Genomic DNA, 71,077 nt, shown 5'->3' on the forward strand with positions numbered 1-71,077 from the left:
CCTTATGACCATGTGCCCATCTCTGCTTCTGGGCTTCTGACTGCCTTTTATACAATAATTTCCGTTTACGGGTGGCAAAGCCTCCCTTTGTGCATCCCATTTTCTGTCGTCTGTCAGTTCGGGAAATTGCGCGTTGTGGTTACTATGTAGATCGGAAACGGGTCTGATGCCGTAAAATAAACAGAGGCAGTCAATGACAATGCAGATAATTTAATTCTTATTTTTTATCTAAAAAATTATGCAGGAAAGTTAAATGAATAGCATAATTAATTATTTAATGTTTTATAAACGTCACCTGACGTTTTATTGAATGCGACTTTCATTCCACTTTGTGTTATGTAAAATGCTCACACTCATACAACCTTAATTGTTTGATATTGTGAGGAAGAAATTGTTTTGATATACTCAGACAATGCTTGAGATCCATGTATTGGTTGGAGTAATAATGTTGAATTTTAGTCCTTCTTCCACATATAATTACAGCTACATTCTCGTCGTTATGTGGATAATTAGCATACTCTAAAAAAGTAAACATTGCAATAACTGTGAAAAAAAGAGGACCATGGGCCACACCGCTCATCAGAGTCGATGTTAAATAAAAACAAATTCAAGTCATATCAAAACTGTATTTTACATGTATTCTTTAAAAATATTTGATATTGCATGATTAAATCAAGTTGGGACCAAACTATAAACTTAAGAAATGAGAATAAGAAAACCAGATATTTCTTCTAAGAATCTACACTGTTAACCAGATGAGGTTTCCGAAATCTGTATCGAGTACAAATATACAATTTCAACTGAGACATTTTTTTTCTTCCTTAAAATTACTCATCGATATTCAGATTTTCTACTGAAGTTTATGAATTTCAAGTTTACTCTAAGATATCGAATATACAATTTTTAATAAAAATATTGTTAAAAATTAAATGATCCATTCACTGATTTTGTTGCATCTTGCAACAATCATTCATCTAAAATAACTAGAAAGGGTACGGAGGTTCGTTTATTGCACGTATAGCCCATTGTGAACGATCCCTGTTTAAAAGTCCTGTTCAACTTTTTGGTTGAACTAAATTGTATGTTAAATATCATCGTATCATTACGTCATGAATATACTCTGGGATTCTAGGCCTTAATTTTGCTAGCCTTTCAGTTAGATATTTAGATTAGGAGCTTCTTAATTTCAAATAAATGTATCTCCTCTTCATTTTTTAAATAGTTGCTTTGCATATTATCCACTATATCGATAGATACTTTTAGTACACTTTTGTGTATGCAAATTAATAATCAAATTTCGAACTTTGCACATGATAGCATACTGTGAGATAAAATAATTTTACAAATATGACACCAATTTTAAAAATATGAGCATTCGATCAGCTTTTGAACTATACTTCCAAAGAAGACACATGATATGAATGAAGTAAACATTACCATCAATAATAGTACAAAACAAATCTTTCATTTGTAAGAATCCTTCCATTCCAATACTTGAAGATGTATCCAGTATAAATACATTGCATGGACTTTTTCCCTGTTGATAACGAAGGTCACGATCTGGAGAGGGATAAAAATTTCCAGAAAGGGTAAAGCAAAAGTTAACATTCTCAAGAAGGATCGTGTGTTACATTTAAAACAGATAATACTGTCACATTTGCATTGTATTTATTTTTATCAAAATTATTTTTATATATACCAAACTTGCATTTGTATATATGATCGTACTATGTAGTACTCACTATTTTGAGCCTCAATACGTGCTTGTTCCTGCCAGAGTTCCTGTGCTTTTCTAAATTCAAGAGCCATCTATACATCACCGATCTAAAGAAAGAGAAAGAATTTTTAATTTTCATTATTATTTAGCAGCACATCGTCTTTGGGTGTAAGTTTAAATGATGCAAAGTATCTGGGATATGTGTATTGTATTAACATGCTTTAAACTATTCTTTCTATGTTTGAATAATGAACACAGGACTTTTGAATTTTGCATATAGTCAATGTCAAATCTATATGTGCTTGTATATAAAAACTATATGAGCTTGTAAACGAATGTCATCAAATATGACGATATTAAATCATTATTACGATCGTAATTCGTTTTCTGTAGATACTTGTAAAGTAATCCAGCTTAGACAATACTTTATTTCAAAGAAAATTAAGTTTTACATAAAAATCTTTAAAGGACGACAGGGACCATGCAGGTATCAAATTCTTACAAACAGAGCATATATTATCTAAACTTACCCTATTGAAGAAAACTGGAGATCCAAATAATATTTCATAAATTCTATGGTCGATACAATGACCTTGTCAGCAAATACAATTTATCATTGAATGAAATGCTGACTGACGTTTTTCATACCAATTGTTAGTCCATTATTTATACACTGAATTGACCACGGATTTTTTCCGTTATTTCCTGATTATGACAACGAGCACACGGCGGGTGTGACCGGTCGGCAGGGGATGCTCACTCCTCCATGGCACCTGATCCCACCTCTGATGTTTCGGAGGTCCGTGTTTGCTCTGCTCTTATTTTGTATATTTGTTTAATGGACGTTGAGATTGAATACTGTTCGTTATTTCCAAATCCTTCTTGCACGATCTGTCTTCCTGAATGCAAGTTTCCTGATTTAGTTAATTTCAGATAGATGAGGCGGAAATTTATCTTTTCAGATATATATTTTAAACCAGAGGCCCATGGGACAAAATACTCACCTGAAACGTCATTCTCTTCCCGATAAATTTTTGTACCTTTATGAGCACATTGACGAGTAAATAAGTTTATAAATCAAAATAACAAACACAATATTTGATTCAAATATTTATTACAGTTTCGTAATAATTACATCCATGTACAGGTTAATAAATAAGACGAAAGTCTACTAGTTTGATCCGAATAAATCACACATTTTCCACCAGTTTCACCTCGTGTGTTTCCCTTGTTTCTAGGTTTATTTGTATATTCTTTGACATGACAACTCTGTAACTAATAAAAAAACCCATTAAAATTCCTTGTGAGAAATATATTTCTTTAAAACGAGAAGTTTGCCTAGATCCCTTTCAAGTAACAGAACTTAATATATATTTTCAGAAAACATATCTTAGTCAGGGATAAGTAAGGACCTTTTTTCCAGTAAGGTTTATCAAAATATGGGAAGTTGCAGAAACCACAAAATCTGAATGTATTGACGTTTTTAAATAATATCTTAATCGAATCATTGATAACTTTTGAATCGCATTTACCCGAGAATCTTCTTTTACGAAAAGGATTGAAGCCCATATATTTAAAATTCTATCTAAGGAAACTTTTCACTGAAATGTTACTCATAATAAACAAAACTATATTTAGTACAAAAAGATGAAATATTTCAATATATGTTGTTCTTACTTATGTTTGTTTAACACAACCACCACTGTAGAGTGCGGATTTCTGTTGTAACACTTGTTGATTCTGTCATTTATTTTTCGCGGATATGACGTCCACTTCCCGTCATAATCCCGCCAGAACCATTGCTTGTCCACTGTGTATGTCTCAGATTCCTCATACCCATCAGCTTTAATGTCGGAAGAGGAATCCTCAGAAACTTTGTCATTTTTGAAATACTGTCCTTTTGGTAATTTCAGACACGGATATCCCAGCCCTGCTTTCCCTCCAATACCGACCTCACCAGTAGCTTATAATAAAGAAAGGAAAAACACTAAACAGGATAGTAGTTTCAATGTTAGTTTTTAGGGCTTTAACATGATAGTTTCATGCAGATCAAATTTAGCATTTCATTTAAGCACAAGATTCATGATGTATAAAAACATTTGGCTTTTTATAGGTGTCAAGTAAAGAAATAAAATAAATATTCCATAAAAACCCTTTGTTTACGATTCATATATTTCTGATCTTTCAATATGTGTTTACATTTAGTGGTACCTTTTGAAAGCTCACGTCGATGGTGTTCGGGCGGTGTTCTGTTTAAGGCTCTTTTATTGTCACATTTGGCCTCTAAGAAGCTGATCACCTCTGGTGAGTAGGGATCACTTTACCAGTGTTGAAAATATTATAAAAGCATTACGTTTGGAAGACTACCAAGGTAAAAATATTTAATTTTTGTATCAATTTAATGAAGTACTTTTTAAAAGTCAATAACATTTGGATGGATTGTAGGAGTCTTTTGGGGAAGTTGAAGTATCATGGAAAACGTTTCATTACAGCAAATGACATAAGATACTTTAAGGTGAAAATAATTAGTGGTCTTCACTAGATGGAAAATTTCTTCACATTTCAAATTATGTTTTTAAATAATTATTAAGCGACCAAGTAAAGGACCGTTTTATGTTGCTCTGAGTCTGCCATGCTGTTAATCTTCAAATGGCAACAGTTAGATCATGTAGCTTAAAAATATAAAATTTTCTAAATCAGAGTAGTTTTTCAAATTTCAGATGTTTACAAGAATGTACCATATTAAGATGTCAAATTTCCCGTCAAAACCATATCTATGACTTATTGAGCACATGTTTGACCATTTTACCTAAAAACAAAAAAAGTAAACAAAATAATTGTATTTGAGCGTTAGTTTCGAAAAATCATGGGATACTTTTATTTACAGGAGACATTTTAATTAAGCTTTCAGTTAAATCAGCACTTGTACAATTATAATGATATTAATAAAAACACACAAAAACTATTCCATTCCGCTTGATCCGAAAAACAGAACCAAGACTTCCCTCTCCACCATCTTGATCTCCCAGTTCCCAGTCAGGACCTATATCAATACAGTAGAACAATCTTGTAACGAATTAGGGACGGAAAATTTTGTTATGTTATTATCATTGTTCGTCATACCCATCAAAAGTACTTTGCTGTGTCAATTTGTTATAAGGGTGTTCGCCATAACAGTGTTTAACTATAAGTTGTCTTAGTTCATAAAAAAAATTTATCAAATTTAGCCTCAGTGTTTCCATTCCTCTTATTTAACGCGTTTGTGCATTTACCCCTTGTCACGACACATCCGACTGCTATTATTGTGTTATGAAGAATTCTTGGTTCACAACAAGTAGTGACTTCATATTTAATCCTATCCATCAAGGTTGCACCATATCTGTATTCATTTCTACCCCCGGAGTCCCATTCAACAATTAACCATCCAGCTAGCAATGATAAGAATAGCATGAGATTAATAATGGTATCTTCTGTTGATTAAGGACAGATGATACGTTCCTCAGTAATATGTATTTTTACCCAAGATTTTGTCATGGAAGCATTGCTACTTTAATATATTTACTCACAAAAGGATGAGGTATCATTCCATGCATTTGTGCAAGATAGTAATTGATAGTGTACATGTATCTTAAACAACCCTTTCAAGGGATATATTTAATTTCCCAAAATCATTATTTTAATGTTTCAACTTTTGAAGACGAGAAACTGATTTTGAAATCAGAATGTAATTAAAGTGTTGAATATTTTTCAAACATCACAAAAATATATAATACAGCTATTTGAGGAACGTATTGTGAAAGACGCCAATACATTTAAGTGTTTGTAATTCGACCTTTACAGTTTTTGTAATTCATGAGTTATCTGTTATGTCTGAAGATGAATAAAGCAACAATAATTGTTTAATATACGTGTAGTTTATTTGCCCACCTCTTTATATAATTTTCACAAAGTTTAATACGACAAACAGAAGACATTATGTATCAAGAACAACAGAAGATCTATATTACCATAAATTAGCATTTCATTGTATTTGACGTAATGAGAGACTCATCATGAAATCAACCTAGGGTCACAAAAAAAATTTAAGGTTAAATATCCCATTATATTTCGATTTGCTTCTTCTGTGATAGCGCTTTGAAAGGTAGGTAAGAAAATTTCTTGATAATTGCTAAGTTTGTATTAAAGTTTATATTTACTCAAATAGATGTTGAAATGAAAACAACTATAATTATACACACCATTCTTTGAATGTCCAATAACTGTACCAGGGCCATGATTTTCCTGATCTGACCTATGCCAGTCCGATCCTCGTTTAACTCTTGTCCCTATGTTTGGTAGGCAAGGGTCTCTCTCAACAAGTTTAATATTTGCCTCATCCTCGTCGTTTGAATCAGAGGGATCGTCGGTATAAAATGATCTTGTGGTATAGATATCCAATATATCGTCCTGGTATGAGAAGGATATGGAAATAACGAACAGTATTCAATATAATATGATCAAATATATAAGTACATGTGAGTGCTAAGAGTCAAAAGATACCTATCCAGATTTATTTATACAAAATATAGAAAACTGTATACTTGAATCAAATAACTACATTATCTACCTTGTCCTCTTCTGAAAATATCGTCTCGGGAAAACTACATTGTAATAATGAGTTGAGGGTTTGTCTGTTAATCCCGTCTAAGTTTTGTTCGGCTGATAAAATTGCCGAGACTTTCTGTACAAAATAGAATTAGCACACTGTTTCAATTTAGTCCTGTATGTCTTCAATTTTTATTCAATTAAAGGATTGCAATTCCTTCAATTTTAATCAATTCAAAACATCACAATTATTGAAGACCTATATTTTTCGAACACCGTCCTTTATTATATATTTGAATGTGAAGAATACACACACCAGATTTTGAGTGAATCTTGCAATCTGTTTAACTTCATGTGGATGAATGATCCTTCCTCCTTTTGAACTTAAATATTTCAGATATGCCTATAAGTATAATACAAACAGCTATTGAATTTAAAATTGTTTTTATTAAGATAACATTTAGTCAATGTAATTAATAAATTTAAAGTTACCACATCTGGATTTTCCCCTACAGGTATGCAGAATATTGGATGCTCCCTCCCTAGATGTTTCACCACATACTGAAGATGATCCTTTGCCTAGGATGTAGACAAACCTTTAAACCTCAAAGCCATCAAGATTGAAAATAGAAGGAGCTTGTTTTGATATGTCTCTTTGCATTGTTTCTTTGTCTGTTTCCAATTTTAATTTTGTTAGTCCATACTGAGTAAAGTAAGGTTATGACAAGAGGTTTGTGGAGTCGGATATGTTGTTTTTTTTAAGTATTTTCGTTGAAAATTGAAATTTTATGCACATTTTTATCTTCTACCTGTATGGTTTCTTTCAAGGGCGAATCCTCATCATCAGAAAATGTATTGAAGTCTGTTGGTCTACCATCAGATATCAGGATTATTCGTGCTCGAATTTTGATATCACATATCCCGTTTGAAAAGCCTTTGAAAGTAAAAGTATCATATCAACCAAAACAAGATAGATAAAAAATGGATACATTCCGGTAATTTGAATATCCTTACCTCTTCCAACTTCAATGGCTCCCATACTTAATAAAAACGCCCCTGTAAGTGGAGAGAGTCCTCCATATTCTAATGCATCTTCAAAAAATGAAATATGATGAAAATTAGATTTCTATATAAAAAATGGTGCAACAAATCTTTTTAAATGTATTAGAAGTTACTTTGCAATACAAATACGTTTACCTAAACAGCCTTTAATCTCAGAGTAACGATTTGAATAATAATGTTGAAATTTCGTGATTTTTCCACAAACAATAACAGCGATGTTCTCATCTTCCTGTGGATGGTTGGCAAACTCTGATAATGATAATTGTTATATACGATTAATATTTAAAACACAATGCGAGAAATATTGTTTTACCATAAGGTGTGTAGATCACCATTAAAAAGTTGCATACTGTCGATGTAATGTTACCACATCGGATCAATCCTCAAATCTTATGTCCATTTTTATTTAGTTTCATTTTCTTTTGTATAACGTACTGCATTTCCTGTAGTCTGCTCGAGGTCCATGCATACACACATTTATAAGGTGAGTTAACCATGCATCGGACACAAACCTTGCTTCAGACAACTTTAGGCAATAAACTCTCTTTGAACTTGAGAGTCTCATGTATTTATTTGTTTCTGTCTTGAAGCTGAAGTTTAAATTTTTTTTAATGATGCCGATAATTTTTATGTTGTGATAAAAAACCCGAGAATGGCCTTGAAATTACGTCATATTTTACATCATCAAAGGGGAATAACCATAAATATATGATTTCGCAATTTTATTTTAGAGTTATACTTCTTTAAATTCGACTTCCGAGTTCCGAGTAGGACTTTGTGAATTTTATCGGTGATTGGCAATTTTGCACAAATTTTGAAGAAATTTTACTTCAACGCTTGTATTATTCTTATTAGAGCTGGTTTCTACAAGTATGAACATTTCACCGTACATTGAACACAAATTAACCATGTTTCGGACACTTTCTGATGCATAGACCATTACTACTATTTTCATACAGAACCCAACTGACAGCTGTTTTTTGTGGAAATAGAAAATAAAATATCTAAATTTTCAGTACAAGTTATCAATATATGACGTCTAGAATCTGACTCAATTTATTTCTACAAACCAGAGCATGATAACCCATGAAAAAAGGCGCGAATGACCGCATTCCATGCATTTTAAAGCATTTTAAAGCATTTCTAAAGCAAAGTGAAGCATCTTGAATCGTTCTACATTTGTGCAACGATATCGCCAATTAAATTTCAGTTAAGGGTTATTTCTTAAATAAAAGGTAAAAGTATATTCATATCAAGGACTTTAAAGCACAGCAATAAAGTTAAGATATTTTTCCAGTGCAAATACCGTCTGTCCAATGCATGGTAAACAATGTCCGATCCATGGTGAATTCGAGGTTATTTTTAAAACATCGATTTTTGATAATATTTTCTCAATTAAAAGCATATAATTGTGTCCAAAATTTATATTTTAATCACATAATCAATGTTTAGATTCATTTTGATAATTTTCCGTCGATAGGGAAATCGCTTGAACTTGTCAAGTTACAAGGGTGTCCGATGCATGGTGAATTCACCCTATATTTTTTTCTATCAACAAAACACTTCTAATTATACGTAGCGGCAACCATTCAAGTTTCATAACTGAAATTGTCTAAATATTAGATTATTTTGTTAATATTTTAGTATGTAAATGTTTTATTGTGGAAATGATCAGTATTTTTGTTTATGCTGTTCTTGCAACCCGTAGTTGAAACTATTTTTAGATTTAAAATCAAAATAGCTGTTAGAAAGTCAGTTTAATGTTGAACGTAGCAAAATAACGTGTGATAACTGAGCAAAAGAAGTTGAAAATGTAGTGTTTTACCTTTGATGGTTATTTGAATTTACAGTAGAATCTTAGATCTAAGTTTTGAGTGTCAGGAATAATTGTTAATGTTTACTTGTAAAAATATATGTTTCTTGGAATTTTTTTCTCGGAATAAAGCTGTGAACCTACATGAATTATTTTGTATTTTTATTTTGTGTAGCTGAACAGAGTGCCTTACAAAAGAACAATGTATGAAATCTGCCCCAGACCGTTGAATTTTGAATACAAAACTGAATTTTTATGAACCTTTGAGGCATTATGTCAACTGATATAAAACAGTCGATTTATGATTGTCTGGAGTTGACGTTAATAAGCTAAATCCAGTTAACCCCCCCCCCCTCCTGCTAAAACAGTGAACATGGAATTTAGTACAAAGTACTACTATTTCAAACGCGTTTGTTTTTTTTTTAAATTGGATAGAAGATATATCTGTATTCCCAAAAGTTTGTTTAATAAATTAATAAAGAATATTCATAAAATAAGTAAATAAATAAGAAATTAATTTTTTTAAATTAATTTAATGTTTCTAATGTTTTCTTACCGGAAATGATTGTAGAAAATATATCCTTTATTTGACTGAAGCCCTCTTCGCCAATACTTTTAGAAGTATCCAATATAAAAACATTGTAAGGCCCATGTCCTTGCTGATACCGAAGCTCAAAGTCTTAAAAATAAATACAATTCAATCTTTTCGATATGTATAATGCTGATAAATAAAAGTAAGGATATTTCTTTAAGGGACACCGACCTTCAGCCAGGAAGGACAACTTTGAACTTCCCAGAAAGGTCTAATTAAAGAAGAAATTTTTATCCCGTAATGGCATTTTTAGATACCAATGTTTATTAACATAATATGAAATTAGAAGTGATTTTTGGAGCTTTGCAAAGAACCCTGAAGCACATTGAGAGGCATATAATGCAAATTGTAGCATGAAAATATTTAATTTACAAGCTTCATTAAAGATTCGTTAAATTAAATTATAAATTAAAGAGTTGTCCTTCCTGGCTGAGGGTCGAATTCCCTTAAGAATGATATTGTCTTCGAACACACGTTTTGCGTAATATGCAAAATATATATTTTCTTCACATAAACAGGTTTCATTCATGAAAATAACACATATGACCGTAGAAAGACAAAGGTTATTAGCACTTCTGTGTTGTATTTTCAACTTATTTGTACAATATATAAATTTGGTTTCAAGATGGTAACATGTAATTCACTTTAGTTTGACAAAATGGTTTCATGCCCAAGAAAAACAAACAATAATCAGACCCATTAAAATGCTATTTCATATATTTTTCATCTCTTGAAGTTATCTCAGCCATTGTTCAATATAATTAAAATCTCTCAGCTATTGTTCGACATAAATAAAATGTTATCAATGACAACTTACTCTTTGAAGCCTCAATTCTAGCTTGGTTTCTCCAAAACATTTCAGCATCCCTGATGTCAATATCCATATCTTTATTTCTAGTTCATGTACGTATCCCTTTTCTCATCAAGTATTTTGCTGTGTTAAATTCATTGCTGTATTGGGCATTATACCTTAATTGGTGTAGAAGTGCGATGAGCCTTAGTCTTAATTTAACATCCTAATAGTGCTTTGAAATTTCCGTTTCGAAGAATAAAACTGGTTGTTATGGAAAAACAATTGTACATCAACACAACTCCTGTTTCTATAAATATTTTACATTTGAATGATATATTTCTAAATAAATATTGACCCCCTAAATTACATAGTATCATAAAATAGAATGATTAATGTAATAAAGAACAACTGGACATGCTTATGACCAGATGACTAATACAATCCACTCCTGAATTTTTCAGAAGAGACACCTAAATCATAAATACATGTACCTTGTGCTCCTTTCAAAAAGAAAAAAAGAAACAAAGATGTTGGTTTAGCAGACGAACAATAGCACAGATCCTTGTATTTATAACTTTATAATTTTGAATTGAATGAATGTGAATTATGCAAAACCTTGCCAAGAAATGTTGAAAGTTGTCCACAGCATGATATAATATACAACACACTTCCTTAACATTATTATTCTGAAATCATATTCAATAAAAATAAGGAATAACGATGGATATTTGGACATTGATATTATTGGAAAAATGCTAAGGCTGTTAATGTTAAATTGTAGAGTGTGGGAAATAATATATCGTATTCCTCTCATAGAGGTTTTAGAATTTAGTCTGGACATGCACGGATTGAGGAAGATTAGAAACCATTGGCTAATCGAATAACTTATTTGACTTTTGTTCATATGGATTCTATTGTCCCGATCATATAAAAATATTTTTCGTGCTAGGGACCATTCATTGTTTATTTTTAGAGGAACCATCTCATAGAAAAATGCTTGGTTTGCAATTAAACATAACTTAAGTTACAATGTTAACATTATTTGAACTAAAGACAAAAATTATTTCACAATTCACAATTCATTGACATAAATGCACAAAAATTGATTGTAATAATCAATTTAATCAAAAGTATATGCTTGGGTTGATCAAAAGTACTCAGAGGTTTTTTAACATTTTCTTTGAAATTCGTTAGTAAAGTTTTGAATCTCGTATCGTTCACTAATGCTAACTTTACTTAATTAGTCCTTTTCTTTCCTTGTGGAGCACAGGGTTACTACAGTCACTTTACCATGGTTTAAGCTATTATTTATGATTCATTCCAAGTCTTTTCAATGTTTTAAATCTCTTTCAAACTTCACATTCTCTGTGTAATGGTTTCCCATTTTTTCTTTGAGCTTGTGGATTCCAGTCCAATGCCCCTCTAATGTATCTTATAAAGGGTGTACCGTGTATGACCTATCCATTACCATACCCGTTTCTTGATCTGGAGGACAAGGTCATCCGCAAAATCACTGTTGACAGTGCCAAATTTTCAAAATAGATAAAATTAATGATCAGATATGATTGCCATTCAAGAGATAGTTCCTGTTCTCAAAACGCAGTTAGGTCAATGCAGCTTCTGTTGGATCTAATGTATGTCTGTTCATGCATCCCATAGACCTTTACTCAAACCATCTTTCATCCTGTTCGGTGTTACTCTACATACGATCTTGCTAGCTACTGGCAGCAGGGTAATGCCTCTTCAGATTTCACGGCAGTTAAGTTTTCCCTGTTTTTTGCAGTTTAACTATTAACAGTAACCCTTTCTTCCATTCTGCTGGTATTCTTTCATCTTTCCAAAATTTTATTTAAAAGTTTAAACAGGCAATCACATCATTTATTCTTTTTCTTCCACATTTCAACACATTAGGTGGTATACCATCCACTCCAGTCGCTTTATCATTCTTCATTGATTAAAAGTGTAAATATTCACTCCATCTTTTCATTGGTTCATTTAATTTCGTGATAAAAATTGCAGACACTGATCACTAGTAAGCTCACATTATTTCTAGATCTGTACCTAAAATTCAAATATACAACTGTCTACATGATCTTGTTTGGAAAAAGAAATGAAAGGCAATCAATTACTGCATGAACTTCTGTCCAATTCTCCTTCATTCGTTAATATTGATATAGAAATATGTTCTGTTTCAGGTACAGGGTAGTAATGACCAAAGGTTTACAAATAAACTTAACAAGAAGAGAAGTTTCCGATGCGAAAAGTGTGAAAAATACCAAATGATCATGACAAAAAGTATATATAGATCTGAAAATTTTTGAGTCATAACTATGCGAAGAATTCTAAGATAACAATGTATGACTAGCTCAATATACTCATCGTTAAAATGGTAGGTCCTGTCTGAAGGAGAATTGGTTTCTCGATCATGCACCAATTTTAATAATTTTTTTTCAATGCATTTTTACGCAACCAAAAACATTAGAAACATACGCAACCATCCTTATTATTCATGGAATTATATTTCAAAGCTTAGCATACTTAATACCTACGTGTTCTCCTTAACTGTAACAATGACAGTGGAATTAAGATTTCGTTTGTGACTGATTTTGATTTTATCGTTCATTTTTCTTGGATTTGGATTCCAATAACCTTGTTAATCTTTCCAAAACCACTGATCTACGGCTGTAAAAACCGTTGAATTTGATAATCCATCAACCTCTATATCTGATGATTCGTCCTCAACCTTGTCGTTTTTTGAAATACTTTCCTTGAGAAATTGTCAAGAGAGGTACATTAGCTGAAGGTTTTTCATGACCTTTTCCAGCCTGTAAGTCAAGATAGTTTCCAGATTCAGTCACTGCATAGAAAAAAAATGAAAAAAAAAATGCTTTATTCATGGATCATTTTTTGTTGTTTGTTTGAAATAAGATCTCGGACTGAGTAGCGTACCTTTAAAAGGTGAACTTTCAGAAAGATTAACAAATGGATCGTTTACAGGGCAATTACGAGCTGCTTTCCTGATTTGATCTTGGAGATACTCAATTGATTTGCTGAAAATGGATCGCTGCAGGTATAAATAAACATTTGATAATATGTTGCTCTAGGATCTCCAAATAAGTTTTATTGTGTATATATAATGTCAGTATTTATAAATCCGTTACAAAATAAAAATACAGAAAAATATTTTAAGCACCTTTATAGTATAATTGAAAAGACCTTTATGTACATATGCATAAGCAGAATATTGCAGATATTGAAAACAATAATTACCATATCTGTAGATCATATTTTCCATTATGTCCAAACCTGTTTTCTGTAGTTTGACCGTTTGGCCATCGTACCTGTAAGAGAAGATTTTTTTTAATGTGTTTGTGTTGCTAAGTATTGAGTACACCATTTTTTATCAATTATTACTATACCTTTTCATTATTTACAAATTAGCTGTCGGAGAAAAATATGCAATCATATATACACCGGTATCCGTATCCTAGAGGTAGAGCGCTGGCTTTGTGATTAGGAGGTCTGGGTTTGATTCTCGTTTGCGGCGTCGCGTCAAACTTAAGACGTTAACATGATTATAGGTAGTAACTGTTCCTTCTCCAAGCGCTCGGCATTAGAAGTGAAAGTCACTTTTTTTAACATGACCTTAAAAACGTAGGTCCAGTGTCAAGGTAGGCGCTGGCACGATAAGGAAGTCTTACTGTTTAATGGCCCTGAGTGCCGAGTATAGGTCTAAATTTGAAGTTCTTCACCACCATACGGCGACATCTCTATATGAGTGAAAAATTCTCGAATGGGGCATTGAACAATATACAATCAATCAACCTTGTACAGACATTTCTTTATCCAGTTAATAAAAGTAAACAAAAACAAACGTCATCATTGATTACGTACAAAGACAGTTCCATTTCGATTCACTCTGTAAACGGATCCAATACTTCCAGTACCGCCGTCCTGATCTCCCCATTTCCAGTCAGGGTCTATACATAGATCAATATCCACATATAAAATTTTGTAATTTTTTTCCAATTTGTGTTTTAACATTAAATAGTTATCAACATGTAGGACGGGTTTTACCTCTTTTGACCATACAGCCCGTTGCAATAGTCTCATTTTCTAAAATTCTGGGTTCGTTACAGACTTGAACGTCGTATTTATTCCTTTCCTCTATGGTAGATCCATATCTGTAGCCATATGTCTCACCAGCATCCCACTTTACGTTTAACCACCCACCTGTTTAGAAAAATCGTTCATGCCAAAAAAACTTTTTTCCCGAGATTTTTATGACTTTCCAAATTTATACATAAGAAATTTTAAATATAAATGACCAGTTATCAATCAATGATTTAAGAATTTAAATGTCTGTTGCAACTACTTGGAGAATCTAATGTTTTAAATCCAGAAATTCAGAGAAAAAAAAAGATAAATATGAAAATAATCAAAGATATTAAAACAGAAGAAAACTAAAAAGGCGTGAGTCTTTGCTTATCCGCACAGCAATTATTTTTCTAAGCACAGCAATTAACAGTTTTTTAGATACACTTTAAGGCCAAAAATACAGGCAAGTGCAATGAAAGGTTGAGGCAACTACATTGTCTCCTATTAATACAGTCATTTAAGCCAACACTTTTAAATTCAAATATGGAGTGACTTTTTCCAATTGAATATTAATATGGCATCAAAGAACATAATGAATTGCAAAAAACATAAAATTGTTTATATGTGAATCCAGTTCGCTTATTAATATACTAGTACATGTGATATTGCATTAAAAAATTCACAACTTTCAACCATGACTATTGGACATATTCCGACTTAATTATTTTTTTTTACCAAAAGGTATAAAACGAAAATGTAATTGAAGTGTTCCAACCTTCCTTTATATGCCCGATAACAGTCCCAGGACCATTGCTATCCTGAAAATTCCACTTCCAGCAGTCCCTTCCACGTTTGACTCGTGACCCTAAAGGAGGCATCCGAGGATCTCTCTCTTGAAATACATCATCCATTTCATCGACAACTTCTGCCCTCACAGAACCCCCCGAATTATATAATGTCTTCTTGGAGCAAATTTCAAATATATCCTCCTAAAAATTATAAAAACGTATGAAAACTTAGGAATACTAGAGCGGAGTTCTCAATAAATTGATCAAAACTTTTTAAAACGAATTTCACGATTAAATGTGTAAAAATAAAGGTGCTGGATTCATAAAACATATTACCTGATCTCTTTCTGAGAACTCTTTATCAGGAAATTTACATGCCAGTAACATAAGAATTATCGTGGTCATACCCTTCATTTTTCATCGTAAAGGATAACATGGATGCAGTTCTCTTTGAAAAGAAATATGTTAATTTGTTCTTTAATATTTCACATTCCTAAGGCCTAAATAAATGGATATATAAATGGAGATCTCTTAGATAAAGACTAAGAGCCATTTAAGACCTTTCTGGCCCTGAGCATTTCTGAATAAAAAATGTTCAGTCTAGGTTGAAAATTCAATACTTATTATTTGGACTGTTGGTGACATATATATATTTAACATGACGTGGTTTTCCCTCATGTCAATGACGGCAAAAATGCGTAATCTTCCCCATATCCTGTACATTCGTTGAAATAGTGTAAAGATGAACCAATTTTTTTTTCATTATTTCATATAGAGCACAACCTCTGATCCAAAATATACAATTACATAAAAAACATCTGTTTCTGAAGATTAAAAACATACATGTTTTAATTTTTGGATATTTGGCTGTGCTCACATCTTAATTCTTTGCGGAACGTAGTCAAATACGTGTGCTTTTTTTGTGTGCATAATTTAAGAACATTGCATTATATCAAAGCATGTTTTCTAATACTTCTTTTACGTCAGGGATGGGGTCGACTACTTTCAAAAGTAATCGATTAAATTACAATTACTTTGGATTTTAAAAGTAATCGATTACAAGCTGATTACAGACATTTTTAAAAGTAATCAATTACATCTGATTACTTTTCCTTCATGTAATCATGATTACTTATGATTACTTTAGATTACATTAAGTTTTTTTTGTTTAATGTTCAAGAACAACAGAATGTTTTTAATTCAGTCTTCTCTTTTTAAGTATTTTTTATATTTTAGGTATATATAAGGTAAAATCAAGAAAAGTTTGGTGGTAAATTTCTTAATATAGATGCATAAGATTTATCAAGTTCGTGTTTTCTATCTTAAGTACAAGTAAATATCTGTGTTATTTTTGAGATAGAAATAAAAAGAATTTATTTATCAAACTGGACATAATTAAAGTTATGCATAAAGGGATTCGATAGAGAACTGTTACACAAGTACCCCGGTAATTGTCCTTCTTGATTAGTGATGAGCTTTTCAATTAAGCTGCCAATTACTGGATGTTTTTACAAGAATTAACACATTGACTGGGCAAGCATGGATAGTTCAATAATTGTTATAACCCAAGCTGACCCAACTTTAGTATACCAGTGTTTTAATACTAATTAAATCGCATATCTTTTTATGTACACAGAAAATCAAAAAAAGTTATTTTTAGAATACAATAAAGGAATATTTGATATTTTAAAAAAACATATTTATTCAAAAATATTTTTATAGTGAAAACAAAATGTTGCATTTCACGTTAATTGATTGAAACCAACAAAAAAAAATCAAACTTTAAAATGATCCTGTAGTAATTTTCTTCCAGTTTAATTACATATATCAAGTCAAAATGGAGAATAAGTATTTTGAAATTACTACTGGATAAAGCTAGGAACTGATAGAAATTACTCACTGTCTGGACAATGGACCTGATAATAAGCATTTCTGGAAGGATTAGAAGAAAACAATTTACTAAAAATAGCTTATAATTTTATAATAACTTTTGCTCACTGAATATCATCAAAAATCATGATTTTATGACCTATGTCTAAATTATAGTAATTATAAAGAAATCAAAAAGTAATCATAATTACAGGACTTTTTTTCGGAATAATCGATTAAATTACGATTACTTGTAATCAGAAAAATGGGTGATTACTGATTACTCATGATTACTTGGCAAACTGTAATTGATTACAGCTGATTACGATTACTGATTACGATTACCCCATCCCTGTTTTACGTATTGTGAAGTATTTGTGTTTTGAGACACCCTCCCCCCTCATTCAATATGCGTATGAGAAGTTTGTAATCATTATTTGTACATGCCTTCTCTTACAGGAATTATATCTGAACTGCAAACATTACCAATTGTGCTATAAAACGATGTTTGGTAATTCCTATTATTTCATGTTTGGTAAATCCTACACTTTCATGTTTGGTAAATGACCAAGTTTACCACAGAGCAAATATGGACTGTGAATTCATGGATACGTAAAAATATGGACTCTTACAATTTTACCAGTATTTATTATGAATTTTTATAACAATTAACTTACAACTCATCGTTTAAATTGATTGTAAATACCGTTTTTCATGTGTGTCTGTCGTTCACGTTGTTTTCCTTTTTGGTCATGGCGATTCGTAAGATTCTAATTTACAACGGGGGTTTAGGTTATTGTTCTCCGTCCTCGAACGTCATTATTTTATTATTGTTAACCTATACGCAACTTGTATTGTACATTTTTATGCAACTTACCTTCATTGTTTATTACTATGTATTTGTTTTACGATTCGGCGTCACATCGTTCGTATTTTTCATGGTTTGTCCCACTTCAGCGATGTTGTTAGTATCGTCTGCCATTTTGGTCTATACTTTCTTAAGGTGCAAATTTCAAAGTATTAATTTATTTTCAGACTATCCACCCCTCCAAATACCTTTGACCTAGGGGTCCGGAAATTAACCAGTTTTTAAGAAGCAGCTTTCTTCATCATAAATATGTACTAAGATCATTAGCATGATAATATCCAGGAGCAAAGGAAAAGATTTTCAAAAAATTCTGTTTTCATTATATAAACATTAGAGCCCCACCCTAACACAAGAAGCCCTGACCCAGGGGCCCTAAAATTCACAAATCTCAAAGAAGCATCCTTCCTCCTCATAACTATGTACAGTGTACATAGTTCATTGGATTAATACCCAGGCACAGAAAAGAAGATTTTCAAAGAAATAATTCATTTTCACTATATAATCTTTATAGCCCCGCCTTGGCACTAGAATCTCTTTTCACTATGAATTTTGGAAGAGGCAGCCTTATATAACATAACTATGTACTTGGTTAGTTCATTTAAAGCCTATGAGCAGAGAAGAAGGATTTCAAAGAATTTATACATTTACATAATATAATAATTACAGCCCCGCCCTCCCAGATAGCAGGATGTTATTGGACCTTTGTTGGGCCAACAATGCTCCTTATGTTGGGCCACCGTTTGTATTCAACATTGGGCCATCGGTAATTTGCTCATCGGCCCTTAATCAAACCAACTTGTTGGCTTATTGTTGGGCCAATGTAACAGTTAATATTGGGCCACTGTTGGGCCAATGTATTATTTCAATATTGGGCAAACGTCATTTTTGTACAATTGGGCCATTGTAAGCAGTTAATGTTGGGCCAACGGTAATTTGCTCATCGGCCCTTAATCAACCCAGCTTGTTGGCTTATTGTTGGGCCAATGTAACAGTTAATATTGGGCCACTGTCGGGCCAATGTATTTTTTCAATGTTGGGCAAACGTCATTTTTGTACATTTGGGCCATTGTAAGCAATTAATGTTGGGCCAACGGTAATTTGCTCATCGGCCCTTAATCAGACCAACTTGTTGGCTTATTGCTGGACCAACGAACGGATATCATTGAGCCATTGTTGGGCCACTTATTCTTTCAATATTAGGCAAACATCATTTTTGGGCCAACGTTGGTTTGTATCTTATTGGCTCTTTATCATGACAACTCATTTGCTCTTCACTGGTTGGCCATTTGTCCTCAAAATTGACAAACAAATACATATATTAAGGTTATACTAGTTTTATAGTACAGTTTAATGGTAAAAGCCCTTTAATACTATATATATATGCTAGATTAATAGTTTAATACATATTCTCAATATATATCTCATAGCATTAATTAAAAAACTGAGGAAAAAGAAATCAAAACATAAAATTATCTTATAACATACTAGTATTTTATTGCTCAGTGCATGAAGAAAACATTAATAAAGAAATAAAAGTTGATGCTCACTTCAAGCGATACATGTAGGGTTACATGACTGTATACTCCCTCTCTGATGTAAATTTATGCACAAGTTCAGTAAATTGCAGGTATCAATAAGCAGGTCCAACAAAGAAACAAAGCCCCCCCCCCCCTGTTCTTAAAATAATACTAAAATGAATCCCGTCATTTTGTTTACTTACACAAAAAGAATGTTCCTGGCATCTGCATCGTGTTTGTAACCGACAAACAGATACAGAAAAGGGTAGAACTACAGATTTGTCACAGTATATAACAGAAAAAGCTAGGCACTGCCACTTTCCATCTGATCCCTCTCTTAAGTCTTCTCATCTCTCTCCCGAGTCTCCTCCTCCCCCTTTTTTCTTCTCTGTCCGTTTCTTCCTCCCCCATCCCTGTCCTTGGCATACCTTAGCTATTCTTTGATTGTGTTCTGAATGTCTTTTTAGAATCTCCAGTAGCACTAAAATTGTAGTATTTGGTACTTAATACATTTGTTACTTTTCTCAGTAAAGAGTAAACATACGATTAAATTTACAAGTATATCACTATATGTTTAAGCTGTCAATTAAGGAATAACCGTCTTTTTTGTTTCATGGTGTGATTAAGTGATTAGCTTGCATGATGAAGGCATTTATGCATAACGTTTCTACGCTTGATCATTATCATCATCACAACGATTTTGATTCAATGTTGCCCCATATAAAATACATGTATAGAAAAGTCGTTGCACTGAACAAATTTTAATTGAAAGAACCCAATTTATGTTTAGTACTGAATAATTTTAGTTTTAACTTCAACAAGTTTAACATTTTCAAAATGTTTGATCATGTGCTCGACGTTAAGTGTGTATAAGTAAATTAAGTGGTAGACTTCGGAAATGTATTTTACTAGTCACACATTTCAATACAAATAAGGGGCAAATTATTTATTGTTTTAACTGTATCAAAACACATTTGTTATTTTATACTTTGATTTATTTTTCTTGTATAAAAACAAAAACATTTAATCACTGATAATTTATTTTGTTTTGATAAATTACAAGAATTTTAACAAGCCTTGTAAATTTATTTTAGCTAGCTTGTACTTTCAAGTAATGTTGGTTGTAGATTTATTTTCGATTGTAGAGATGATCAGATTTGTTGATATACAGATTTGTAACAATTAAATGTTTATACACATTGGCCCAATGTTGGTCCAAAATATCAGGCCAACATTGGGCCAAGGAGCAAAATGACACTGGACCAACGTCATTTGCCAACATCGGCCCAATGTTCCTATTGACCTTGGTCAAACAATGTCACATTCATTGGGCCAATGTTGGCGCAACGTTGGGCCAATATCTGTAGAAATAACACTCTACAATGGGCCAACGTTGGCCCAACATATCGGTCCAACATGGGGCCGATGAGCAAACTTAAATTGGGTCAATGTCATTTGCCAACATTGGCCCGATGTAACCGATGACATTGGCCAAACGTTGGCCCAATGTTATCATGCCATCTGGGGTACAGTGTTAACCCAACAGCACCTGGCCTCTGCACTTCCCCGTGTCTGCTTTGCGCAGATTTGTACATGATATCGTTTACAAACTAAACGTTAATTCAGCTGTGCCGAGGCAAACATATTATAAATACTTACAAAGTGGATGCAGATATGCAAGGTATCAGTCTCATTACGCTCGCTTGTGTCAGATTAAAAATGGCGCGGATAATACAAGTAGCCCGGTTGTTGTCTACCCATGATCCTCAGTCAGATTCATGGTATATTGGGCCAACGTTGGGCCGATGCCAATCCCCAAACAAATATTTTCTCTCATGATAATAATGTTATGATATAATGCGAACAGTTAGCCCAGCATTAGCGCACCATTATACATTACCAGCTATCGATATTCCATGTTGGGCCATTGTTGGCCCAATAAAGGTAACCCAACAGAGATAATACAACCATAATGTAAGATTGGGCCAACGATGTTCTGCTTTCTGGTTTATTACAAATAAATATAAGCATAAACACAATTCAAAAAATAGAATAAAACACTCTTTGGTGCTGTGATCACTTGAAAATATCATATCTAAACAAGAGCAGTCATCCAATGATAAGCATGGACATAGAAAGTCCTCTTAATTATTTCAGAATGTGCCAACGTTGTCCCAACGTAAAGTTCAGCAGCTAATTATAAAATTGACACCATCAATTAATTGGCAGTATAATAATTGGGCCTACGTTGGCCCTATATAAATATCCCATCTTTTAAACACCTAAACAAAACAACACTTGTGTGTATTACAAACATTGTGCCAATGTTGAGCCAACATACTACTACCAACTTGATAGGACACGTTCTTTAAGGGTGTATTAGAAACAATGGGCCAACGTTGGACCAACATAATACAATCAACTTGATAAGACATTTCTTTAAGGGTGTATTAGAAACATCGGGCCAACGTTGGGCCAACATACTACTTGAACTTGATAAGGCACTTTCTTACAGGGTGTATTACAAACAATGGACCAACGTTGGGCCAACATAATACTACCAACTTGATGAGACATTTTCTTTAAAGGTGTATTACTAATAATGGGCCAACGTTGGGCCAACATATACTACCAACTTGATAAGACACATTCTTTAAGGGTGTATTACAAACATCGGGCCAACGTTGGGCCAACATACTACTACCAACTTGTAAATACACTTTTCTTTAAGGGTGTATTATAAACATTGGTCCAACTTTGGACCAACACCAGGAACCTTCCTTCCTTGGGAACTAAAGTGAATGGAAGTTGCTTACGTTACGTTGGGCCAACATAGGAATTCTGTCATGGTCAAGAAGGTTGACTTGATAACATTGGTTCAACGTTGGCCCAACGTTGTTCCCCCAACGCCAACCATACAACCTCTTGCCAATGTTGGCCCAACATAGTCATGCTATCTGGGCTAGCACTAGACTCCCTGACCCTGGGCTATGAATTCACTTGGGAAGAGACACCCTTATTCAACATAACTATGCACTTGGTTAATTTATTCAATGCCCATGAGCAGAGAAGAAAAATTTCAAAGAAATTACATTTTTACTATATAATCTATATATAGCCCCGTTCTAGCACAAGAACCCCTAAAACTGGGATCATAAGATTCACAATTTTAAAAAAGGCAGCCATATTCAACTTAACTATGCACTTGGTTAGGTTTTTTAATGCCCAGGAGCAGAAAAAAGGTTTTCAAAGAAATAATGCTTTTTCACTATATAATCTATTTAGCCCCGCCCTAACATTTAAACCCCTGACCCTGGGGCCATGCATTTCACAATTTTGGTAGAGGACCCAATAATGATTACAACAGTTTGACGGCTTGATGTCCAAGAGTAAAGTAGATTTTCAAAGATTGAACTAATTTTAGTGGTTTTGGTCCCACCCCATGCCCCAGGGGAGGGGGGGAAGAGACCATGAAATTCACAATTTTTGTTCTCCTTCAGCCACAGATGCTATATGCCAAAATTCGAAATTTATTCAGAGGCTTCAAAGATGAAGCTGAAAATGTTCAAATGTAAACGCATAACGAACGACGACGGACGAAAACGGATGGCAATAAAAATGTTTACTGATGATATGTATCAAATCAGCATCTTTTACCTAGGCAATGTATCATGTCGGAGTACTGATTTGAATAATAACGTAGGAATTTAGTGTCTCTTCCACATATTATAACTGCTACATTTTCGTCAATGTCTGGATGGTTTGCATACTCTAAAAAGAATAAATTACACATTATCAACTTTTTTTTTCTCAGAGCGCGCCCCCCCCCCCCAAAAGACAAACAAACCAAAAAACAAAAAAAATAAAATAAAAAAAAATCAAGAGCAACGTATATTCAATCGCTTTGAAAGAGCTGTATAAAACATATTCAGCTAATAATTTTTAGCTCTACTGGTCAGAGACCTGAAGAGCTGTAAACAATTTTTCAAAATGCTACTCCTCCTAAGTTTTGGTCTGATTTCAAGATAACTTGGCACACAAGTAGACTACACTAAGGTACATAATTTTTTGTATCGGTTTTTGATTTTGATGATCTGTGTTGCCGTGGCTACTAAAAATAGAAATTTCTGTAAAATTCTTTCAAAATGCTACTCCTCCTACGATTTTGGGATGATTTCAATATAACTTGGCACACAAGTTGACTAAACTAACGTACATAATTTTATGTATCGGTTTTTGATTTTGATGAACGAGGTTGGCGTTGTTACTAAAAATAGAAATTTCTGTGAATTTTTTTTTCAAAATGCTACTCCTCCTACAGTTTTGGTCTGATTTCAATATAACTTGGCACAGAAGTAGACTACACTAAGGTACACTATTGTGTTTATCAGTTTTTGATTTCGATGAACTGTGTTGGCGTTATTACTAAAAATAGAAATTTCTGTGAAATTCTTTCAAAATGCTACTCCTCCTACAGTTTTGGTCTGATTTCAATATAACTTGGGACACAAGTAGACTACACTAAGATACACAATTCTGTATATCGGATTTTGACTTCGATGAATATTATTGCCTTGGTTACTAAAAATAGAAATTTCTGTGAAATACTCTCAAAATAGTACTCCAAATACAGTTTTAGTCTAATTATAATATAATGTTGCATGCAAGTAAACTACACTTAGAACATAAGGAGACTTAATAAAGGGTCATTATTCTATTTATTGCTGTTGTAAAGTTTCAATTCCCTACTGGTTAAGTACTTTACTCTTCCTTTGCTATAAGTACAAACCAGCAGAGCTTCAGTTTCGACAGAGATTTCTGGTTGATTTATATTGTTCAACCTCATGAAGTTATTTATATTTGTGTTTTTCCTGTGTCATGCATCTCTCTCGAGTGTTTCTAAATTAGTGTACACTTTTTCATAAACACTAGAAAAGGTATATCTTGAAAGAACTTACCATCAATAATTGTACAAAATACTTCTTTCAGTTGTTCAAATCCCTCCTTCCCAAGACTTGACGATGTGTCCAATATGAAAATATTGCTTGGGCCTTTTCCATGTTGATGACTCAATTCAAAATCTAGAAATATATTACAATGAATCGATATACCGAAATAATCAATGTTCATGGGAGATCAATATTTTCAGATTTTGTTGGTCACACCTATCCATGTGTAGGGAGAGGGCTAAAATAGGCTGCGCCTGCTGCCCAATCCTATTCACGACAACATCTGTGAATAAAATATTGTTTAAATTAACACCTATCCATGTGACGAGTTTATCCCAATCACGACCTGGTGAATGAACCATAATTTTGTAAAGATGTTTATTCATTGGATTTTTTAAAAGTACAAATTACCCATGATATAACATCATCATGACCCCCAAAAACTGCTTGTCTACAAACATTTTTAATTGACCTATTCCTGTAATTTAATTTGCATTTCATTAATTATTTTTAAAAAAGACCATAAATCGAACAATGGTTTCATTTCTTAAACCTTCTTATGCGTTATTTTTGTCCCTTTCTGACATTTTTACTTCATGGATATAGGTATGATAAGACATCAATGTTACTTTTGATTTTTTACAATGATCATAACTGTATACTATGAGTGCATATAGATAATCTATTCCTAACACGTCTTTCAAGCACACCCATACATACATGCATCTACTGCATGGCGCCTTTTGACTCTTATAAATTTAAATGAATTCAAATGATAATTAGGCTCATTGCTATTACTTACTTTTCTGAGCTTCGAATTGGGCTTGTTCCTGCCAAAATTCCTGCGCACGTTTAAACTCGAGGGCCATCTACACCATATTTGAAACATAACGATGTATTATCTTTATAACTGCTGATTACGTTTTCATTTGATAAATGTAAATTACTTTTATAATGATAACGAATACATCTTTTAATCCAATAAATTATTCTCTTTAGTATTTTGAGCTAGTTAAAGAAAACGGACAATGTACATGTAATAACGGCCTTATTGTTACTAGATACCTGGTATCAAACTAAAAAAAAAATAGTTGCCTCAAAGGTTACATATGGATTCTTTTAAAAAATAGTTGCATCGTATTCATCTACTCAAAAAGCCAATACAAAATGTTTAAATTGAAAAGAATCTATGATACAATGCCAATACATTTCCAGATAATAATTAATGTGAACAATTGTCACATAGAATTATTATATACTTTTGAAAAATAAAGATTAAACTAAAATATCTATCTCACACTGAAAGAATTTACATGGCCGTGGCACTGTTTACTAAATATATCTAATTTCCTTGTTCCTGTTTCCTTGTTTTGATTAATTATATATGCCAGATATTGAATGCTTGATGGTAGTGATATTTTCTTTTCAGGAAAATATATGCCATGATTGGTGTGCAAGAGGTACATAAATAACTCGATACTTTGATAGTCCTCTCCTCATTCTAAGTAAAAACATTTTAATAGTTTTATTTCAAGAAGTCATAAACACAATAGATACAAAGAAAAGTTTTTTTTCCTGAAAAAAGAGAAAATTCCACGAGAACCCTTGTTAATCTATTTCAATCGCACTTGTCTACATATTTAAAATGTTATACCAACATAGATCAGACTTGATTATAAATTCATACTCCTTTTTAAAAGAACATAATAGGGAATTATCATGAACGTTTTAGTGTAAATTCCAAACAATATTAGGCCCAGCTTTTCAGCGTACCATATAAGGACCAGTCTGTCTGTCCGTCTGTACGTCTTCTATCTCTATGTCAGTATCATATTTTTTTTACTCATATCGTGTATCGCCGACTAACAGTGTGTTCAGTAACCTAGGATGGATTTTCAGTTATGAGGTCGAATTTGAAATAAATTTCTATGTAAAATCCATGAAGTAAGTACTCTTTTTTCCTATCTGTTTCAATTCATTCGAAAAGTTGGAAAAGGTGAAAGTTAGAGATACATTTTTGTGATAGAATGAATCATTTTCTTGAAAATAGTTCATCTATTTTATAATAAACGAGGAAAGATTGCCGTTTCGTGGCAATTACGACGCCCCGAAGAACATTGTTTTTCAAAGACCGTGTCATTTTTGGTAAAGTCAAATGTATATTTTTTCAACATGCATTAAAAAATGCATGTTTTTTCACAAATGAAATACAGATATTTTTTCTTTATTTTTTTTTTGAATATTCTTTTTCATTTCTTTTTATGTTCTTTAATTCTTTAATTTGAGATGGTCACCGTTTTCAAATGAAAGAAATAATAAGATATTGTTATATGAAAAATTACTGATGAACAAATCGTAAAGAGGACAAATACATGGGTAACTGATTACACCTGAGATGGGATCAGGTGGAAGGAGTAAGCAACACCTGTATGAAGCAAAGCCATAGAAAAAAATGTTTTAATACTTCTGATGTACAAAAGTTTTGAATTCATTTTTCATAAAATCTCATGCAATTTTTTTTTAATTCATATACTACAATATTTATATTAATTTTGAATATTAGGTTTGCAAGAAGAATTGATGAATTTTGTATAAAATTTTAAAAGAAAATCATACCAACTTTTAATTTCTAAATTCCTGCGAAAGTGAATTATCAAATCACCTCAAATTGAACACGCGCGATAACATACTAAGACAAACGACAAACACATACACAACACAATAACTTCTTAAATTTACATAGATACTAGTTTTTAACAATTTTCACTTCTGACTCCTCTCTTGTCGTCAAGTTTATCTGTATACCTTTGGTCATGACTACTCTGTATCTAAAATAAATCATTATTTCATTTTGTTTAGAATGATTCTAATTTAAGTCGCAATCCATTTTTATTAGGGTCTTCCGTCTGCAGCGGAAGACCCTTCTATTATTCTTCGGTTTCTTTTTCAGTTTTCTTATTCTTCCTTTTTTTTTTCTTTACAAAATTTGTGCAGGAGATTTCTCAGAGATGTCTTGACCAATTTTCTTCAAATTTTCATGGTAGATGTGTTGACATCTGAAGTTAATTCCGGCATATTATTTTAGGGATATTCACTTCCGGTCGGAAGTTATCGCCCTTTGATCGAAATTTAGAGGACCCCCTTGTCTGTGATGGAACTCAAAAACGGTTCAAGCTAGAAAGCTGAAATTTTCAGGGAAGATAGAGGACATATTGCCATATTGCACCTGGGTCAGGATATTTTCCGGAAGTGTCTAGTATGGAAGCTCGGTAGGGGTCGAAATCTAGGACACAAATCATGAGTGATTTTATGAGACATTTCGCATCATATCTTTTAAAGTATAATTATTTTGTTAAGACATACTGAGCAATATTTGTGCAGAATGATAGAAACTTTAATATGATATCAAGAAAAAAGTGCTGACTTATCACAATAGGGACCGAGAGGGGCCAAAAGTCTTTATTCGATAACTCTTTAGCAGTCTATATTTTGTTATACATTACTGAAGCAAAAATGTTTATCTTAAAAATCTACAACTATATATAATAATATTTATTCGTATGGCACATAATTAGGGGCCAAAAGGGGCCAGAATGCTAAATCTTTGACGCTTTATATCTCAAAAGTGGGAAATATTTTGATAAGTAATATTGAACAAAAGATGTTTAAAATCATGTTCTGAACAATATACAATCTTTCATTTTTCGCTAAAGGTCCCCATTAAGGAGTTGAAGGGTTGGCCCCTAAATATTTCTTTTGCTAATAACTCAAAAATGAAAAACAATCTCTGAATAATTGTTGAACAAAAAGTGTTCAAAATCTTGAGAGCTTTAAGAAGAAATCAAGAAAAAGGGACTGGACACTCAAATTAGGGGCCAAGAGGGGCCAAAAGTCTTTAAACGATAACTCCTTATCAGTAAATATTTTGTAATACATTACTAAAGCTATGATGTTTATCTCTACAATCTACAACTATATATTATGATTTTTATGTCGTATGGTACATAGTTAGGGGCCACAAGGGGCCAGAATGCTAAATCTTTGAGGTTTTATATCTCAAAAGTGGGAAATATTTTGATAAGTAATATTGAACAAAAGATGTTTAAAATCATGTTCTAAACAATATGAAACCTTTCATTTTTCACTAAACGTCCCCATTAAGGAGTTGAAGGGTTGGCCCCTAAATTTTTCTTTTGGAAGTAACTCAAAAACGAAAAACAATCTCTGAATAGTTGTTAAACAAAAAATTATGAAATTCATGAGAGCTTTAAGATGATATGAAGAAAAAAGGGCTGATTCCTAATATTAGGGGCCGTGAGGGGCCAAAAGTGGATTTTTTAAGTCTTTAATGTTCAATGTCTTAATACAGGTTATGGAAAATCATTATTTTAGAATGAAAATCTCAATCAAAATCTCATCTTATCAGGAATAGGACGGAAGACCCACTCGTTGCTCGCAACGAGATCGTATCTAGTTCTTATTCCTTTTGTTTTGTTAACAACGGACTTCTAACTTACGTGTTTTCTTCGATTGTTACAATAACAGTAGAATTAGGATTTCGTAAATAACATCTGTTTATTTTGTTGTTAATTTTTCTCGGATACGGGTTCCACTGGCCTTGTTTATCTTTCCAAAGCCACTGATCTGATGAAGGAAAAGTTAAAGAATTTAACATCCCATCAGCTTCTACATCCGTTGATTTGTCTTCACATTTGTCGTTTTTGAAATATTTCCCTTTAGGCAATGTCAAGAGAGAAAGTCCAGCATTGGAATTTTCGTAAATCTTGCTGGATTTGATATCAACATCATTTTTAAATGCACAGGCTGCTACGTAAAACGAAAAGAAATTTCAATCAATTTTTTGTTCAGAAGAAAAATGTCAGTTTAATTTAAACAAAAGTACAACATGTCAGGTAAGAATTCTCTAGAAGCGCACCATTTGAAGGAGAACTTTCAGAATGTTCCACAGATGACTCACTAAGTTCCGCCTTCCTAATTTGTTCTTGGAGATACTCAACAGTTTCCGCTGAGAATGGGTCGCTGTTTAAATACTGGTACTTAATAATTATGATTTCATACATTTGAAGAACATAATTTATGAAGAGTAAGTTAAATAGCTTCTAAAGTTATATTTGTAAGTACTGAATTGGAAAAGTTGTAACGTAATAAATAAATATTTCCCAAATAACTTTAAAAAGTATAAATTGTGAAGCTGTCGGTAGAAATTAGCGATGTCAGTTGATACAATTGGCTTTTATCGCTGAATACAACTGAACATGGCAGAATTACCAGTATATTCAATGTATTAAGAACGGATATTTACCAGACCCATAGATCAAATTTCCCACGATGCCCAAATCTGTTTTTCTGTTGTTTGCCCGTTTTGCCATCGCACCTGTACGAAAACATAATTGTTTTTTGTGTCTATTTGTGAAATTTGAGTAAGAATTGGAACGTGCGAGACTTCTATCATTTGTCATGTGAAATGGATGGATCCGACTTTGACAGTAAAAAATGCAATAAACCTGTGTTTTTGAAAGTTTAAGTTCATTTACATGTTAACTATTATAAACGGGAATTTTAAATTTTTTACATTTAACATAATCATAATTTTGATAAATTTAAAATTTTAATTTCAAAAATATATTTGTGACGGAAAAGAGTAAAATATTAACAATATCATGAACTCACAAGGACGATTCCATTGTGTTTACGTCTGTAAACTGATCCGATACTCAGGTTACTCTTTTCCTGGTCTCTCCAATCCCAATCTGGGCCTAGTTAAAATTCAAAATTTCTAAGGAATCAGCTATGATAAGATTGACATAAAATGCTTCAAAATGCATTTAATATACACAATTTGTATGTCAGCTAGACTAGTCTGATGCTACAACGTGATATCTTTCAGACAGCCTCATCCTAGCCCGCATATAGTAGACATTTTTATCACATATTATACTTTATAGAAATGACTAAATCATTGTTACCTTTTTTGACGAGAGAACCAACAGCAATACTTTCTTTGTACAAAATTCTAGGTTCGTTACATACAGTTACATCATATTTATCCATTATAGGTCCGTATCTGTATGGTTATCTCGAGCCAGTGTCCCATTCTACATTTAACCAGGCAACTGAAAGACAATATCAGTCATCTGAAGTCATAAGAGATATGTTTTAATATTGTCAAAGTGGAAAATCTTTTAGAAAGTAACTTAATGATCATAAAAGCATGATTGAGTTTGCTTGGATGATCAGGAAGATATATTTAAAAATGCCAAAAAACTAAGGTAAGTAACAAATTGTTTGGAGAGAGTGGTTAAAAATATAAGGCAGAAATCCCAGACATATTAGAAGTACATCATAAGTTTTGCTATCAAATTGAATGATTTTCTACACGTGCACTTTTACGTGTAAAGGGTATAATACACGCGGCCCCATACCTGTGCCTGTTACAGTACCCGCATCGTTATTCTTTACAATTCTATCGTGTTCTATCGTGCGTGTATCCTACCGTATCGTGCGTGTATCCTATCGTATCGTGCGTGTATCCTATCGTATCCTATCGTATCGTGTTTTCCGTTTATCAGGTTTTGCGTTTTCTATCGTGTTTTCCGTTTATCGTGTTTTGCGTTTATCGTGTAGATCGTTTATCAGGTTCTATCGTGTATCGTGTTTTGCGTTTATCGTGTATATTCGGAAACCCTCGCTTTTTATCTTTACTATGTTAAGAAACTACTGAGCTATTCCGAGTTTCTTTTTCGTTTTGTTAATAAAAATAAGATTAATTCAACCGAAAAAGAGAAAATAAAGATTTATCCCTTTCATTTTCATCAATATAAGAAATATTAAAGCGTAGAAAGATTTAAAATAAGTAATAGCGTATTTCATGAATGAATAAATTGATTTATAAATAAATGATTAATTAAATAAATAAAATAATTATTTCATGGTAAAGCAGAGAGTAATTGTCAAAATTTAAACAGTAACTTTATTTTTCGGAAATGAAATCATAAGTAGATCGATCACCTGGTCCTTTTTTTAAATAAATAATTTATCGAATTGTATGATTTATTTTGTCAAAATTAAATACTATTAATATGATTTTCTCAAATGAATCGGAGTTACCGCGGAGAAAGACTTTTGGTAAGCTACGATGTTTGCGTAGACAAAAAGCAAATAAATAAATAATAAGCAGCATATTGAAATGTATCTTTTTTTCATGCAATATTCTGTTTTTCCTTGTTTATCGTCTGATAACGTTAGAAATATGTTTACGCGTCTGACCTGCATGTATGCACAATTATTTAAAGTCTTGATGTTACAAATATAATATAACATAAGACAATGATCCAGATGATTTTAACAACGATTTTGGCATACATGCCAACTTTCCCGATTTAGGCGGGATTCTTCCGATTTTACTAAGCCATCCCGCTATCCCGATCGTGAAAGCAAAATTACCCCTAAATCCCGATTTGGCCATTTTTCGACCAAAATTTCCGATTTTCCGACTTGACCCGAGTTTGAAATCGGGACAATCGTGAAATCGAATTCTGGATGTTTCGGGACCGCGACGTTTCGGGACCCCGACGTTTCGGGACCTGACAACACGTTTCGGGACTTGGGTTAACACGTTTCGGGACTTGGGCTAACACGTTTCGGGACTTCTATATATTTTGTTAAGGAAATGAAATAAAACTTGTTTACTTTTGTTTTTATGTGTTTGATTTCATATTTGTTTACAGAATTAACAAAGGCTCAAGCTAGCACATGTGCAGTAAAAACTTTACGTTTTACGGGTAGTTGTTATGTTTACTGTGTATACACAGACTACAAATCTCAATGAAACTTAATTATCGATCTTCATATATACCCGACCAGTGCGTAATATTATGTGATGTTACATAATTAGGTACATGACACACTGTTTAAATGATACTGTAAATAAATACTAAATATTATTTAATTTGCAAATATTAAATTTTTCATTTTACATGTACGTTGTGAAAGTGTTTAAAAGACATTCCAGATTTTTAAAAAAAAATGACTACGTTAACAGGTCAACTTAAATTTTATTTTTTATTAAATATTCACCTAGCCACATTAAATAGATAAAGCTATGATGAAATTTAGAATATTTTTAAAAACATTATTTCAAACGATATCAAATGAAATCATGTTGTTTATACCATTTAATATTCTTTTTTTAAAAGTATGGTATTTTTTAAAAATCTACATGTAGGGAAATATTCTCGCAACATTTGTAAAATATGTTTATTTACAATGTTTTGGAAACTTTAAAAATGTTTTCGTAACATTTCCAGGGAGGAATCTTACAATAGATACTATGATAAAACTTTTTGAAAAAAAAAATATTTGAAACTGTTTGGGAAAAAAATAGAGAAAATCAATCAAATCATTTTGAAAACCTTTATATTTTATTGAACTTTTGATGATGGGAAAATTATTACTGTTATATAAATATTGTTTGATTTGTAATTATTTCATTTACCAATAAACAAACGATATTTTTTTGCATATTTTTAGATTTTTATTTTCTTAAAATAATTTCAATAGAAACCACACAATCTTTTCAGTCCCCATTACCGGCGGCGTCTTTATACATGTACGTAACACTTCCCTATGGGATATGTGTACCTGGTCCTAGTTGTTGTTATAACAATTCACTGACATATTTTTAAAGATATATTCGACGGTAGCTGGAGATCACTTGAATATTTTAAAATATATATCATCAACCTGAGAAGATTAAATTTTGGACAAGAAATAAAAAGAAATCAATACAAATATTGTAAAGATTTATTCTTATTCGTCTGTTATGAAAAAAAAAACCCATCAAAGTATATCTTTATGAATTTTTTTATTTTATATATACATAAAAATTAAATATTACGTACTCTGTGTACTTAGAATAATATGCTATATCACCATAATAAAATAATTTGTTGAGATCCCGAAAAAATTTCTTTTTATTAAAGAGAAAACGTATCTATGGCGATTAAATTATAAAAAAAAATTATTTTATAAAGTTTAATGTCTGTCCATATATTTATCTAATGATACATTAATAAAATAAATAAATAATTTTAGCTAAATGTGTTATTTATTTCAGTATTTATTGAAATCCCGAAAAATTTAACCCAAGTCCCGAAACGTCTTGCCGCAAGTCCCGAACCGTCTTATCGCTAGTCCCGAATCGTCGTGTACCTAAGTCCCGAAACGTCGGGGTCCCGAAACATCTTGCACCCGTGAAATCTCGTTAAACTCTCGTATTATTAACCAATGAAATTTCCCGAATTCGTCACGCTTAGGTCGCGTGTAATTTACCTATCGAGGATACCTACCTGTGTGTACTGTGACGATTACTCAGTCAATTATGAGCATGTATCATGTTTTGATAACAATTAATGCTATTCTGGGGTATGGTGGAGATCAATCGGGAATCTCGCATATCGATCCACCATGGGTGCAACTCCACCACGAAAAAAGAATAGATCAGCATCGAAATACCTGGAAAAATGGGAGGCTGACGCAAGATTCACCGGATGGTTGGCGAAGTCAAAACAAGGACAGGCTCATGCATATTGCAGAGTGTGCAACAGAGACTTCAAGGTTGACCATGGTGGACTGAATGGCGTGACAAAGCATATGAACACAGCCCTGCACCAAAATACTTTGAAGTCACAGAATTCGACACCGTCTGCCAGAAACTTCTTCACCAGTACAAAACTCGACCAAGATGAGGGTAAGTTGACAGATATATATTTATATGTGATAATGAACAGTTTACATGCATTAACTTTGATTTAATTTTATGTTTTAAAAAAATTCTAAATTCAATGTTGTAGATGTGATACGTGCCGAGGTTTTGTTTGCCAATTTTGTGGCACAGCATAACCTCCCGTTTCTTGTCGCAGACTGCTTTACCAAGCTTTGTAAAACGATGTTCCCTGACAGCGGAATATTGCATCCAAATTCTCATGTGGGACAATGCAATATTGTTTTCATTATGCATCATGTGCCACTGTATTTTTCTTAAATTTGTTATTAAATTGTTGAAACTGTACAAGGTACTAGTAATAACTACATGTACATGATGTTCTTTTAGTTTGTAACATTTTATTTGCTTGAATTATAATAGTAGCTATTTTAGTAACCAGATTTTAACAATGCAATATTGCTTTCATGTTTCATGTACCACTGTATTATTCTTAAATTTGTTATTAAATTGTTGAAACTATAAATTGTTTTGGTTGCTGAATCAGATTCAGACTTATGTTGGAAGGTGCATTGAATGATATGAAAGAAATAAGAAGAAAAATGTTCAAATGAGGAACATGTATTATGTATAATAAATAATGATATAGATATCAGTGAAAACACAATAAGATTCAGGTTCACGACAAAATGTTGCGAATTTAAAGCTTTAAAAATTGTCGTCACGCGCAAAATCCCCCATGGGAATTTTCAAAAGTTGGCATGTATGTTTTGGCCGTATACGTTCAAATTTTAAATTTATTTTTTAAAGCTAATTAGAAATTCCTTGACATATGTCTAAATTAATGAAAGAAATCAAAATTATAAAATATAATCAATGAAAATATTCTACCCAATTTATCACACCATGGATGTTACTATAAAATAGAAGATTTTCATTAATTCTATCTGGCATTAGATAACATTAAAATAATATATACATGTACAGGGGAAAACATGAAGTTTTTTAACAGCTTACCTTTTCGGCGTGGAAATAAACTCAAAATATAATCCATCGGGATGCCAAAAATCAAAATAAATCGAAGACCTTTCCTTACAAGAAAACTGACACGTATGTGTAGCTCTCTAATTAGCACACTGTCTCCCTGTGCGGTCAACCACCCCCTCCCCCTTCTCCCCTAACTGACACCTCGGCCCGTGTATGTGTGTGTGATCACCGTCAACATACCTGTACTGATTTCTCACCTGGGGTCAATTAGTAACCTCGAATACTACCTGGTTCTAATGAAACGCATCTACTTATTTTCTGGATTTTGTTCCTAACTTGTTTGAACAATTTTATCAAAGATTTAATTCAAAATACATTAAATAATTGTACGATTTATGGATTAAAAAATCATCTTGAATGTGAAATAAAAATTCAAACACCTAAAGAAGTCCCTAAACTCACTCCGTTGATTCTTTTTCATTTCGTACAATGTTTCCATTATGTTTATGTAAATAAGTCTTTTCATAAACATAAAAAAATATGCTGCACTTATGGTACGTGCACTTTCGGGTCATCGGGTTTTCTACGTAAAACGGACAAAATAAATTCTAGGAAACAATTTCATTGATCGTAGAAACGGATGAAATAGTTCTAACATTCTAAACTATGAAAATTAGCTCGCAATATTTTTAACGGTATCTTACTACATGTATAAAAATAAAATAAAAGGAGTCGTCTGATCCGCCGTGACCATGCAAGACTAATAAATACACCGAATCAATTTATTGTATTAATCGATTTTATTCCATACGTATGTAACATTATTTAAGAATTCAATATTATATTTGGCTATTTGGTTAGATCTTGTTTATCTAATTTTAAATTGGTCGCGGACTTTCAAAATACCGCCCTTCGAATATGCCTAATATGAGATTACCGGGTCAGTGTAAAATGATTTTTAAGGTTTAATAATTCATTTGCCGAATTATACCTATTTTTCGTTATTATTAGAAACAGTACACACAGAGTTTAATAGCAGTGATTTATAATTATTTAGTCGGAAAAGTCACATTTCACTCTTTTAATATTTGGTAATTAATTTTTCTGTTGTGTATTGTAAAGAAGAAAGTATTTAACCATTCAATGTTCGTTAATAAATACGAAGTTTTAAGTATCTGTAATTTAAAATGTTTACATGTACATAAGTCAGAGCTTAGCGTAAACGTACATTGCAGTTGTAGCAGATTCATATTCTCATGACACAGTTTACATGTATTAATGCAGATCGCCATTATATAATAATTATTTAGATTTCTATTCAGAAAATTTAATTTTCTTGAACTGTTTCGTTCTTGATAGATCTATCATGTTAAATTTATTAATTTTGTTAAAGCCGTTTTCTTTAAACCTTTCTTCCGGCCAGTCTTCTACTTGTATTATTTTCTAAGATATTAATATTTAATTGCGATTTTTGGATACATCGCAGATTGTAAGCTTTAGACATTAAATACAAATATTTAATTTATTGCGTAAATTTCTTCCGTGAAATAACTTGGTACTTGTAGATAAATTTATTCGATAGAAAATTACAATGTATATTTTTCATAAAAAATAAATCTGTTTATAGAGTTTCAAAATTCACACACTTGAGAAGAAATTAAAAAAAAAATACAGTCGCCATTTCATAAAAATCCATTTAATCACTGCGATTTTTTTTACATATAGAAATAAACAACTTTTGTAAAATTAATACAGAGATCTCAGGATCTTTTTATAATAATAAAATGTACTTTATAGTTTAGATTTGAAGCTCTGCGAGTATCTAAATTAAAATATAATCTAATTTAAATAATCTTTAATCTTTATATTTAATTCAAAATAATCTTTTCGTCTTGTCAAAAAACGTTCCGCATTTTGAAACAATCCTATCAGGTTTTGCGTTTATCCTATCGTGTAGATCGTTTATCAGGTCTATCGTGTTTTGCGTTTATCGTGTTTTGCGTGTATCGTGTTTTGCGTTTATCGTGTTTTGCGTTTATCCTATCGTGCGTGTATCCTGTCCTATCGTGCGTGTATCCTATCGTATCGTGCGTGTATCCTATCGTATCGTGCGTGTATCCTATCGTATCGTGTATCCTGTAAAGAATAACGATGCGGGTACTGTAATTCGATTGTTATTTCTTAAACATAAACTACAATGACATTTCTGTTAAAAACAACTAATTTTTTGACCGAGAATGGTTTTTATTTTAAAGCTAAAAAATTGTCAACATCCTTTATTTAAAAAGATATAATAATTTCATAAAACCTGATGATTTACCACATATAAAATATGTATTTCAAACTGTGGACTAGTTTAAACATCTAGGATGAGATTACAATTAAATAACAATAAGATTTACTTTTTTCTGAATGTCCTATAACCGTTCCTGGCCCATTGTTATCCTGATTATTCCATTTCCAATCACGTCCACGCTTGACTCTGCTCCCCAAAGGAAGCATTCCTGGATCTCTTTCTTGGAATACGTAATTCATTTCTTCATCATGCTCTGTACATATTTCATCCCATGATTTGTATAGTGACTTCTTTGAGAATATTTCAACTATATCTTTCTAAAAATGTATTTATATTTAAGGCATTTTAAGGGTATTAAAATGTATTTGACTTTAAAATTAAAACAAGGCGTCCAGGGACCAGAACGTTTACCTGATTTTCGTTGGCTATGCTGTTCTCCACCAGATGCCCCTCCCCCCTGTAAAACCTATTGTACCAATTTATAATTTACATTACCCAGGGATGCTTCCAAGTAATCTTCAGCTTTTCTTGTCTTGTAGTTACTGAGTAGAGGATTTTTTGTAACCCCATCCTATTTTTTTCTTAACTATCTTCCCTTGATAGGGTCTTAGCCTTGCATTTTATCATTTTACATTCCCATTCTTAAAAGAATACTTTGTACCAAGACTGGTTAAAATTAGCTTGAGAAGAAGATAATGTGAAAAGTTTATTGACGGACAAATGGACTGACGGACAACGGACAACATGTGATCAGAAAACTCACTTGAATTTTGAGCTAAAACAATGATGATCAGAAAAGGTCACTTGCTTTCAACTCTGATGAGCTAAAACATGACTGACCAATACAAATGATAATGATTAAAAGTTAATATAATTCATATTTTTAGTTATTTTAGTACAAGAATGATAAACCTTTTAATTTCCATTTTACCTGGTCAAGTTCTGGAAAGTATCTTTCAGGGAATTTGCAAGCCAGAATGTCAGAATCATTTCGCGGTCAAAGCCATCATTTTTCATTGTAAACGATAACATAGAAGCAGTTTTCTAGAACAATAAATTGATTCAAATTAATGTATATGCATGTACACGTTTCAGAAAATAAAATTGATTTAAAGAAAATTTCCTTTATTTTGGCTATTTAACTTACCATATTTTCTGAATACTTGGCGAACTGCCTTGCTTCCTCAATATACAATTTTTCCTCCCCTGGACTGAGCAGACATTAAGTCTAGAGTTACCTATGCATAAATAGACAAAATAAATTGAAATCGCTTTAGCTTATGTCACGTCTTATGAAATTTTTAAGGTACTTACGGGAGTGAAAATAAACACCAGCTAACATTAATTATCATATGTATATAAAGGAAGGACAAATACCACATCAGGGTTACTTCCCACAAGAACGGAGAAGATAGGATGCACGTTTCCAATACCTCTCACATAATCAAGCATCTTAGTTTTATCCTGAAAAAGTTAACCGAAATACAATCGACGATATATGATAACTAGTATGATATACTGCGTATAATCAACAACGATGCTAATATGAACCATGAAATGTAAATAAAACGAGCAGTTATTATTTTAAATGTCTATTTAAAAAAAATATCAGCTGAAACGACGCAAAGAATAATGGTAAGATCAGCTGCCATGGAGAATTCAATATCCTTTCTTTAGGAAATTATCTTCTGATAGCAGAGAGAGATTGCACACATTTCCTGACAAAATACCCATGTTAGTACAAGATTCTACTCTGTGCACGTGTACATGTTCATTTCCCTGCAACTTCAGTTCAATTTGACACTTGACCTGATGATTTGGGTAAAGATTACAACACGTAATACAAAACTGGAGCAGAGCAAATACAGACCTCCAAAACATCAGAGATGGGATCAGGTGCCATGAAGGAGTGAGCATCTCCTGTCGACAGTCATACATGCCGCGTGGTCCTTAATATGATTGGGTAAAAACCAGAAAGATATGGGGCCAACTCAGGTTATAAATTATAGTCTAACAGTCAGTATAAAGAAGTCATTCAGCATTTGACTTATAATAAATTTTATTTGCTGACAAGATCATTGTATCGACCATAGAACTTGCAATATAATGACTTTAAACGATATTGTTGATATTTGTGTTTCATCAACTTTTTGTCAATGATATACCTCATTTTTGAAATTATAAAGACTACCTCTTCGGTTTCATAAGCCGATGAATCTTCAGTTTCACCAGTAGCAGTAAAATCAGTTGGTCTACCGTCCGAAATAAGAATTATTCTTGGATGAACATGAAAGTCACCTATTCTTTTGGTATGTCCTATTAGAGAATGATACAACAGCTTACAATATAAAAATTAACAGGAATATGATGCAATGTGTTGCGTCGTTTATAGTCGTTCTTTACGTGTGAGAAATAATACTGCAATATGACACATTACGCTACGCTATCCAGCAGATTTTGTTTATTTAAGAAAGAAAGAACATCTTTTGACATTAATTACCATAATTAATAAGCACTTGCGCATTAAGATAACGTTTTGTTTATAAGAGTTTTTGATCAAAATCTAAGTTGATAGAAGACGTGGCTTGCGAAGAGACAACTTTATTTGCTAAAAAGTATTGAAAACCATATTTTTTGGAATATATAAATGTAATGGTACTTTTTCTGAATAATAAAGTAATAAAAATATCAACTTACCTACCTCACGGGATAAGCTCGCTGTAGCTAAGATGAACGCTGCTGTTAGAGGTGTTCCTCCTCCAAATTCAACGTCATCTAAACAAAGAATATAAATATTATTCAAAGTATTATATCTGAGTATAACCTATAGCTAGATATTCAATTGTATTGCAGTAAGTGTTGTCAATATATATATTTAAAGAACAAATTATCAATCTAGAATATTTTAAAACTATAATTGAGAGTATAAAGAGCGAATAAAGCGTTTTTAAGAACAATTATAATAATTATAAAATCTTGTTGGACAATAATTATAATTATGTTACTTAGGCAATGCTTTATATCCTTGTATTGATTTGAATAATAGCGTTGAAATCTTGTGTGTTTTCCACATAATATAACAGCTACATTTTCATCGATGTCTGGGTGGTTTGCGCATTCTAAAAAAAATATTTTAGATATATTGCGTTTAGCAATCAATATTCGAACATTATTTTTAATTTTCCATTTTTTCTCAAGCAAAATATATTATCAATATTAAACATTTCCAATCCAAAGGATTTAAGTAGAACTCACAGGCAAATCATATATACGAAAGCCTTCGGCTCAAATGAGCTTTTCTGATCAAAATTTTTCCGTTGTATGTCGTCGCTGTTGTCTTCGTCATTGTCGTCGTCGTTGTTGTCGTTAACTTCTTACATTTTCATCTTCATCTAAAGAACCGCTGGGCCAGTTTCAACCAAACTTTACACAAAGTATTCTTCGATACAAGGAATTCAAGTTTGTTCAAACGAAGGGACACGCCTTTATTCAAGGGGAGATAATTAAGAATTAGTGAAAATTTGGTCGTACATTTTAAAAATCTTCTTCTCAAGAACCACTTTGTCAGGAAAAATGAAACTTATAGGGAAGCATCCTCCAATTATTCTTGGATGAACATGAAAGTCACCTATTCTTTTGGTATGTCCTATTAGAGAATGATACAACAGCTTACAATATAAAAATTAACAGGAATATGATGCAATGTGTTGCGTCGTTTATAGTCGTTCTTTACGTGTGAGAAATAATACTGCAATTTGACACATTACGCTACGCTATCCAGCAGATTTTGTTTATTTAAGAAAGAAAGAACATCTTTTGACATTAATTACCATAATTAATAAGCACTTGCGCATTAAGATAACGTTTTGTTTATAAGAGTTTTTGATTAAAATCTAAGTTGATAGAAGACGTGGCTTGCGAAGAGACAACTTTATTTGCTAAAAAGTATTGAAAACCATATTTTTTGGAATATATAAATGTAATGGTACTTTTTCTGAATAATAAAGTAATAAAAATATCAACTTACCTACCTCACGGGATAAGCTCGCTGTAGCTAAGATGAACGCTGCTGGTAGAGGTGTTCCTCCTCCAAATTCAACGTCATCTAAACAAAGAATATAAATATTATTCAAAGTATTATATCTGAGTATTACCTATAGCTAGATATTCAATTGTATTGCAGTAAGTGTTGTCAATATATATATTTAAAGAACAAATTATCAATCTAGAATATTTTAAAACTATAATTGAGAGTATAAAGAGCGAATAAAGCGTTTTTAAGAACAATTATAATAATTATAAAATCTTGTTGGACAATAATTATAATTATGTTACTTAGGCAATGCTTTATATCCTTGTATTGATTTGAATAATAGCGTTGAAATCTTGTGTGTTTTCCACATAATATAACAGCTACATTTTCATCGATGTCTGGGTGGTTTGCGCATTCTAAAAAAAATATTTTAGATATATTGCGTTTAGCAATCAATATTCGAACATTATTTTTAATTTTCCATTTTTTCTCAAGCAAAATATATTATCAATATTAAACATTTCCAATCCAAAGGATTTAAGTAGAACTCACAGGCAAATCATATATACGAAAGCCTTCGGCTCAAATGAGCTTTTCTGATCAAAATTTTTCCGTTGTATGTCGTCGCTGTTGTCTTCGTCATTGTCGTCGTCGTTGTTGTCGTTAACTTCTTACATTTTCATCTTCATCTAAAGAACCGCTGGGCCAGTTTCAACCAAACTTTACACAAAGTATTCTTCGATACAAGGAATTCAAGTTTGTTCAAACGAAGGGACACGCCTTTATTCAAGGGGAGATAATTAAGAATTAGTGAAAATTTGGTCGTACATTTTAAAAATCTTCTTCTCAAGAACCACTTTGTCAGGAAAAATGAAACTTATAGGGAAGCATCCTCCAATTATTCTTGGATGAACATGAAAGTCACCTATTCTTTTGGTATGTCCTATTAGAGAATGATACAACAGCTTACAATATAAAAATTAACAGGAATATGATGCAATGTGTTGCGTCGTTTATAGTCGTTCTTTACGTGTGAGAAATAATACTGCAATTTGACACATTACGCTACGCTATCCAGCAGATTTTGTTTATTTAAGAAAGAAAGAACATCTTTTGACATTAATTACCATAATTAATAAGCACTTGCGCATTAAGATAACGTTTTGTTTATAAGAGTTTTTGATTAAAATCTAAGTTGATAGAAGACGTGGCTTGCGAAGAGACAACTTTATTTGCTAAAAAGTATTGAAAACCATATTTTTTGGAATATATAAATGTAATGGTACTTTTTCTGAATAATAAAGTAATAAAAATATCAACTTACCTACCTCACGGGATAAGCTCGCTGTAGCTAAGATGAACGCTGCTGTTAGAGGTGTTCCTCCTCCAAATTCAACGTCATCTAAACAAAGAATATAAATATTATTCAAAGTATTATATCTGAGTATAACCTATAGCTAGATATTCAATTGTATTGCAGTAAGTGTTGTCAATATATATATTTAAAGAACAAATTATCAATCTAGAATATTTTAAAACTATAATTGAGAGTATAAAGAGCGAATAAAGCGTTTTTAAGAACAATTATAATAATTATAAAATCTTGTTGGACAATAATTATAATTATGTTACTTAGGCAATGCTTTATATCCTTGTATTGATTTGAATAATAGCGTTGAAATCTTGTGTGTTTTCCACATAATATAACAGCTACATTTTCATCGATGTCTGGGTGGTTTGCGCATTCTAAAAAAAATATTTTAGATATATTGCGTTTAGCAATCAATATTCGAACATTATTTTTAATTTTCCATTTTTTCTCAAGCAAAATATATTATCAATATTAAACATTTCCAATCCAAAGGATTTAAGTAGAACTCACAGGCAAATCATATATACGAAAGCCTTCGGCTCAAATGAGCTTTTCTGATCAAAATTTTTCCGTTGTATGTCGTCGCTGTTGTCTTCGTCATTGTCGTCGTCGTTGTTGTCGTTAACTTCTTACATTTTCATCTTCATCTAAAGAACCGCTGGGCCAGTTTCAACCAAACTTTGCACAAAGTATTCTTCGATACAAGGAATTCAAGTTTGTTCAAACGAAGGGACACGCCTTTATTCAAGGGGAGATAATTAAGAATTAGTGAAAATTTGGTCGTACATTTTAAAAATCTTCTTCTCAAGAACCACTTTGTCAGGAAAAATGAAACTTATAGGGAAGCATCCTCCCCCCCCCCCCCCCCCCGGTAAGGGCCTGGCTACACTGGCCGGACAAAAATTATACATAGAAACATATAAAGTTATTCTTTAAAAATCTTTTACTCAAGAATAGCAAAGGCATGAAGATCATATTTCTATGGAAGCATCCTCAGGTATAGTGTAGATTCATTTTTTCTCAAATAATGACCCCTGGAGGTAGGGCGGGGCCACAATGGTCGATCAAAGTTTTACATAGAAATATATAGGAAAACTCATTAAAAATCTTCTTCTCAAGAACCACTGGGCCAGGAAAAATGAAAGTTATAAGGAAGCATCCTCAGGTAGTCTAGATTCAACTTTGTTCAAGCTATAACCCCCAGGTGACCACAATAGCCGATCAAAGTTTTACATAGAATTATATAGGGAATTTATTTAAAAATCTTCTCAAGAATAGCAAAGGCTTGAATGATCATATTTATATGGAAGCATCCTAAGGTAGTATAGATTCAGGTTTGCTCAAATCATGACCCTCAGGGTAAGGGCGGGGCCACAATGGACGATTAAAGTTTTTCAAAGAAATATATGGAAAAATTCTTTAAAAAATTTCTTTTCAAGAATGGCAAAGCCATGATTAGTCATATTCATATGGAAGCATTCTCAGGTAGTGTTTGTTCAAGTCATGACCCCCGGGGGTAGGGCGGGGCCACAATGTAAGTTGAAATGTAAAGGGCAATAAAGCCACAGTTTCTCAAAGAAATATCCCAGCATCCTTCTAATTAGTTTGATTAAATTCAAGTTTGTTTATATCATACCCTATCCCCTTTAAGGATTAATTGGGATCACTTTTGGGTTTAAACTTTTTAATAATTAACTGATTTGTGCTTTTTTTCCGAGGTACAGTGCTCAGGTGAGTGATGCGGCCCATGGACCTCTTGTTTTAAATTTATGACTATGCAGAAATCGTTGTATACAATAAACAGGTTATTTGAATCTTTAGAATTATTATTACACCTAATTACCATTCAGCATTTCCTTTCTTTAAATGTCTATACACAACAAAATCGAGTATACATTGTAAAAAAATATAAACAGGCAGAAGAGGAGCATATAGATGCATATTGCAATTTTAAATTATCCAAATCCAATAGTACTATACCAAACTTGGAGTTTTGACCAGTGTTTGTTTTCTTTAAATAGGCTTTCTTTGTCTCAAAGAAGAAAAGTAGTCCCTAATTTTGCTCTTAACCTCATTTCTTCGATGTTTTAATTAGCAGACCATAATTTAGAACACGATAAGGCATAATAACATATTAGTAGATATGGAGTTAAAATATTCATACCATCAATTATTGTGCTAAATGTTTCTTTCATTTGTTGAAAACCCTCCTCCCCAAGACTTGAAGATGTATCTAATATAAATATACTGCATGGCCCTCTTCCATGTTGATGGCGAACTTCATGATCTTGAGATGGTAAAAAACACATCTCTTATTTACGAAAGATAATTTGAAATTACCAATCTACATGAATATGAAGTTGTTTTGTTTTAATGTGTATATTAGAAAACACACCGTATCGCAATATACCAATCCAATTCTGCAGTTAGAAGATTATATGTAATCCATTCATGGTATTTATGTTTGTTTTTCTACATACGGTGAAATCACTAATTTTCGGGGGGGGGGGTGTTAGTTTTCGTGGTTTTTAAAGTATGATGAGACCCACGAATTTATATCCACCATGAAATGCAATTTTCACATATATTAATTCTGAATTATTTTTAAATCACGAAATCAAATTCCCATTAACCAATATATTTTCCACCAACAAAGAACATTTGATCTCTCGAAAATATGTGATTTTACAGTATATAAAAAGCATTTATTCATAGAAGGGATTTATCTAAAAAATAATACATACTCTTCAAAGCCTCAAAATCAGCTTGTTCTTCCCAAAATTCCTCTGCCTTTCGGAATCCAAAAGCCATCTACTACCCAAAGTGGAAATAGGAGCATGCATTAATGTCCACAAGGTATTACAGAATCTGAGAGATGGATTTGGAACATTCTAGTAGGGAGAAGATAGTGTTTTTTGCAGCCTGGAGGACAGGGCTGCTCTACACATTTAATTTTACGTTCGGGTGTATACGATTGAGATGGAAGAAGTTAAGCTTATGTAAATAAAAAGTTAACAATACATTAAAAAGATTATACATCTTTCCTTTTGAAAATTACGAGATTCCATCAAGTACGTTTTAAACCTTTATATGTATTTCAGTTTTTCATATGTAATATACAAAGTTGATAATCATTTACTATCGACAAAACGACAGATCCCTTTTTTAAGAACATTAAATTTTACTTTAAAAAAAATACCAAACACAGAAAAAAAACGAAAATTAAACGTTGCCCAAACTCCAAAATCCTATTTCGTGGTGGTGGTGGTGGTGGGGGGGGGGGGTAGTGGCAAACTTGTTCAAAAGCCAACTTACTATCAATTCCATTTTTATTCCTTACAATCCTTGATATCACTATACTATGGTTATAAAGTGGGGGGGGCCAACCATCCTATCAATGCACATTTACTATAGTAAAGGATATGTTGGGGAAAAAAGTGGCCCCCCCCCCCGGTTGCTACGTCCCTGTAGGTTATACACATTTCTGATTCGAATTTATATTTTATGCAACCAACACTTATTTAAGAAAATGATAAAGTTTAATTCGGTATCGTCTTTGTTCGATTTTCATCCAATTAGAAGCTTTTCTAGTCTTGATTGTCTTGATTATTCAGACCCATTTCGTTACAATACAAATCGAAGCGATTTGAAGTTCAAGATTTTTTCCCATTATTTACTTCGTTTATTTCCGCATGACGATTGTTTTCTGGTGTGATTCATCATAGTAATCAAGTATCTCAACAGGGTTCTCCGTTATTATGAAATTTTGACCGTAACTCAAGATCTGTTCGAATGGCTAATATTTGCTGTAATTGGCGACTTAATTCATAAATAAATAACTTTCAATCGCAAATTTTTTTGCAAATTAAAAAAAAAACAATTTGATACTACACATATAAAATAAACGGACACATGTATCGGTCAAAAAAATTAGAATGTGAAAAATGGATACTGTGAAAAAAGACACCGCCCCCAAAAAGAATGTTGATATCTTAGGTATTCCAGTACACATATCTATGTAGTATCGATTCGTTTTTACACTTTTTAATTCATGAATGATGTACAGAATGTCAATACTCAATTTCACTATAATTCAAGGCAAACATTATTTCAATACTCAATTTTACTCAAATTCAGAAATTTGAATTTAAATGACATATAATTTCAAATTTGGCTTAAATTTCATAAGCATCATCCCCTCTAGGAGAAATAAATTTAAAATCGAAGTCTTGCTAATATTAAATCCACCACCCAAGATTACAGAATACAGTTGGTACCATGATTACTACACTGCTCAAGTAAATAATTCCGTAGAAAATCTAAACATATTCATATTTGATTTGAAATATATTTTCGGGTCAAAGTTCAGTTTAAGACTAATCAGTACACAATACGCATTTCAACATTACACTGCTGCGCTGAAGTAAATATATCCTTAAAAGTTGAATTCAATTCAAACAAAATATTTTTTGCTACAAAATGTCATTCTTGGGTAAAAATTTGGCTTATGTCGCCTTTTACTCCTAATATTCTCTGTTTCAAGGCACAATCATCACTGATATGGTTCAAATTAAAAACTGTTTTTGAAGCATGCAGACATGAATAAATACCGCCCTTCCAATCCACCTGTAACTGTCTATTCCATAACCAATAAACATGACAAAATCAATTCTTAAAATCTGACACCAGGGATTTTTTAATTTACGTTTTTTAATTTATATCTCAGTACAAAGGAAGTCATGTTTCAAGTGGGAGAAAGGTCTTTAAACTGTCAATTCTGTGAAGGAAAGAACTCATCTCGTGCCTACGACCCTCAATTAGTTCTTCCTCTCACAGAATGAGCAGTTTTCAACCTTTCTCCTTTACATAATTTGGATTGAAAAAGTAAAGGTGAAAATTACATAATATGACATGTCTTATTAAAAAAATCAAAAATTGCCACTGGTTTCAAAATTAACAACGTAAACATATCTTACCCCGATTATTGTTTTGTATTCCTACGTTGCAAATTGCGCTTCCTCGTTTAGCTTTCCCGTTCATGTTCGAATTTGTAATTTTAAACCGACTAAAAATATAATATTTGAAAACATTTGTATGAATTATAAAAAAAAATCCGGAAATCAAAAGCATTTCATATTGGAAATGAAAATATAGCAAAAAGAAACAGCAATGTCATGTATGAAAATTAACATTTCGATATGAAATGAAATAACTTACGGTATTGATAAAATTGAAAGTTGAGATCTTCACAAGTAATGGTAATTAAAAATAATAAGACAAACATCAATTCAAAATTTTTTTATGCATACACATGTACATGTATACTAAGTATACAAAAATAAAAAAAATGGTTTTGTACAACATTAGAAAGCTACGGGCTGAAAAATCTAAATTGCTTTCTATGAAAATATTTTAATACACGTATAATTAAAATCACAGGCCTTCAGATCGCTTAGAAAAAAAGTTGAGATGTTGAAAAAAAAATAAAGGTATGGAACCTTTTTCAATGGTACCTACTTTCGCTAATAAAATTCTTTTAAATCAAATGCTTTACAATTTTACTTTCTATCCATATCTATTTAAATATAAGTAATCTTTTTTACTACCAAAGTTCATTCCGTAATTCCTTATACTTCTCGAGATATTCTGAAATCAATTCCCAAATTGACCTTAATTTTTTTTATTCGACATCAGCTTGGCCGGGCCCTCACTAATTGTAAAGCGGGAACGACGGGACAAATTTCCCCGGAAATTTATTCTAAATTCAATGAATATTTGCTCACTTGTATTCGAGATTTACAAGGTTTTTTTCTTTAATTTGATCATATGATCTTACTAGGTCACAAACAACATTTTAGCGGTCTAAATGTTTTGAAAATCGAAAGGTATATAATGTATTTCGGGAAAAATTCGTTCTACCATAGCTTCTTTTACATTCATAATCAACATGGCGGTGTAGTTGTTGATATGACGTTTTCAAATTAATTCATCGTGAAAGGAATTAGTACGGACTTAACGTTGCAATCTGGAGTAAGAAATCAACTTTAAATTGTTGAAAGATTTTGAAATTACTATGCAACTCTTCGCTGCACTTCAAACACCGTCTGTTCACATGTGAATGACCAGGGGCCCAAGCCAATGTCGAGTAAAAGAAAGTAGGTCATTTTTGAAATTGATTTCAGAATATCTCAAGAAATATATGGAATTTCGGAATGAGCTTTGGTAGAATTGAAGAATGTTCGTCTATGAACAGATTTCAATAGAAAGTAGAATTTTAGAGCATAAGAATAAAAAATATTTTATAAGCGAAATTGGGTACCCAGTGAAAGAGTTCGGTACCTTTATTTTTTTTTACACACAAATTTTTTTTTAGCGATCCAAAGGCCTGTGATTAAAATACACGTGTTTTTATGCAATAATTAAATGATCTATCTATTATCAATCTTCATGGCTGTTACATGTATTTACTGATACTACTTATCCTAGTTGAGCCCTACGATGACCAATCCGTCCGTCCGTCTGTAAGTCCCTATTTCTTGATGTCCAGAAAATGCTTTACCAATACAGTATATACAGAATAAAATGTACATGCAAACAGTAACATATATAGCACCGATTTTCTATGTAAAATTCCTTGAAGTGTGCACACTTTACCCCGCCCAATCTGTTTTTATTATTCGAGGATTTCTCGAAGGTGAGATCAAATATCCTGTTGGTTTTTTTTTTTTTTAAAATAAAATGAATCTTTTTTTTTTTTTAGAAAATAAAAGCATAAATAGTTTAGCAATTCTTTTTTTATAAATGAAATCCAGATATTTTATTTTTTTTAACACTTCTTTTCAGTCCTTTAATGTTCGTTAATTCGTTCATTTAAGATTTAAATTTTCATCGTTGTCACATCTAGAAAAAAAACCTAAAAATGATATTATGTTTAATTAGAAATTAAAAACATTTAATGATGATAAATGTATGCAAAACAATTATTGAACAGGAGAAATATATGTGACCCTGATAAACCAGGATAAGATCAGCTGCTATGAAGGAGTACCGTAAGCATAATCTTAGCAATCAACGAGATATGGGCGCCTTAGTTTAATCAGGTGTATGGAGTAATTATATAATTTAAAAACGTATAAAAACAATGACATAACACATGTAACGAAGCATACATGTATCATTCAACAAAACACGACCAACCAATATAATTACCTCTTGGTCACTTGAATTAACAAAGTCGAAAATTGAAATCACCAGCTTATATGAATGCTTGTTGGTAAAAAGTTGGAAATATGTTATGCTGTTGACTTAATTTTATTCTATTTTCATTTTCAAATAGAATTATCGATTAAATTCTGCTGTAAAGAAAACAAAACTTCGACAAAGTTTCTGTCAAAATTCCAATTTCTTGTCGTAAAACCTGGTCTCGAGAGGAGAGTGAAATTGCGGCAATCCAGTGTCATTTTATTGTCAGCTTCAGAGTACATATAAAAATTATACAGATTAGAAAAAAAAATAGCCGAGTAATTTTGCATTTAACAATTCTGAAAATATGAAAATCAACGAGTTCCGTATACTTGTAATACACAAGAAGTAGCTGTACATGGTGTCAAAAAATGTATTGTGATTTATACCTTATCTTTAGGATTGATTGTAAAGAGTGTAGAAAAAATATAGTATGTTTTGATACTTCAAATGTTTTTTTTCCACCTAATCTTCAAAAAGTTTTTATTAGGTTTTTTTCATATAAAAATTTCGGATTAATAGAACTTCTTGAATAATTGAAATTATAAAAGCATAATCTTAGCAATCAACGAGACATGGGCGCCTTAGTTTAATCAGGTGTATGGAGTAATTATATAATTTAAAAACGTATAAAAACAATGACATAACACATGTAACGAAGCATACATGTATCATTCAACAAAACACGACCAACCAATATAATTACCTCTTGGTCACTTGAATTAACAAAGTCGAAAATTGAAATCACCAGCTTATATGAATGCTTGTTGGTAAAAAGTTGGAAATATGTTATGCTGTTGACTTAATTTTATTCTATTTTCATTTTCAAATAGAATTATCGATTAAATTCTGCTGTAAAGAAAACAAAACTTCGACAAAGTTTCTGTCAAAATTCCAATTTCTTGTCGTAAAACCTGGTCTCGAGAGGAGAGTGAAATTGCGGCAATCCAGTGTCATTTTATTGTCAGCTTCAGAGTACATATAAAAATTATACAGATTAGAAAAAAAAATAGCCGAGTAATTTTGCATTTAACAATTCTGAAAATATGAAAATCAACGAGTTCCGTATACTTGTAATACACAAGAAGTAGCTGTACATGGTGTCAAAAAATGTATTGTGATTTATACCTTATCTTTAGGATTGATTGTAAAGAGTGTAGAAAAAATATAGTATGTTTTGATACTTCAAATGTTTTTTTTCCACCTAATCTTCAAAAAGTTTTTATTAGGTTTTTTTCATATAAAAATTTCGGATTAATAGAACTTCTTGAATAATTGAAATTATAAAATCTAGATCAAATTTTTATGCTTTGACAAAAATCATACAATTATTGCTTTGATGACATTTCAATTGAACTGGGTACTTATATCTGTATACTGACGGTAAATATTTTTACTCAGCAATAGATTGATATGAACATACAGAAGAGAATACCAACTTGCAATTTCTAGTTGATAAGAACTAGAACTTTACATACAATCCATTTAAATTCTACATGTATGATAACACTTTATTTCATACGACAAACACGTACAAATCACGATGAAAAGTAATATATTTTTTTCAAATTCATTTACTAGTCTTTTACAATTTTTACTTCTGATTCCTCTCTTGTCGTCAAGTTTATCTGTATACTTTTTGCCATGACTATTCGGTATCTGAAATAAAAAATTTCAATTTGTTCAGAAAGATGTAAGAGTTTTATTATAAAGTATTATAAAGTCGTTATCAATTGTTTTTGTTTCTTTTTTTTACAACAAACATTTTCACATACGTGCTTTCTTCGATTGTAATAATTACAGTAGAATTAGAATTTCGTGTATAACACGCGAAGTTTTCAAGCCATAGTATCTATCGTTCAAAAGTTATGGCCAAAGTAAAAATTAGAAATTTTTGTGTAAAAGAGGGCCAAACTCCAAGGTCAAGGTCAAAAGGTCAAATTTGGCGGTACCCAAAGAAAGGTCGTGTCACTAGAAATACACATGTGAAATATAAAAGTCATAGCTCCACTAAATAAAAAGTTATGGGCAAGGTTCAAGTTTTTGCGAACAAACAGACAGACATATAGACAATCGGACGGACACGACAAAAACTATATACCCCCGACTCTTTGATAACGAGGCATAAAAAAATCAGAAGAATGCTAGCGTGCATAGTACGTTTTAATGATTATTTAATGTGTTTAATATTACACAAATTTGTATTCAAATTTATCTGTACTAATACTCACTGTTTTGAGCCTCGACAATTCTTCGTTCCTGCCAGAGCACTTGCGCTCTTTAGAATTCTGAAGCCATCTACATCTCCGATCTAGACATAGCTTTATTTAAATATGTCAACACTTATTTTGGAGTAATTTTTTAAATGTATTAGTATACGATGCCAAAAAGTATCTACCATTTCTTATTTGCCTGATAAAGATTGATTGATAAAAATTTCATTTAGCTTTCATATTATTAATCTTACCCTAATGGAAGACAACCTAACACTCTATGTACAATACGCCTCTACTGGGATTCACGTTCCCTGCTTAAGCAAATTTTGATTGGAAAATGAGGTGAATATTTTTAAACTAGGGACAAAAATAAAATTCAGGAAGAGGTCCTTTGTTCACGACATTCTTCTAGTTCAAATATGCGTTTCCTACAACTAAATTGAATGGCAAACGAGATGCTTTCAGCTTTTTTCGTAAACTTTTCTTATTTCTGTTTTAATATTCCACTTGCTTAATATGTTGTGTATGTCTACCAACTTATACGCTAATAAAGAGTTTACTCCGAAAACGATAAATTTTAAAGCAAGGCATGCTACTCATAATAACATGATGATACAGGGATTTCAACATCTCTTGGTATCATATAAGAATCACGACTAATTGTCATTCTCTTGTGATTCTATGTTGTCTTCTATATGTTTTAAGGTATAAGTACATCAATGATTGTGATGTAGGCCATTAGATTAACACCCATATGGGATATATAAGAAATATCGCCTGTAGTATCTTGTCCAAATGCCTGGTAAGGTACCCTAATTTTTTGTAAAGACACTTAAGTACCTAGACTTCAAAGTCTTCGGAAAAATTATATATTTTTGAGGAACAACATTAAAGTCGTCATTTCGTAAATTCTATATATGGGATTTATAATGACAATAGTAATAATAATAGCAATTATTACTCATTTTTTTGTATTTAAGCCGACTTGTTTCATGTCAGTTGTATTAAGATCTTGTTTTTTTTTTAAAAATATTTAATTGAACTATAGTCTGGTCCGATTTATAGTAAATAATACTTCTAACGGCAAATAATTATTATTTGGTCCAGCATAGTTTTTTAACTTATTTAGAGTATGCTGAATCCGAAAAAATATGCTGGCCTTCATGAAAATGGCGTTAAAGAGGTCAAAATGGCGATTCAAAATGGCGGACATCCAATTTTTCTAATTTTCTCTTAATATCGTTCAAAAAGGAGAAATAATGTGTGAATATCTCACTGAATGTAATACAAGTATAAAAATGATAATAGAATGCTAACATCATTAGTTTATTTCAGAAAATTAGGCGTTTCTACACTTAATTCGAATTTTCTCTGATTTTTTGGTCTATTGATCTATATTTCGCTTTGTTCAGGATTTTACATTTGCAAATATCCATACACTGCAGATTTGTATTTTTTCCTCTGTATCTCACTATTCTTCAACTGAATGATGGCACAGCTGTAAGTTAAAAGTCAAAATGGCGGATATTCATCTTTTTTTAAAAATTATTTCTTAAAGAGAAAGGATTTGTGAATATTTCACTGAGCGTAGTACAACTATGTAAAATGCCAACAGAACACTAATTTGACCACTTTAAATTGGAAAATTTAGTCGTTTAAATTTGAAATGTGTTAATTAGCTTAAAATGGCGATTCAAAATGACGTCTGATACACTCAAATTTCGTAGAAACTGCTTAATTCTGGTTTGTCATGCAGAAAATAAATTACAGTTTGTTTTTTATATATATAGTATATTGATTAATCCATCAAATATGAACAAAAAATACATGAAAAGATACATTTTTTTTCTGGAAATAGTTAAACAAACTCGACTTAAGAGTTTCCAAATTTCCCCCTTCGTATTTGACCGTACGTGTTCCAAAGCCTTTGAGCCCCCGTCAACCTAAAATCACTCCCGAATCCTGTCATTATAAACTCGCACTTCTACCTCTACATCCCTTGGCACTTTGTTCTAGCTTTTTAGCACTTATAAAAACTTATATATAAAAATATATCTTCAACATCTTCTATTCCAGTTTCATTTGGTATATGTTTCAGTCTGTCTTCGGAATTTTGGTACTCAACACTCAAGTAAAATGGTGCCCCGTGTCAAGGATATAAACCTCGTTGGCACGTAGAAGATCCTTTCTCTGGAGTTCGAAAAAGAGTAAGCTCACTGGGGGCCGCCAGAGAATTCAAAATCCTTCAAAAACCGATTATTTAAACTGGTAGTCCGCCGAAACATGGCTGAAAAATTGCCGACTCGGCGTTAAACAATATACAATCAATCAGCCAACACTGAAGGAACAACACATTTATGTTCAAATGTTAAAAGTCTATTTTGTTACCCAAAACCATATGCAAAATGAACTAGATGTACTGTGAACAATTAGCTCACTAAATGACACCCTGGTCTCCCATATGAATATAATGACAGTGTCCATGTTTTGCTATGGGAAACCCAAAATATGTTTCGAATCAAAAAGTAAAATAGGAGCTCACAATGGCAATATGTATTAAAGATTCTGTGAAAGTTTCATCAAATTTCATTAAGTAGTATGAGAGAAGTTGCGGATAAGAGATGGGTACCCCAAAGCGTAACAGACGGGCGGACGGACATACCGATTACTCTATACCCTCTCGCTTTTCAAGCGGGGGTATAAAAAAATCTCTGATATTCAAGACATGTAGCTCTTTATTTTGTGACCTCGTATAGATTTGTTGTCTTTTAGGGTAGAAAGGTCATTATATTTGCAAGAAAATTCTCAAACTTGATCATCTGAAATCACATTGTGTGCATATTTTGGTGAGAAAAATTATAAAATTATGCAATTTAAGAGCGCCTGCAGATTCCTCGTGATTCTTATCACTTACAAGCTTTCGTACCAATAGGCCTCAGCCATTCCTGATTTCGATCTAGTCAACACTTCTCTTGACAACAAAATTTTCTTGAACACTTCAAGAACTTTACAAGGCAATTTGATCCACACTTCTTTGTTAGGATAGTGTAAGGTTTTATCAAGAATGGAGGGGGGATTGAACACAAACATTTTCTTCTTTCAGATTTTGTAAATTTTAAAATTTTAAAATTTATATACACTAGCTGTTCAATAAAAAATTATCCGTTCACAGTATGAAATATTTGAGAATGCTGTTGAATTTTTGACTGAGAATAACAAAATGCAAATTTAGGGACACAGAATCAAGAAAATTTATGGTTTACGTATATTATACTGAAAATTCTTAAGATATATGTTTATATTTGGATATTATAATAATTATATTCAGTTTTATATGATGTAACAATTACTAGCCCTATAATTGGTCATGGTCAATCATTTTAAAAACCATACTAACTTATGTTGCACTAGACCTTCCACATGAACGTAAACATTTATTTTTTTCTACACTGGACTAAAATAGATCAAGAATTCCCAACAACTGAATGTTCACTCGGCTTAATGCTCGGGGATACTGCTCTGGGGTGGCTTAATTTTCATATTGACCTCAAAACAGCAATTATTGTATGAAATTACTAACTTTTTATATGAAGAACGATGGTGAGACAGGTAAAAGGTAAAATGTCTTCGGAATTGTCGTCAAAAATTTATCTCAATAATAGAACTAACTAAACAAAAATCCATGTTATAAAAATCATAAGTCATTAACAAAAATATCCTCCAACTTTCAATGCATATTTGAACATTATTTTCATGAAAAAAAAAACTGTAATAATTTATTTTCTGCAAAACGAACCAGAATTAAGCAGTGTGGGTATTTTACGAAATTCGAGTGTATAAGACGTCATTTGAATTGCCATTTTGAGCTAATTAACACATTTCAAATTTAACCACTAAATTTTCCGATTTAAAGTGATCAAATTAGTGTTCTATTGTTATTTTACATAGTTGTACTACAATCGGTAAAATATTCACAAATCCTTTCTCCTATGTAAACGACATTAAGAATTAAATAATTTGAAGAAAAAAAGATGAATATCTGCCATTTTGAATCGCCATTTTGACTTTTAACTTACAGCTGCGCCATCAATCAGTTGTAGAATAGTGAGATGCAGAGGAAATAATACAAATCTGCAGTGTATGGATATTTCCAAATGTAAAATCCTGAACAAAGCGGAATATAGAGCAATAGACAAAAAAATCAGAGGAAATTCGAATTAAGTGTAGAAACGAGTAAATTTTCTGAGTTAAACTAATAATGTTAGCATTCTATTATCATTTTTATACTTGTATTACACTCAGTGAGATATTCACACATTATTTCTCTTTTTTCAAAGATATTAAGAGAAAATTAGAAAAATTGGATGTCCACCATTTTGAATCGCCATTTTGACCTCTTTAACGCCATTTTCATGAAGGCCAGCATATTTTTTCGGATTCAGCATACTCCAAATAAGTTAAAAAACTATGCTGGACCAAATAATAATTATTTGCCGTTAGAAGTTATTTCTAGCCTTCTTTTTAAAAATCAGGACCAGACTACTACAGAATGTTCCCTCTATCGGATCAATATAAATGACTTTTGGTCATCAGGGGATGCTCACTCCTCCTAGGCACCTGATCCTACCTCTGGAATTTCCCTATTTTAATCCCTCTTCACATTTTTAAATTTGATTAATGCAATCATTTTTTTTGAGATCGATCACTGTTTTTTCTATTCATCTTTTACAGTTATGCTATCCTTATTTACGGGAAACTCTAATATGTTCTTTGGTAACTTCTTTTTTCTAATCTTCGTTGCGATTGGCTCCCAGCAGGAACATTTTGGTGCTGTTTAAACGTTTATACAAATTTTCTGTTTAGTAAATACATAACCTAACCCTTTATGAAATATTTATTTTCATGGTGCTTCTCAATGAGAGAAGCAAACTCTATGATATCGAAGTAAATATGCCAATGGTCCAACGGTAAGGCGTTGACTCAGGACACCTCGCATTGCGAGGATGTCATATAACTATTTATTCTCTCACAGTTCTCTATAGTTAAGTCGGATTTACATAAAATAAGATTTCTGTGCCTCAAAACAAAATGCATGATAGCTATCGATAATAGAGAAAGAAATAGAAAAGAGTAAATAGGCCCTATATATACTAGTATTTACATTTCCGTCTACTTTTCCTTTAGTATACATACAAAAAATGAATGAGTTAAAACATGCCAAACTTGTTTGACACTTGAGGTAATGTGCATAGTAACAATATATACAATGTATATATACATTCTGTACCAAAAACGGAAAATATTTCTTCATACTCAGTAAGTCAGTAACACTAAATGTATTGCATGAATCTTAACTTACCCGGTTATTATTTCAATTTTAACCAATTTTATTACTCAAGGTTTAAGAATGCAAAGTTTGTCACTGTGAATTTTTAATAAATTAAATCATTAGTGAATTAATGCAGAATCCACAAGTAAAAATAATCTAATATATGCGCATATATTTATATATATATGCTTTAAAAACGCTTTAAAAAAAGATTTTCTTTTTAGTACAGTCGTTGAGAGGGTGTTAACAACGCTACATCCGAAGAGGTGATACAAAGTGTTAGAAAAATATGACGAATAGGATGTGTCTTGGCAATAAAATCGAGGACAAAAGAAATATTTGGCTTATTAATTATTTAAAAAAAAATATTAACCTGGTAATAATATCGTTTATAAATTGAAAAAAAAAATCGAAGAAAATATTTGATTCAAAATTGATTATTTATTGCAGTTTCGTAATATTTACATCTCATACATATACATGACTGTATAATTAATAAAATATGGGTCTAGTTTGATCCATATAGATCACTAATTATTCACCAGTTTCACTTCGTATGTTTCTCTTGTTTCTAGATTTATTTGTGTATTCTTTGCCATGACAACTCTGTAACTAAGAAAAAGTATTATTTTAATTCTTTTAAGAATTTTGTTCTTTTTAAAAGATGGATACAACAGTTCTATAATTAATTTTGTTGTAAATTGTCCAGATCCCTTTCAAGTAGCAAAACTTACAGATTTAAATAGTTTTATATCTACGTGAGGGATAAAGGGTGATGTCAGTCCTTTTTCCCAATAAGGTTTATCAAAATATGGGTATTTGCAACATAAATCACAAAATCTGAATATTGATCATTGATCAGTTCTGAATCACAGTTATCAGAGAGCCTTTTCAAAAAAAAAAAAAAAAAAAAAAAAATGGGGGCCCCAATTTTTAAATTTCTTATGAAATATATTTCTTAAATCTTACTTATAATAAATGCATTGGAAAATATATCAACACTCTTTCACTATGTTTTTCTTACTTCTGTTTGTTTAATACAACCACCACTGTAGACTTCGGATTTCTGTCGTAACACTTGTTGATTCTATCATTTATTTTTCTAGGATATGGATTCCACTTCCCATTATAATCTCGCCATAGCCATTGATTTTCCGCAGTGTATGTCTCAGATTCCTGTGACCCATCAGCTTCAATGTCTGAAGAGGAATCCTCAGAAACTCTATCATTTTTGAAATACTGTCCTTTTGGTAATTTCAGACACGGAGATCCCAGCCCTGCTTTCTTTTGTTCAGTTTTATCCTTTCCTCCAATACCGGTCTCACCAGTAGCTTATAATAAAGAAAGGAACAAAACTAAACAGGAAACTAGTTCCAATGTCTGTTTTTAAGGGACATACTGTAAACCAACTTTTATTCGCGTGCGAGAAATTTTCGCGAAGTTCGCGAGAGCCTCGTCGTCGCGAATATTTCTCGCCGCGAACCGGTCCTTATAGTATATTTGTCTATTTAAAAACAGATGCAAAAAGGCTTGATCGCGAAAATTAATCGTCGCGAACTAGTTTATCCCTGGTAAATCGCGAAATAAAGTCGTCGCGAATAAAAGTTGGTTTACAGTATGTAGCTCAAATTTAGCATTTCGGTAAAGCATGAAATTTCTAAAAGCTTTTTATATATGTAATGTAAGGAATAAAAAAATACCAAAGAAACCTTGTGTTTACGATAAACATATATTTTTTTTTTATTAATCCTAGGTCTATCTATATGAATATGCATGCATTTTGTACCTTTTAAGGCCCCACCACGATAGGGTTCAGATGCTGTTCTGGTTAAGGCTCTCATAACATCACAGTTGGTCTGTAAGAAGCTAATCACTTTTGCTGAGAAGGGATCAACGAATTAATGATGAAATTATTAAAGGATTTGATTTATGTTTATGATGGTGTGATGACACAAATAAATATAATTAAATTTAAGCAGGTTTTCCAATTTTACCGCACTTTGTAAAATTCAATTTGAGTCTCGAAATGTTGTTTTAAAGATAAAAGCCAAGGCTATTATATTTCAAACAACATTTCTAAACCAGAGGAGGTTATTCTGCATCATTCACGACAACAAAGGACTTTATTTTTATTCTACTAAGAGCTTTAAAATACGGCTTATCGTTTCTTCTATAGAGAAACAAATTAGGTCTCCATGTCTTGATTACTCTGTTCAAATTCCAGTTAACACCAAAGAGAAAATTTATTTCTATACCTGCGTATGGAAGGCAGACGATTAGAGATTTCGCTGTATTAAAAATAGTCTTAATTTGTTTGTTTCATAAATTTATTATTTTTTATGATTGTACAATACACAAAATCACGCAGTTTTCTATTTTATTGCGTTATCACTAAACATGCTGAAACCACAGAGTTAAAATATGGTGTAGCGATGTCCGTGGAAAAGCCCCGCTTAGCTATAAAAACCTACATTTATCAGCTTCTTGCAATTTACACAGTGTTTGGACTGCGAAAGACAACACAATGATGAGTCTAAATAAATATTTCATTTTAGAGTCAAATATTTATTTCAACTGTACAGATTTAATACGTTTTTTTTTTTTTTAATTTTTTTTTTTAGATCTAATAATTTTTTGACGAGGTTCGTGATCTTTTGGAGAATAATGTCCGTGGAATTTTTTTGATCTCAGCAATAATAGTGGTAGAATTGATAACAATCTTTTTGATAACAATTTAGCAACCCAGTTAATGCTCTTTTTAGCAAGCTGATTCTGTCACGCTGGTAAGCTGCTAATTGTAACACTTGAAGCACGAAGCTTAAATCTCAATTTGTCTATAGTAACGTACATTGGTAGTTAATATTTACCATATAAAGATGTCAAATTTTCCGTCGAAACCATATCTATGATTTATTAAGCACCCGTTTGACCACCTTACCTGAAAATAAACCGAAGAAAAGACAACGCCGTGTCTTTTATAATGAAGAAAGTACGGTTTGATTTTTATAAAAATGAGTTCTAAAAATTCTATGTTCTTAAAAAGTTATGCATATGGCATTAACGTGAGTTGGAAAGGTGACTATAATTAATGATCAGAGAATATTACATGAAGGAGAACCATTCGAGAAATATGACGTCATTTCTAAGTTTTATGCAAAAAAATCTCACAATGACAAATTTTCGGGGTTATTATCCCAAAAAAAACATTGCCCGCAACCGTCGCCACTTCAGTTTTGTGTCATATTGTGTAGAATGATTTAAAAAATCAGAAATCTCAAAATCTTTTTTGGCGATGCATGCTCTGCAAGTTTTCTATAAGAAAATTCTACTGAAAGTTGATGTATTTGCAACTTTAAAAGAAAATATGGAAAAATGCATAAATTCATGACGTCACAAATATTAGAGGTCATTTTGGGAAAACTATTTGTATTTTTTAATGCCTGGAATTTCAAAATTTCAAATTTGTATTGAAACCCTACCTTGTTCTTTTCCATTTTAAGGAAGCCCATTACACCACTTTTTGATGACGTACTACACAAAAAAAAAAATAAACATCCATTGTTTCGACCGTTTTCCTCAGGGGGCGAATTGTACATGTACCTTTTTTAATATGACCCTGACCTTTAAAACACTTTAAAATTAGATGAAACATGCGGTGTTATAAACCGTGAAAATAAAGTAACGAATTCATTATGCATAAACAAAAAAGGATTACTTTTAAGCAGAAACAAAAGAAAACAACAGCCAAATCTTCGCCAAACAAGTAATTGTGCAATTTCATAGCGATGCACGCAGTGAGCTCTATCAATAAATGAGTTGTTTGTATGGAGGAAATTCGAGTTAAAATCTACAACCTTGTTGAAATTAAAACAAGAGGCCCAAGGGCCTTATAGGTCACCTGAGTATCATGTAACAACTTTCCAGCGATTGTAGTTGGTTCATGTTTTAACCGAAAAGCCATGAAATTCAAACATTTTGGAGCACCATTGCTTATCAATGGGCAGATTTCAAAGCATTAATTTATTTTTATGGAATATTCATCCCCCTAGTAACCCTGACCCAGTGGCCCTGAAATTATCTATTTTGAAAGAGGCCCCTTTCTTCATTATAAGGCCAGCATTTTTTTTATGTTTAGGTTTAGTTATGAACATGAGAATAAAAAAGTCCCAAAGGAAAAGGAAATATTTTTTTTTTTTCATAAATCAATTATTAACATTTGTACATTCTTTTTTTATGATATTCTAATAGGCTTATTAACACTGGACACATAATGCTTACAAATAGGAAAGTAGAACATTTAATTGCTTATTTCATCATCTGCCAGTTTGGGCCAGTCATATAAATTTTGTGATGTTGGTCAAAATATATTTTAAAAAATCAATTCTTTAAAAGTCTTTCAATATCTTCATTTTTTTAATAGCACTAGAACCCCTGACCACAGGGCCATGAATTTCACAATTTTGGTAGAGAACTCATTGCTGATTACAATCATGCAAACAGTTTGACTGCTTGATGTCCAGGAGTAAAGAAGAAGATTTTTAAAGATTGCATTAATTTTAGTGGTTTTGCCCCCACCCCTCAGGCCCAAGGGGGCAGGGATATGAAATTCACAATTTCTGATCCCCTTTACCCATAGATGCTTTGTGCCAAATTTGGTTGAAATTGGTTCAGTGGTTGCAGAGAAGAAGCTGAAAATGTTCAAATGTGAACGCACTACGGACGACGCACGACGACGGACGAAAACAGATAAGAAGGTCACCTGAGTTTACTCAGGTGACCTAAAAAGTTTATATACTTGCACTATTTACTGTTTTGGTGTTAATTTATATATTTGCTTAATTGATTTAAATATATACTCTGGCAAATTAAAGCTTTGTTCTGAATTTTAGATTTAATATGTTCAAACGTTCCTTAGTGTTTTGAGTATAAGGTAATTAGGAAAGATAAATCTTGAAAGTGGACTTTTTATACCAAATATTTTTTGAATTGGAATTTTCATTTCGTTTAAACATTCTTCATTCAATTTGTCACATGTCTTTCATTGAAATACATTCCTTGTCTTTTCAGAACTCATTTTCTTAATGTTTTATGCACAGATTAAAAAGATAATGACATAAATTGTTTTTTAGGATAAAAATATTTTTTCTAATAAAATTAATCATAGGTGTTATGAGGTATTTTCACTGTGTGTACCTGTCTTAAGAAGATACCCATCATTTGATACTGAAAGTTCTGAAATTCTGGTAATAAAAAACTTGAAATAAAACATTTCACTGAAATTGGAAAAAATTACCAAAATATATTTATGATATCAATACCTCCATTTGGATATTTGACATCTACATTATAAGTTGTGCTGTAATGAAATCTAAAATAAACTGTGGGTGTAAAGAGCCACCTTAAGTTGAAGATGATAACATGACGAATTTGCCATGAAGTCATACCAACTTTAGATTGAAATTAATCAAAGCCATTAGTATTGAAAAACTAAGGGGGGCATAGTTTGGATTTAGAGATATTTAAGCCAAATTTAATTAATCAAGCAAGAATTAATCAAAAACACACAAAAACTATCCCATTCCGCTTGATCCTATACACAGAACCAAGACTTCCCTCTCCACCATCTTGATCTCCAAGTTCCCAATCAGGACCTGAAATATCAATAGTTTGTCTTAGTCCATAAAAAGATTATATAATAAAAATTTGTGAAAGAACGTCAGACTCTATACATTTAAGTGTTTGTAATTTTACCTCTTGTGACTATACACCCGACTGCTATTATTGTGTTATGAAGAATTCTTGGTTCACAACAAGTAGTGACCTCAAATTTAACCCTGTCCATCAAGGCTGCACCATATCTGTATTCATTTCTACCTCCAGAGTCCCATTCAACTTTTAACCATCCAGCTAACAACGATAAGAATAGCATCATGATAAAAAAATCTTTTGTTGAATATTTACATTCCGTGTATTTTTCCTAATGAAAATCATCAAAACCCCACGATATTCAAATTTCTATAACACACGCGAAACCTTGTCATCGCGCTTTAGAATACACAGTAGGAACTGTATGCATTTTCTATAATCTGGGAACACCAAAATGTACAATATTTGACTCAATTTAATTTAAAACTATAATCCTGTTAACTTAACATAAAAATAATACAAACGTGTGTTTAAAATTATTTTGTCACGTTTTTCCTCGCAATGTTTTGTTTGCGTTATTTAACTTTGCAACATCATCTGACATCACAAACGACTCTTAAGTCTATTAACCGCGTCAGTTTTAAAGGATGTTAAATTCACATTAAAGATTAACAAAATTAGCAATTATGAAGAAGGAAAATTAGAGAATGTAAATATAAGCATTGAATTCATATTTTTGGCTGTTTTCGGTCCTATAACACACCTGCCCGTGCCGACAAATTTATCATACCGCGCTTACGCGCAGTATTCAATTTGTCGGCCCGGCCCGGTGTGTTATAGGACCGAAGACAGCCAAAAATATGAATTCAATGTTTAATTAACAGTTTCTGTACTTCAGAAATACTGTTAACGGTTACATGTTTGTCTAAAGTTGGGTAAAGCAACATTATATGTTTTTATGTGCATGAAGTCTACTGAGTATTTGCCCCTGTCTTTAAATTTGTTGTTAAATACAAGTGAACGACGAGCAGAAGACACTATGTATCAACAAGAAGAGAAAACATAATGCTTGATGATTTAGTTCGGTACTATTAATATCATTAATTTAGAAAGGTCAGGGTCAGAGGAACACAAAAAGTAGCATTTCTTTTCAATGTTATATATGAAAATAGGGTCATAAGAAAAAAGTTTTTGTCAAATGTCCCATTGTAATTTGTTTTCTTTCCAGGATTTATGAATTGGTGTTGAAATGTTTATATTTCTTGTTGTTTTCTCTGTGATAACTGCGAGGGGTGATCAAAAAGTTTGCAAACTAATTGAATATTTTTAAAAATATTTTTCAAAGTGAGATTTTGAGTTTATTCTTTTTCAAAGTAGGCCCCTCTAGCTTTTATGCACTTTTCCCATCGGTCTGCCCATGCGCGAAACACGTGATCCAAGCCATCACGTGACATGACCCTTAGCGCCTTGTTCACAGCAGTACCAAGATCTTCCCGGGACTCATATTTTTCTCCCCGTAGGTTATCTTTCAAAACTGGAAATTGCCAGAAGTCAAATTGCCAAATCTGGGCTGTAGGGGGGATGAATTAGGTTTTCTATACCCAGTGTTTCCATGGTGTCCATCACAACCCGACTTTTATGGCTAGGTGCGTTATCATGGTGCAGAATGAATCAAGATCTTATCAAATCTGGGCGCTTTCTCTTTACTGCTCTCTTCAAATCTGATTTGATAACCCGTGCATAGTAGTCCCCAGTAACTGAAGTTATGGGTGGTACCATGTGATTTAGAATTATACCGTTGATGTCACAGAAAATATGAGCATAACCTTCCCTGCTGACTTGGTTACGCGTGCTTTTATTGGTGATGGCGAGGAAGGATGCTTCCAAATTGAACTTTGTTGTTTACTTTCTGGCTCATAGAAATGTATCCAAGTTTCATCACATGTGATGATTCTATTCATGAACTAATTTTATTCTTTTTCATATCTACTAACGTAGGACTGGCACGCATTCACTCTCACCCTCATTTGCTCTGGCAGAAGGAGGCCAGGGACTCATCTCGCACAAACTCGCCGCATGTTAAGCTTACTCGTTATAATCTCTTGAACTGTTCCATAAGACATGCTAAGATCATTAGCTATTTCCCTAATCGTAACTCTTCGATCTTTCATTACATATTGTTCAACCTCAGATACGTTTATCTCGGTACTTACGTTTAGCGGGCACCCAGATCTATCATCATCTTTCACCGTCTCCCTTCCCTCAATATAACGTTTCATCCACTTACTTATTGTACCTTTTGAAAGCCCACATTCCCCATAAACTTTATGTAAATCATCTTATATTTCCGTGAATGATTTACCTAGTTTTACGTAATTTTTTTTTGATAGTTCTTTGTTCAAGTACAATTGACTCATCCATTTTCGTCACAGTCGCCTCTATATTGACGTCATTTTTACATAATGACGTCATAATTATGACGCACATTTCAATATGACTCATACTGCATAAAGCACATGTTTAGGGCTATATTTGTGACAAATTTCATTCTTGTCAGAACTGTAGTTAGGTAGATAGAGAATTAGTTTGCGAACTTTTTGATCACCCCTCGTATTATACGTTATTGACTGGGTATGAGGGCAACATATGATTTGTTGGACGTGAAGGTGAAAATGTTGCCCTTGGCCGTGGCCTGGGGCAACATTTTCACCTTCTGGTCCAACAAATCATATGTTGCCCGAATCCCAGTCTATAACTGTTTTTAAGATTTAATCAATACAGACTATATTATCAATTACTTTACATGGAAAATTATGGCTTAATCAGTCAATATAAAGCAAAAGCCGAGAAAAGAAAAAAAAAATAATTATAGTTTTATTATATTACAAAAATTATTTATCACAAAACATACTCTTCCATTCTTCCTTACCTTTCTGGTAGCAAAAACTCTTGCAGCTCTTTACTTTAGCTAATTCCGTGTCGCCGATATTGAACGATAATTAATTAATAGTGACGTAGCAGTGACGTTGCGGTCAACAATTCTTATGCTGGACCGGCAGGCCAGTCAACATTGGAATTTTTAGACCGATCTATATAATAAACATTTCTTTTGTTTGACTTTTTATTAGTAAGAAATATATATTTATAAGGGTATAACAATTGAAGTTATATCGCCTGAAATGCATGTCGATCTCATGCAGTTGTCTGTGTTTCTAACGTCAGTGGGCGGAGACTATTGAAATTAGCATGTGAGGCCTCGTGTCTATTAGACAGCATTTTAAAATTTATATTTACATTTTTAAAAATGTAAGTATACCCAACAAAATATAAAATAATTCCTTAAATATGACAATTATAATTACACACACCATTCTTTGAATGTCCAATGACTGTACCGGGACCATGACTGTCCTGATCTGACCAATGCCAGTCCGGTCCTCGTTTAAGTCTTGTCCCATGTTTGGCAGACAAGGGTCTCAGCAAGTCTTGATGTCCGCTTCTTCATCATCGTCATTTGAATCAGAAGGATCCAAGGAATAAAATGATCTTTTGGTATAGATATCCAATATATCATCCTGGTATGAGTAATGATGTAATCAAAGAAATGTGTAAAAACTGTCATAAGTCTAAAGATGCCTTTTCAGATAGAAATATCTTTTCTTCAAACAAAAATACAGAAAACTGTGTTAAGTTAACAAATGATATACAATATATATATATCTATAAATACACAAATTACCTTGTCCTCATCTGAAAATATCGTCCCGGGAAAACTAGACTGTAATAATGAGTTGAGAGTTTGTCTACTAATTCCTTCTAAGTTTTGTGTGGCCGATAACAACGCCGCGGCTCTCTGTGAAAATGAGATCAGCACACTGCTTTCAGTTGTATGTATTCAATTTTCAGTTGTTCACCAGTAAAAAGATGCTGATTATATGAATTTTATTCAATTCTAAACGCCATTTTTATGAAACCTATATTTTTCGAATACACTTTCATTTTTTTTTATTTGAATAATACATGTACATGTATATACCAGATTGAGTGTATCTTGCAATCTGTTTAACTTCACGTGAATAAACGATCCTTCCTCCCTTTAAACTTAAATATTTAAGAAATGCCTGGAAGAAAAGTACAACAACTATTAATTTCTCTATATTTAGAATCTAAAATTGTTTTAAAGGTTATATTAGTCAATGCAATGGTCAATTTTACATTACCACATCTGGATTTTTTCCTACAGGTATGCAGAAAATCGGATGGTTCCTCCTTAGCTGTTTCACCACTTGCAGGAGATGATCTTTTGCCTAATATGGATGTAATCAGACTTTATAAGATATCAAAATTAAATACAGGGAGAGGTTGTTTATGGTTTGTCTCTTTGCACTACTTCTTTCCAATTTTTATCTTATCAATCCATGGCGGCTGTAACCAGTCGGCAGAAGATGCTCACTCCTACATGGCACCTGATCCCACCTCTGATGATTTAGAGGTCCGTGTTTGCTCTACTCCTAATTTGTTATGTTTAATGAGCTTTGAGCTTGAATACTGTTAATTATCTCCAATTTTTTCATCTAAATTGAAGTTAAAACGGAGTACCCAGTATTCATATTTGGACAAGCAAGCTTATGGCAAGAGGGTTTGTCGATCAGATATGTCATATCCTACAAGCAATTTTTATTAAAATGTTTCCAATTGAAATTTTAAACCAAATTAATCATTACCTCCTACCTGTAAGGTTTCATAAAAAGGCGAATCCTCTTCATCAGAAAATATATGGAAATCGGTTGGTCTTCCATCAGATATCAGAATAATTCGTGGTTGAACTTTGAATTCACATATTCCTTTCGAGTAGCCTTTGCAAATATAAATATCGTACTAACAAAAACATGACAAATGTAATAAAATGGATGAATTCTTATTAAATAATTATGGACACATTAAGTGAATGGTCTTAACTGCACCAGATTCAAGGGCTCCAATGCTTAATAAAAACGCCGCTGTCAGTGGAGAGAGTCCTCCGTATTCCAACGTTTCTTCAAGATGATTGCAATGAATTTTGAAAGAAAAACATGCTTTTGAATTTTGAAAATTATATTTCTATATAAATGTTGCAACAAATCTTATCTTTTTAAATAGATAAGAAATTATTTTGCAATACAATCAATAAAATTACGTTTACCTAGACAGCCTTTAATTTCAGAATAACAATTTGAATGGTAAAATGAAATCTGGTGATTTTTCCACAAACAATAACAGCGATGTTCTCATCTTCCTGTGAGTGATTAGCAAACTCTGATAATGAGAAATGTTACATACTTCTAATATTTAAAAACTATTCAAAAAGTTTGAATTTACTCCAAGGTACGGTATATAATCTTATTCGCCTACATGTAGATCAACAAAAAAGGGTGCATCAGTAAACGGCTTAATGCTTCTGATTAAAAAGAATACATGTATCCAGTAACCTCCCTTACACTATTACAGTTAACGGTGAATTTAGCACTAAGTATTAATTAAACGCGTTGATTTATTTTTTATTAAAATGGATAGAAAGTATATCTGTCTTACCAAAAGTTTATTAATTTGAAATATATTCATCAAAATTAAAATACATGTAAATATTTATCATTAAAACGTTTTTCTTATGTTATCTTACCATCAATGATTGTAGAAAATATATCCTTTATTTGAATGAAGCCCTGTTCACCAATACTTTTAGAAGTATCCAAAATAAAAATATTGCAAGGTCCATTCCCCTGCTGATAACGAAAACTCAAGGCCTTAAAAATAAATACAATGCAATCTTTTCGATCTGTATAACATTTAAGAAATAAAGTCCGCGTTTTCGAATTCGTGAATGTTGCAGGATAACCGACAAGCTTAGAAATGTTGGTTTAAGATAAAAGCCGAGGCTTTTATATTTCAAACAACATTTTGAGACCAAGGAGGTTTTTCTGCATCATTTAAGACAAGAACTTTATTTCTATTCTACTAAGAGTTGCTAATCGCTTTCCCTGTAGAGAAATGAATTAGGTCACCATGCCTCGATTACGCTGTTCTATTTAACGCGAATGGGTAAATTGTTTGTTTACATGCGTACGGAAAGCAGACGATTTTAGCTTTTGCTGCATTAAAACTAGCCTTTTTTTATTATTACTTTATAAAAATACAATGACAAGAGATTTATCTTTCTGGACAATATCTCCATTTGTCTCCATAACGGGACTTAACTCATCCATTTGTCTCCATAACGGGACTTAACTCATCCATTCGTCTCCATAGCGGTACTTAACTCATCCATTTGTCTCCAAAGCGGGACTTAACTCATCCATTTGTCTCCATAGCGAGACTTAACTCATACCGAGTAACATATGATTATAACTAAAATCACGGAGTTCAAATATTGTGTAGGAAGGTTCGTGGAACAGCCCTGTCTAGCTATTAAAACCTACATTCATCAGCTACTTTATGCAAATACAGTTTTTAGGCTTCGACACGTCGATGTGGTCTAAATACGTATTTCATTCTAAGTCAAATATTCATTTCAATTGCACAGGTTTGAGACTTGTTTCTCGCATAATCACCAGTGTAAGATTGACTTGTCCGGTGTGAGACAGCAGTGTGAGATTTTTCTGTCTTACACTGTGTATTACTACGCCAGAACGAGAACGTAAACATTCCTTCATTATATAAAAAAATTGTAACAATGTAAAAAATATAACACATAATTAAACTGTTGTCATTTAACTTATTGAAATAAACTTATTTTCATTCAAAATATCGTCGTATTTTCACTTTTTAAAAGGCACTATTTTTAGATCGCGGAATGATTCTTCTTTTACGCTGTTGGATAGATAAGTTTTTATTCCCCAGTTTTTATCTTTCTGATTAATTTACATGGACTGAAAATTATTTTACGAAATTAGACTACGTGTAAACCATTTTCAGGTACGTTCTCTCCGACGGTGTATTCAGATTTTTAATTAGATGGAAAATTAAAAATATTTTTTAAGCCCCATCATGGCGACGTCATTGACAGGCCGTTATTTTGGATAAAATAATGCGAGAAAAATAATCGATTCATTACATATTCGTGTGGGGATATTTGAAATTCCACCTTGGGGCCCAAAATTCACGGTCTGATCGGCAAAGCCTGTCCCAACTGTGAAACTTGTCCCCCCGGTGGAATTTCACTATCCCCCACTGTAGTAATGAATATTCTTTTTTATGTTCCCCCAAAAGGAGTTTGGGAACTTTTTTTTACTCTGTTTCTTATTATTATTATTTTTTTTTTTATTTGTTTCCGGGATTTTTTCCGCAAATGTTCTCAGAAACTGTTCACCCAACTGAGCTAAAACCTTTTTAGGGCTAATAGGTGTGTAGTGTAGGTGTGCGGAACGAAGGTCATTTTTCGCGCATACGCCTGCACGTGCGTGCGCGTGAAATGAGTGAATTGACTGATATACCTAATATAGCTATAACATATATTTTTTGATGAAATGCTTTGAAACTCATTACATAAGGATATATTAAAATTGTTCATAATATGACACTGTCAAAT

General features: G+C 32.2%; 4 protein-coding genes and 2 pseudogenes across 4 annotated transcripts; all 6 read right to left on the minus strand.

Annotated features, from left to right (window-relative positions):
• Positions 1–351: 351 nt before the first annotated feature.
• LOC134245214 (uncharacterized) lies at positions 352–2,007 on the minus strand (the record flags this gene model as incomplete). Its single annotated transcript, XM_062727482.1, has 3 exons — positions 1,743–2,007; positions 1,438–1,560; positions 352–519 (listed from the first exon to the last, which is right to left on the minus strand). Coding segments are annotated over exons 1-3 (358 nt in total), but the record flags the coding sequence as incomplete, so codon positions are not given.
• A 589-nt stretch (positions 2,008–2,596) lies between these two features.
• On the minus strand, positions 2,597–10,914 carry LOC134245215 (uncharacterized). The gene is made up of 15 exons (XM_062727483.1): positions 10,586–10,914; positions 9,733–9,855; positions 7,499–7,612; positions 7,316–7,393; positions 7,111–7,235; positions 6,794–6,880; positions 6,618–6,704; positions 6,324–6,437; positions 5,956–6,163; positions 4,990–5,145; positions 4,675–4,760; positions 4,456–4,526; positions 3,929–4,035; positions 3,395–3,680; positions 2,597–2,992 (listed from the first exon to the last, which is right to left on the minus strand). The coding sequence occupies exons 1-15, from the start codon at positions 10,650–10,652 to the stop codon at positions 2,908–2,910; spliced, it is 1,794 nt and encodes a 597-aa protein (XP_062583467.1). The 5' UTR covers positions 10,653–10,914; the 3' UTR covers positions 2,597–2,907.
• A 2,887-nt stretch (positions 10,915–13,801) lies between these two features.
• On the minus strand, positions 13,802–25,987 carry LOC134245211 (uncharacterized; annotated as a pseudogene).
• Positions 25,988–29,539: 3,552 nt separating this feature from the next.
• On the minus strand, positions 29,540–45,891 carry LOC134245212 (uncharacterized; annotated as a pseudogene).
• A 12,461-nt stretch (positions 45,892–58,352) lies between these two features.
• On the minus strand, positions 58,353–59,754 carry LOC134245216 (uncharacterized). The gene is made up of 3 exons (XM_062727484.1): positions 59,654–59,754; positions 58,892–59,198; positions 58,353–58,479 (listed from the first exon to the last, which is right to left on the minus strand). Exons 1-3 carry the CDS (start codon positions 59,706–59,708, stop codon positions 58,398–58,400), a joined length of 444 nt encoding a protein of 147 aa, XP_062583468.1. The 5' UTR covers positions 59,709–59,754; the 3' UTR covers positions 58,353–58,397.
• A 976-nt stretch (positions 59,755–60,730) lies between these two features.
• On the minus strand, positions 60,731–66,963 carry LOC134245213 (E3 ubiquitin-protein ligase MIB2-like). Its single transcript, XM_062727481.1, has 4 exons — positions 66,882–66,963; positions 63,619–63,774; positions 63,433–63,518; positions 60,731–60,805 (listed from the first exon to the last, which is right to left on the minus strand). Exons 2-4 carry the CDS (start codon positions 63,707–63,709, stop codon positions 60,731–60,733), a joined length of 252 nt encoding a protein of 83 aa, XP_062583465.1. The 5' UTR covers positions 63,710–63,774; positions 66,882–66,963.
• Between the last annotated feature and the right edge of the window lie 4,114 nt (positions 66,964–71,077).

Source organism: Saccostrea cucullata, unplaced genomic scaffold (assembly GCF_032062105.1).
Source record: "Saccostrea cucullata isolate Sc308-1 unplaced genomic scaffold, CSIRO_AGI_Scuc_v1 ctg3428, whole genome shotgun sequence".
NCBI lineage: Eukaryota > Metazoa > Mollusca > Bivalvia > Ostreida > Ostreidae > Saccostrea > Saccostrea cuccullata.

What these genes read in the sequence shown, in the direction of transcription:
- LOC134245213 (XM_062727481.1), bottom strand. Translation starts at nt 63,709, where the DNA reads ATGGACAGGGTTAAATTTGAGGTCACTACTTGTTGTGAACCAAGAATT. An exon ending in CGGGTGTATAGTCACAAGAG is followed by an intron (nt 63,519 to 63,618) that starts GTAAAATTACAA and finishes TTGATATTTCAG; the next exon opens with GTCCTGATTGGGAACTTGGA. An exon ending in AGCGGAATGGGATAGTTTTT is followed by an intron (nt 60,806 to 63,432) that starts GTGTGTTTTTGA and finishes GTTTATTTTCAG; the next exon opens with GTAAGGTGGTCAAACGGGTG.
- LOC134245216 (XM_062727484.1), bottom strand. Translation starts at nt 59,708, where the DNA reads ATGAGAGCCTTAACCAGAACAGCATCTGAACCCTATCGTGGTGGGGCC. An exon ending in TCGTGGTGGGGCCTTAAAAG is followed by an intron (nt 59,199 to 59,653) that starts GTACAAAATGCA and finishes CTTTATTATAAG; the next exon opens with CTACTGGTGAGACCGGTATT. An exon ending in GTTGTATTAAACAAACAGAA is followed by an intron (nt 58,480 to 58,891) that starts GTAAGAAAAACA and finishes ACTTTTTCTTAG; the next exon opens with TTACAGAGTTGTCATGGCAA.
- LOC134245215 (XM_062727483.1), bottom strand. Translation starts at nt 10,652, where the DNA reads ATGGATATTGACATCAGGGATGCTGAAATGTTTTGGAGAAACCAAGCT. An exon ending in CCTTGAAAGAAACCATACAG is followed by an intron (nt 6,881 to 7,110) that starts GTAGAAGATAAA and finishes TCTACATCCTAG; the next exon opens with GCAAAGGATCATCTTCAGTA. An exon ending in TATTTTCAGAAGAGGACAAG is followed by an intron (nt 6,164 to 6,323) that starts GTAGATAATGTA and finishes TTCTCATACCAG; the next exon opens with GACGATATATTGGATATCTA.